We start from the raw sequence: 66007 nt of genomic DNA on the forward strand, positions 1-66007 counted from the left end.
CAAATTTAAATTGCAAAATTAAAATTTTAGATTAAAATTAAAAATTTTTTAATTTTTTGAAAATAAAGAAAACAATTTTATTCAAAAAAATATTCAGTTACATTCATTTACAAACTTCTTTAATTTGTAAAATTATTTAAAAACAGCAATAACTTATTGTTTAAATAAATATTTTAATATTTTTATTATTTATTATTATTTTACGAAATTTCAAAAAAAAAAAATTTAATTAAACTCTTTTTAAAAAATTAATTTTACAGAATTGTTAGTTAAAAACATGAAAAATTCAAATTTTCAAAGATTATAATTTTGAAACCTTCTCAAAATTCAATTACATTTCTAAAAATTTATGCTATAATGCGTTTAATATTTAATTATGTTATCAACAATTTTGACTGAAAATTAATTTTTATTAGAAAAGTCTGTACTAGAATTATATAATATAAATACAAAAACAAATAATATATTGAATAATTGATTTTTAAAAAAATTGTACGAAAATTCAATTATTTAAAAATAGAAATAAATTAATTTATTGAATAATTGAATGTGTCTTAAAATTAAATTCTCATAAAGAATTTTATTAACAAATTTTTAAGTAATTGAATTCTTTCGACGAATTTTAATAAAATTTTTAATTATTATAACACTTTTCGAAAAATTTGATCAAAATTGTATTAAAAATAATTGAAATTCTGCGATGAGTTTAATTATTTATGAAGATAATTGAATTCCTAAAGAGAATTTGATTATTTATGAAAATAATTGAATTCCTAAAGAGAATTTTATTATTTACGAAAATAATGAAATTCCTAAAGAGAATTTTATTGTTTATAAAAATAATTGAATCCCTGAAAAAAAATTCAAAATAATTGAAATTCTGTGATAAGTTTTATTATTTATGAAAATAATTGAATTACTCTAAAGAATTTTAATATTTATAAAAATATTTAAATTATTGCAAAGAAACTTATAAAAAAAAACTTTGAATAGTAAAATTCTTTTGACGAATTTTAGTAAAATTTTTGAGAATAATTACATTTTTTGAGAAATTTCATTAAAATTGTAATTTTAACGAGAATTAAAAAATTTTTTCACTATAATTCAATATTCTTTTGACGAATTTAAAAAAAAAATTTCAGAATAATATATATTATATATTTTTCGAGGAATTCAATTAAAATTGTAATAAAAATAATTGAAATTCTTCGATGAGTTTTATTATTTTCTAAAATAATTGAATTCCTAAAAAGAATTTTATTATTTATGAAAATAATTAAATGTTTAAGTAGAATTTTATTAAAATTTCTGTTTAATTAATTGAATTCTTTTGGAAAATTTTATTAAAGTATAGATATTGAAAATCATTTAATTCACGAAAATTTTTGAAAATAATTGAAACTTTAACAATGATTTTATATCAAAATTTTTGAAAATAATTGAAATTTTGCCAAGAATTTTATTAAAATTTTTGAAAATAATTAAATTTCATAGAAAAATGTTATTATTTATAAAGATATTTAAAATTTTGACGAGATCTTTTAAAACTTTTTGAACATATTTGAATGTCTGCGAAAAATTTTATTATTTTTGAAAATAATTGAATTTCTGCAATCATTTATAACTTCTTCAAAATTAAATATTTTTTAGTGTTTTTAACTAAAATTCTGCTATAAATCCATTATTTTTAATAATTAATTAAACAAAAACACCAAAATTCATAATTTTCTTATGAATTCAAAAAATTAAATTTTTTCTAGTACTTTTAATAAAAATCCCTGACTTTTCCGGTTTCCCTCTGAATTCCCTGTCTCAGAATAAATGATTATTATAGTAACAATAGTATTAAAACTATATTCCAATTCATATTTTATTTTTATGAAAAAAAAAATTAATTTAAATTTTTTTAATTCGTTTTTTTTCAAAATTGTTAATTTTATTTAAAAAAGGAAGCAAAAAATTAGCCGCGTTAGTGCGCGAAATATTGCTAGTTTGTATTTAATTTAACAAAAATTTATATATTTAATTATTTAATTTCTTTGACGATCTTAAGCAAAAGAAGAACAATTTACATCAAATATCACCGAATTATTTTTTTTTCTCTATAAATGTGAAGGTAAAATACTTTTTCTACATGTAAAAATTAGTTAAAGTTGTATGCGCATAAATTTACAATCCAGCCAGTGTGCGATTCGTTAAAATTGATTAAAATCGTTTCGCGTGGGTTTGACACAAAGTCAGAACTGGTAAATTATTAAATTTCTGATATATTAGTTGAAGTCTTTTCTATGCGTATATTAATTATTAAATAGTAGAAGTATATTCACGAGATAGGTGCGTTGGAGAAGCGCTTATTTTTTCCATAGTTTTTTTTTCATGGAGAAGCGCCCCACCACCAAATAGTTCTGGACCTGCGCGTTACGTAGAGAGCCAAAGAGAGGGGAGAAGTTACCGCTTGGTGGGGAGCGCTTCTCTAACTGTCTTTGTAAAGCCACTTCAAATTCTTTTCAATACTTTAATCATTTTATAGTTATTTATAATTATTATAATAATTATCTTTGTGAAATTGGCCTGATTAATCGAAACCACAATTTTTTATACCTACCGCCTTTTTTTAAATGCCAAAATTTTTTACCTTCAGTAAAGAAGAAGATAATAATTATTATTTATTATTTGTTAAAGAAAAGGAGGAAGAAGAAGAAAAAAAAGAAAGAGAAGAAGAATTATAAACTGAAAACTGTGTTGAAAGAGAGACAAATTTTTCACTTCTGATTTGTAAATAACACCTAATTTCACAATTACAATTTACAACAAGTGTTTCATTTTGTAAAACATTATCGTGAACATCAACAAAAAACAAACATTTAAACGGCGTTGGCAATTGAGTGCGGGTATTACATTATAAAAAATTAAGTGCCCGCGAAAAAAAATGATCATGCACTGCAAAATGTCATTATATTCGAAAATATAAACTTGTTACAGCAATGAACAGAAAAAGCAAGATCGTATAGTTGTCAAATAAATTTCATAATCAGTGTGATGACTTCTCGAAGCGAAACCATCTTCGGATGCTGGACTACGCACTCTCTGTTAATTAATTCCTCTCAGAGTCGCGCATATATGAGAAAGTGCTTTTGCCGCTTAGATAATGATCCGGTTTCGAAGGACTGTCACTTTTTTCACTGCCTCGTATTTTTAGTATCGACATTATTTTTTTTTTTTCTTAATAAACTTTCATTGCTTTTGTTATTGACATTACAATCTGAAATTAATGTTTATGAATAATTATAGTAAATATCATTTGATTTAGCTGAAAACTATGACAAATTTTTGATAGCTGCTGCTAAAAAAGGATAATTGGTTTTAGAATGGACGAAAAAAAATAACGTCGGTGCGAAGGGATATAGATATAAGGGAGCTATATATCTGTAGTAATAAAGTTAGTACGGTAATTATGACAGACTCGTTACCAGCACGTCGTACGGGATATGAAGTGTTAATAAATGAACGCGTTGAGCCAAGGGGTGGCTGGTACCGTACTGTAATTCTGTTTAGTTCGTAAACAAGACTTGCCTCTACAATTTTACATTTAACCCGTTACCCCTTTCGTCAGGAATTATTGTACTTATCACGCGACAGGCAAATCCGTCATAAATGTCAATCTCCATATAGACAAATATGTTTATAAGCAAATTGTGTTATCCAAATGCTCTATGATTTCATCTTCATGGTATTTTTTTATAGTAACTAATCGTATAAATGGAAATGCTTCGTTTATAGCTTAGACGAATTTTTCATTTCACCGCTTGCGAGAGAATTCTCCAAATCAATTTTATCCACTTCCAAAACTAAGTTTTTTTTGGGTTGTTTACCAATTTTTTAATAGTAAATATTTCAGAGAAATTCAATGGTAATAAAATAAAAAAAGTCCAGTTTGAACTAAATTTGCACGTAACTTAACGTCCCTTATGGAGGGCGTAATGTAACGGCCCCTTAAGAACTCCAGTGGGGCCTTTTTTGACTCCATTTTTTAAAAATGTTTATAACTTTTTTAATTTTAGATCAATCGATTTACGATGTTTAGCAAAAGTGTTCCTTTTTTCTAGATCTTTCCAAAAATATAACTCAATTGGCTAAATTTATTTTTTTTTAATTTATAAGCAATAAATTTCAAAAGGTGGTCCAAAATCCTGACTTTGTTCCCCTAATTATATATTACATAAGTAATAAATAATAATAATGACAATAATAATAACAAATAATAACAATAATCATAAGAATAATAATAGTATAATAACTGTTTTTTAAACAAGTATTTAAAAAAAACAAACAGTAAACAATCAAAATGTTCTTTAAATTAATTACGATCGATAAGCGGTCATTATTTCTATTTTTATCCATGATGATAATTTTGTAAAAAAAAGTTTAAATTATCAATTTCAGACGATTTTTCCGGTTCAATTGTACTTTATTTATAGAAAAATGTAAAATTTCTGCATGAAAAAAATTTATTTTAATTAAAAAAAATAATTAAAAAAATAAAGAATAGAGTAAAAAATAAAATAAAATAGTGGAAAAAATACTAAAGAGAAAAAAAATAATAGGAAGATAAAATTATTGAAAAAGAAAATAATAAAAAATTTAAGGGAATTTGAATCATTATAACGTCACAGTTCCAGAACATATGCTTCGCACAAACTGTGACGTGATAATGATTCAAATACTCTTAAATTAAAAAAAAAGTAATAAAGTTTAAAATAAATAAAAAATAGTAACGAATGAAATAAATTTTAAATTAAAAAAGAAAATAAAAAAGGAAATTTTAAAAAAGTAAATGAAAGACAAATAAATACATAATAATTTTCATTAAGAAAAAATTATAATATTCACAAATTTTTCAAAAAATTTTTTTTTCAAATATATTATAAACATGTGTATATACGTCGCAGTATTGTAAATAAATAGAAGATTTATCTGCACATCAAGAAAGGATGATACAATCTATTGTATAAAGCAGTATATAATATATATATATTTCAGAGAATATATTTTGTCGACAGATCAAAAACATTATTTTCCAAAGATAGTCACTATCTTCAATAAACATTCCTTTCTTGATTTTTTCATTTTATCAAAATGTGTGATATATATTTTTCAAGTCTATATACATAATAGACATCGTACAATATGAACGATTTTCATTAAAAATTAAGATTTATTTTTCTTATTTCCGCGATTGAAAGTCGCGGATTCGCGACGTCGCATATTATATTCTATATACGCTCATTATCAATTAATGATAAGGTGAGATTTTTCCTTTTGATTAAAAATTGCTCCTTGAGCAGGTCACGGTGATAATTAATAAAATAATTATCCATTTTTTTAATGATAATTATCTATTATATATATAGAAATAATTTTTATATTGAATTCAATAATTTTTCTTTTCTAATGAATTCAGTTATAGCTAATAATTATTTTAATTGATATAATTCACTTTTTGATTGTCTCTTTGTATTTTTAGAGTATTTATATATTTTTGCATTTCCATAATCGTATAATCATATTTTTGTATTTTTATATTTTTGTTATTCCGTATATTTGTATTTTTGTCATTTTGTATTTTTTTATTTTTGTATTTTCGTATTTTTGTATATTCCGTATTTTTATATATTTTCGTCATTTTGTATTTTTGTATTTTTCATTTTTTATATTTTTGTATGTTTTTATTTTCATATTTTGATAATATTTCTGTATTTTTCTAGTTTTATATTTTTGTACTTGTATGTTTTCATAAATTTCTGTATTTTTGTATTTTGAGAGTATTTTTGCCTTTCTCCATCTTTGCATTTACAAATTTTTGTATTTCTTTATTTTTCTATTTCTGTATTTTTATATTTTTGCATTTCCATATTTTTGTATTTGTTTATTTTTCTATTTTTGTATTTTCGTCATTATTAATTTTTGTATTTTTTTTTACATTATTTGCATTTTTTCATTTTCGTTTTTTTGTGTTATTTTATTTACGCATTTTTTGTATTTACGTATTTTTGTATTTTTGCATTTCCATATTTTTGTATTTAATTTGTTTTTCTATTCTTCTTTTCTGTATTTTTGTATTAAAATATTTTCATAAATAATTTCCAAATTTTTGTATTTCTTTATTTTTTTATTTCTGTTTTTCCGCATTTTCATGTTTTTGTATTTGTTTATTTTTGTATTTTTGTATTTTCGCCATTATTAATTTTTGTATTTTTTTTTGCATTTTTTGTATTTTTTCATTTTCGTTTTTTTGTATTATTTTATTTACTCATTTTTTGTATTTACGTATTTTTGTACTTTTGCATTTCCATATATTTGTATTTCATTTTTTTTCTATTTTTCTTCTTCTGTATTTTTGTATTTTCGTCTTTTTGTAATATTTAATTTTTGCATCTTTGGTATTTATGTATTTTTTTTACTTTGAGTGTATTTCTGTTTTTCTGTATTATTATAATTTTGAATTTTTTTATTTTAGTATTTTCCTATTTTTGCTTTTTTGTAATGTTATATTTCTTTTGTTTTTGGTATTTTGGTATTTCGGCATTCCTTTGTATTTGTGTATTTTTCTTTTTCCATATTTCTATATTTCTTTGTATTCGTGTATTTTTCTTTTTTTTATTCCATATTTTTGAATTTTCAGAGTATTTCTGTTTTTCTGTAATTCTTTTTGTTTTTCTTTATTTTTCCATTTTTATATTTCTGTATTTTTATATTTTTGCAATTCCATAATTTTGTATTTGTTTATTTTTCTATTTTTGTATTATTTTATTTTTTTGTATTTTCGTGTTTTTTTATTTCTACATTTTTTTGTATTTAAGTATTTTTGTACTTTTGCATTTTTTGTATTTTTGTATGTTTTTATTTTTCTAATTGAAAACAAGTTTCATCAACATTTTTTTTGTGAAGAAGAGAAAAAAGAAGAAAAAAATTTATTGAAGTTTTTCTTTATACCAATTAGTTAATTTATTTGATTGAAGTCGAAAGAAGTTTATGTTTTTTTTTCCTTTTCGTTCTCAGACGAGTTGTCCATGTGGAAGGAAATTCTTATGACATCCTAACATAAAAATCTGGTATAGTTCCCATGTAAAAGGTAACTCGTGAACAACTCGATTGGGTTGTCATCAATCCGAGCGATAAGACTTCAGGTCAGATGTAAAATCACTGTTAGTAAAGAATTTTAGTAACTCATTTCAAGAGTCCATGTAAAAGTATTTTAGAAACATTTGAAAAATGATTTTTCGTTTTTTTCCCTTCTCTCTCCATTAGGTAAGAAAAAAAACTTGTCAAAAATTTTACTAAAGCTTTATTAATTATTATAGTCAGTTATTAATCAATGAAATTAATTGTTAATTATTAATTATTGTAATTATAATTATGAAATTAGTTAATTATTAATTATCATTTCCTTGAATTAATTAATAATTAGTAATAGTAGTAATTCAATTCCCGTAATATTAATTAATTATTGTAATTATAATTATTAACTAATTAAATTTATTATTAATTCTTATAATTATAATTATTTAACTAAATAGAAAAAATAGTTCTAGAAATAATTTTTTTTTTAAATTATAAAAGGTTTCAACACTCTCACGTTATTTTCAGCTGTACAATTTTTATATATATATATAAATATATTCGGAAAAAAAGGAAAGAAAAATAGATTTTAATCAAACTAGTTCCCTTCGCTTTTACACTATAAATGTAAACTTGATGAGTGTACGTTGCTAATGCCAACAGCTAATTATATTTATTCAATATCCACTATGATAAGATCTCTGCAGAGAATAAAATGTCGTGAGTTAGGTTTTAGCTAACCGACAGGTCGAGATATGCAGAGTCATCGTGCATTGACCAGAAACAGTTATTCTCTTAACGTTATTAGCTTATAACTTTATACTTTTATATATAGTGTCACCACTATATTATTATTATTCGTTTTCCCACCAGAAAATTACATATTACATCCACCTCTTTTCTATATATTATTAATTAATTAACTTCATATCAGTTTGACAACTTTTAATGCCTCTTATTTAATATTAATTTCTTACCTTAATTTTTTCCCTATTATACCATAAAAATTTCAATTTTTGGAATTTAAAAATACAATTTTATAACAATTTGTGACTAAGAAACAAAAAAAATGTATTACTTGTAATTTTTGAAATGAAAATAACCAAAGGCGATCAACTCCAATTTAAATTAATTAACCATTGATTAATGTCTTGGTTAGAGGACCAAAATTAAAAAAAAATCCAGAGAAAAATAGTTCTAATAATTCTTTGTTCCTAAAGCCAAAAGTTCCAATAATTCTTTTTGGTCCAAAAACCAACAGCTCCAATAATTCTTAAATTTCAAAATATCAAACGGTCCAACATTTTTTTCAAAGTCAAACTTTAGTGCTGTATTCCGTCACTTCTAAGAATTACGAGAAACAAAATGGCGGCGGACAAACCAAACAGCTGATCCACTTGAAATTTTATAATTCGTCTAAATTCCAAATTAAACGGAATTAAATGACGATATTTCTCTAAAACAATTTTCCTCAATGGCAAGATTGTGATTCATAATAATAAAATTTTTTATAAGATAAAAATAACACGAAAATAACCTTAAACTTTTGAATTCTTTTGAATTTTCAGAACTTGCGGTACAAACATTAAATATATTTGGCTAAAATGTGAATTTTTTGAGAAAAAAAAGTCAAAACCCCGTTATCTGTATGTATATGAAATAGAATTTTTGGTGTGTTTGTAAATGTATTAGATTACGTCCTCGTTTGCAAGGGCCATGCAGTTGGCAATCGAGCGACTCTCATGCGAAATGATTGATGACTCCATTGTAGACGGGGTTTTCACATATTCCCGGCACGGAATCAAGCGCGCCACTCTCTTTCTCTCACTCTCTCTCTTTAAATATATATGTATACAAAAACTCGGCGCCATTTCTAAATGGGAAGAATTACAGAAAATGGGAAAATTCAGCAAGGAAGATCGATGGTGTATTATATTATTTGCAACACGATTTTGTATACACGTCATCAAATCACACATATATAGATATTCCTCCGAATCCGAATAATATGTGTTAATTTTTAAATCTTTTACTATAGAAAAGTGCTACTTTTTGATTAAAAATAAAGTTTTTAAAATAAAAATGCTTCAAAACTTATAAAAATAAATTTTTTTTGTTTTGGAATTTCTTTGTGGATTCAAAAATATATTTTTTACGAAATTACGCATGGATTTCAAAATCGAGTGATTGAGAAAAATAAAACTTCAAAAAAGATCGAAATATTTTTTGACCATTGAAATTCTCTCAAAAATTTACTATAAAAATGTTTTATGGAATATTTAAATTATTTTCATGATATAGATTAAAATATCGATGTAGCCTCCATACTTAAATTTAATTATCCTTTTTTTAAAACTAATTCCAGTTGAATTTTTAATTTAAAAATTTAACCATTTTGTTTATTATATGCTTTTTTTATAACAAATTTCGTTTGACTGATCTAAATTATGCAAATTTTTCTTTTATTAATTTATAAAAAATAGAAAATTTGTTAAAAAATTATGATTAAAAAATAGTAAATAAATACCCATTTTATGCATAATTTTTATTTCTCAATAACAATATTGTTCACAAACTCATTCTTTTATTTTGGGAAAAAAAACATTACATATTCCCGTTTACTAATATTTTTGTAGAAAATTTTCAATTTTCATAAGGAAATAATTTACATTATTCCAATTTTTTTAATTACAATTTTGTTTTAATAAAATTCAAAGGTTTTTTAAAAATAAACGAAACAAATGTTTATAATTTCTATTTGTCAATTACAAATTTTCATTGAAAATGAAAATTTTTGAATTTTTAGAAAATAAAGGAAAAAATTTTACTAAAAAAAATGTTCCTTTTTTCGAATTTTTTTAATTGTAAAATTATTCAAAAACATTAATAATTTCTTTTTTAAATAAATATTTAATTATTATTATTTTTCCACAGGAATTAAGACATTCAAACATTCCAAATTCAAAGCCTTTTGAAATTAAACAATTAAAAGTATTTTGCTATAAAACATGAAGATATTGATTGCTCCGAGTCGAAGACTCGGAGTGATCGATTTCTTTATGTTTGATAATAATTTATAATAATTAAAAATTTATGAAAATAATTGAATTATTGCGAAGAAATTTATAAAAAATTGTAAATAATTGAATTCCTGTAGAATTTTAAATATTTTTGACAATAATTAAATGTTTGTGTACGATTTTATTAAATTTTTTTTTTAAATAATTGAATTCTTCTCGGAAAATTTTATTAAAATAGTAGATATTGAAAATAATTGAAATTAGGACAAGAATTTTATTGTCATTTTTGAAAATAATTGAACTTTGAGGAAAAATTTTGTTATTTACAAAGATAATTTTGATTTTGACGAGAATTTTTTTTTTAAATTTTAAACATAATTGAATTTTATGAGAAGAATTTTATTACTTTTGAAAATAATTGAATTTCTGCAAATAAATTATTTACAATTTCTCCAAAATTGAATTATTTTAGTGTTTCATCAAAAATTTGAATTTAAAATTTTTAAATTCTATTATTTTTAAAATTGCTAATTATATTTAAAAAATGAAGTAAAAATTTAGCATCGCGTATTGTTGCTAGTTAAGATAATAATTTACTATAAGAAAGAAAAGTTTTACCATAAATGGGATGGAAATTGGTTTTCTTAGAGTAGACAAAATTTATTTAAAAATAATACCTCAAAAATAAATAGAATTCGATTTACAACTTTTGAATTGAAATATTTTTTAGCGACAGCGCTGAGAGTTGAAAATAATTACAGAATTGAAGAGTAAATAAAGTATTCCTTAATTCAAAACAAATCTATTTAAATACCACTAATACTATATAATTCTAATACTTATTTCCTGTTGAGGAATCAATAGCGAAAAGGATGACTTTTTAAGATCCTCTTGACTTGTTGACACTTTCCAAATAATAGAGAATGTTTCCAAGAAAAGAAATGCGCGCACCATATCTCAATAGAGTTTTAACCTTTTGCATCTTTCTTGGCGCTTCTTCTTCTTCCGGGAGCGAAGGAGACAAACAATAATAATTGTCTTCCTTTTCTTCCCCCCGCATGAAAGTCAAAAATCTTAAACGATATTCTATTTTGTCCAATTGTCCATCGACATGTCACTCAAACATCACGTCACAACAGTGAAAATTTTCAATGCGACGGAAGAGGACTCGCATTTTGGGGAATGAATATTTCATGTATCGCGAGGAAGAATTTTTTTTTTAACAAAATATATAAATGGAATAATGGAATTTAGATCCATTGACCTCGCAACATTTCCTTGGGACAATGAACACGCCTGTCTCCTGTGGCAATGGAAAATAAAAGAAAATACCTGGAAAAGTTTGTTGGAATTTGGAAAAAGGAATCAATTCCCTTGAGATTGAGAGAGAAGAGATGAGGTTTATACCCGCTCCGCCTCGTTTCGAGCGTAGATGTTAATTTTTTTCTTCTGTTACCACTATTTTCGAAATGTATATATAAATATCGAATTTTGTAATTTTCAAACTTTCGATCTTAAATCAGTTCGCTATTATTTAATATACCCAAAAGAAAATAGATGAGGTTAGGATCGAAAGACGCTTAATGAAGAAAGAGAAATTTAAGGTTATGTTTCTGATCATTTGCCTCGATTTTGGCGGGAAAATGTTTCATTGGTCAAAAAAAGCGCGCTTATTTAAATTTATGTATCAAATTGATAAACTTTATTATCAATTTGATACTTTCAAGAAAACTGTAAATCCCAAATCAATTTTCTTCAACTTTGGAAAAGTTGTAGGACTTCAGGCTCAACACTCAATAATTAATTTTAAAAAAGTATCAAAAAGTCTAACTTTAATACTGAAAAAAGTAGTAAAAAAGTAGCTATCGAAAATTAATTTTTAACGAATAAAAAAAAAAAATTATCTTGTAGTCGATTCACAAAAATTTGATTCAATATTTCCCTGACTGTTTCCTGATTTCAATCAAAAAGAATTATTTTTATTCTAATCCTGCAACTGAATTTTTGAAAAATTCAATTATTTTCCAAAGTTTTATCCTAAAAAGTACAATTTTATTTAAAAGTAATTTTTATAAGTAAATAACAAATAAAATTATTTAATAAAATTTACTTTAAATTGTTCACTGGAATTAAGAAAATAAATTAATAATTTTTCAAAGTAAAAATTTAAATCTTATTATAGTTTTACAATAATTAAAATTTTCAACGATTTCAATTTAATAATCTTTTAAAATTTAGTTATTTATAGAAAAAATCGTACTATAAAGCTTTTAATATTCAATTATCTAAAATTTCAACTGAAAATTAGTTTTTAAATCAATTCTTAATTAGAAAGTTCAACTGAAATTCAACTATTTAAATCGTTAAATACAAAAAAATAATATATTGAATAATTGAATGTTTCTTAAAATTTAATTCTTATAAAGAATTTATCAATTTTTTAAAAAATAATTCAATTTTTGAAAAGAATTCTGTGATTTATGAAAAATTGAATTCTTACAAATTTTTTCGACAAATTTAATTAAAATTTGAGAAAATAATTGAATTTTTTGAAAAATTTTATGAAAATTGTATCTTAAATAATTGAATTCCTATGAAAATTTTATTATTTAATAATAATAATTAGATTTGTGCAAAGAATATTACTAGTTATAAAACTAATTGAATTTAACAAAGAATTTATCAATTTTTAAAAAAATAATTGAATTTCTGAGAAGAATTTTATTATTTATAAAAATAATTGAATTCTCGTGAAAAATTATATTATTTGGGAAAATAATTGAACAATTAAGAAAAATTAAAGAAAGAATTTATCAATTTTTTAAAAAGTAATTGTATTTCAGAGGAGAATTTTATTTAATTCTTTTTAAATAATTCAATTCTCGTGAAAAATGGTATTATTTGGGAAAATAATTGAATAATTGTGAAGAATTATGGAAAGAAATTATCAATTTTTTAAAACATAATCGAATTTCTGAGAAGAATTTTTTATTTATAAAAATAATTGAACTCTGGCGAAAAATTGTATTAAATTTTTTTTAAATAATTGAATTCACATGAAAAATTTCATTACTTATGGGAAAATAATTGAATTCTTGTGAAGAATTTTATAAAGAAATTTTAAAAGTTAGTAATTGAATTTTTAAGAAGCATTTTTTATTATTTATGCGAAAATAATTGTATTCTTGCCTTGAATATTATTTAAATTTTTATAAATAATTGAATTTTCGTGAAAAATGTTATTGCTTGTGAAAATAATTGAATTCTTGCGGTAGAATTTTATAAAAAGTTTTTAAATGAATTTTTTTCAATTATTTAAAAAAACATCCATCTAAAATTAAATTATTTTTCATAAATAATAGAATTTTGACAGGAATTCAATTAATTTAGAATAATTTTTTAAAAAAAAATTTCGGTAAAATCAATTATTTAACCAAATTTTTATATAATTTTTCAGAAAAATTCAATTACTTACACTAATCACATTTTTCATAAAAATTTTAATAAAATTTGAAACAAGAATTAAATTATTTTTAAAAATAATAAAAACTCATAAAAAAATTTCAATTATTTGTAATACTATTTTAAATTAATTAATCAAAAAATTCAATTAGTTTTACAAATGAAAATTTCCACAAGAATTTAATTAGTTAAAATAAAATTTTCATAATATTTATCATATTTCGAAAAAATGAATTATGTTTATAAAATTCTTATGAAGAATTTAATTATTTTCAAAAATAACAAAATTTTTCACAGAAATTCAATTCTTTTTAAACAATTTAATAAAATTTTTCGCAATAATTCAATTATTCTCATAAATAAAAAAATTCTTCGAAGGAATTCAATTATTATTTCAATTCCTCGAAAAAATCTGTTATTAAAAAAAAATTTTTTTTATTATTCTTTGGAAGAATTCAATTTTTTACAAAAATATTAGAATTTTTCACAGGAATAAATTCTATTATTTTTAAGTATTTTAATAAAATTTTTCGAAGAAAATAAATTGTTTTAAAATTTAAATACTATTTTAATTAAATTTTTTTGAAATAATTCAATTATTCTTTTAGATTTTTAATAAAATTCTTTCAAAAAATTCAATTATTCTTTTAGATTTTAATAAAATTCTTTCCTAGAATTCAATTATTTACATAAATAATTCTACGAAAGAATTCAGTTATGTCAAGAAATAATCAAAATTATTTCACAGAAGTTCAATTCTTTTTAATCAATTTAATAAAATTTTTCGCAACAATTCAATTATTTTCATAAATAATAAAATTCTTCGAAGGAATTCAATTATTTTTGAAAATTTTACTAAAATTCTTAGCAACTATTTAATTATTTTCTTAAATAATAAAATTCATCCTAAATTAAAAAATTTTTGAACATTTACAGTTGATCCAAATAGTAAAAAAAAATTATGATTCTATATTTATCGAGGAATGTGCGCAAAAGGAAAAGAAAAAAGAAAATGAGAAATAAAAAAGATAGGATTGACTTTCCAATAGATAAGCAAACAGAGCATGTCAGAGATCGAATAATAGACAATAAGAGACTCGGACACTCACATTCGAGATAAATATACATATACACACACACAAAGTCGAGAGTGAGAGGATCCATGGGTGGGTTTTTAGCGGATAAAAGGAACTGCAGAGGCTGTGCGGCTCAGCATGACAATGCAGGTGCCTCATCCTATGTCAAAACTCAGCGTGGCGCCAAACAAGGATATTTATAAAAACCGATCAACTGGTCTATAATTATTTAAGAGGATTAACTCGTGGAGTTTACACGTCTCAGGAAAAGGAGTCGCTGATATTGATCCTGAATTAGTCCTTCTCAACTAAATTCAAATTTAACGCGCAGGGATAATCTTCCTCAATATAACCCTTAACAAATCCACCAATTATACACTTCATTTGGTTAAATGTTGAATTGCTCCTCTTCTAAAATATGTCTAACTTTGAAAATTAGGGATAATTTTTTCCTGATTTTAAAAATTTTGGAATTTTATACAAAATGTGTAATAATCAAAATATAAAAAAAAATTTCGGGGAAATTTAAAGTTCATTATTGTTTCTAACAGTTCCTTATCACTTTTGTTTCTTGCGCGCTATGATGTGTCAAATTAGAAAGGATTTGTCAGTACTTGACAGAAAGGCGATCAATTTAGAGAAGGTAATGACTGACGGTTTACTACATCATATAAAGTATACATATATATATATCGAACAGGAAGACCAATTAATTGTCAGAAGGGGTATAATGTAGCGACATCATGATGTTATTGATTTCTTAATCTGTTCCTAATGAAATGATGAATGGCTACATTGTCCAAAATCCGACAGCCGGACCATCCACGGCACTCTATACTGACCATTCTCCTTCAACGTCTTACAATTCAATATTATTTTGTATGTACACTCATTTCTTCCGATTTTCCAAAGAGAACAAATTTTCTTTCTATTTTTTTTTCTTGGTAAACAACTATTTATTATTATTTATAGTGTTTTATATATTTATATGTATTTTGTTATTATTAACTATAAAAAAAAAATTTTTATTTATCTTCGAATTAATATTATTATTTATAATTTATGATTACAGGACAAGAAAATCTAATCCAAAAAGTTGAGACCGAAAAATACAAGAAAAAAAGTCCAAAAATTCCAAAATAAAAATAGTTTCTCTACGAATTAATATTATTATTTATAATTTATGATTACAGGACAAAAAAATCTAATCCAAAAAGTTGAGACCGAAAAATACAAGAAAAAAAGTCCAAAGTACAAAGAATCCAACATAAAAATGTCCAAAGTTAAAAAATCGAAAATAAATAACGAAACATGTGAAAAAGTCACGTTTTTACTTTTTACGCTATAAAATTGGAATTTAAAATGTCAATGTTAAAATCGCAGGATTTTAATTATTTTCAAAAATAATAAAATTCTTCACAAAAATTAAATTATTTTCATAAATAAAAAAATTTCTATAGAAAAATTTTAATTATTCTATAAAATTTTTAAAACAATTTATTCCAAAAAATACGATTATTTTGAACAATTTTTGATAAAATTTTGAACAAAAATTCAATTACTTTTTTCAATATATAATTCCAATTAAAGTACTCGAATGAGATAATTATTTTCAGACATTAAAAATATGTTAAGTTTATCTACTTTCGATTTACAGTCATCGTTAATGAGGAATTTAAAAAAGGACAATTTCATTCAAGGCAACCATTTAAATTTTTATATCTCAATTTTCTTGATTGGATTTTTTGACCACGACAAAAAATTCAAAAAATAAGTCCAAAGTAAAACTATATTTTTTATACTTTTTTGGATTTCATTTACTTTGGATTTTTTGGTTTCGACTTTTTGTTATGTACTTCTTGTCCGGATACCATAATTTATAATACAATATACTAACAATAATAATTACAAACTTTTCACTTTATAGAGTTAACCAGACAGTTTTTTTTAAATAATTGAATTTCTAAGAAGAAATTTATTACTTTTAAAAATAATTGAATTCTGATGAAAATTCTTATTTATGAAAATAATTGAATTTTGCAAAGAATTTTATTAAATTTCCTAAAAATAATTGAATTTTCGGGAATAATTTTGTTATTTATCGATAAAATTAAATTCTTTCGTAGAATTATTTATGTAAATAATTCAATTCTTGAAAAGAATTTTATTAAAATAAGAGAATAATTGAATTATTTCAAAAAAATTTAATTAAAATAGTATTTAATATAATTTATTTTCTTCCAACAATTTTATTAAAATATTTGAAAATAATAGAATTCCTTTGGAAAATTCTAATATTTTTGTAAATAATTGAATTCTTCCAAAGAATTTAAGAAAAACATTTTTTTAAAATATGTAATTGATTTTTTCGAGGAATTGAAATTTATTTTTTAAGAATAATTATACAGTTTTTATCAATTCCTGTAAAATTTTATTAAAAATAATTAAAATCCTGCGATGAATTTTATTAGTCAAGAAAATAATTGAATAGTTGCTAAGAATTTTATTAAAATTTTCAAAAATAATTGAATTCCTTTAAGGAATTTTTTTATTTATGGAAATAATTGAATTCTTGCGAAAAATGTTATTAAATTTTTAAAAAGAATTGAACTACTGTTAAAAATTTTGTTATTTTCAAAAATAATTAAATTCTTCATAAGAATTTCACAAACGTTGTTTGAAAATAATTCATTTTTTCGATATATTATGGTAAATATTATGATAATTTTATTGTAAATAATCGAATTCTTGTGGAAAACTTTATTTGTGAAATTAATTTCATTTTTCGATTAATTAATTTTAAAATAGTAGGTATTAAAAATAATTGAAATTCTTCGATGAGTTTTTATGATTTTTAAAAATAATTGAATTCTTGCTTAGAATTTTATTAAAAATTTTTTAAAACATTGAATTTCCATGAAAAATCTTATTATTAGTGAAAGTAATTGAATTATTCTGAAAAATTATTTAAAAATTTGGTTAAATAATTGATTTTTCGAAATTTTTTTGAAAATGCTATTCTAAATTAATCGAATTCATGGGGAAATTTTATTAATTGTATGAAAATAATTGAATTTTGAATGAATTTTATCATTTTTTTTTAAACTTGAATTCTTTTGTGAAATATCATTAAAATACTAGATATTGAAAATAATTGAATTTCGAATATTTTTTGAAAATAATTGAATCGTTTTGAAGAAATTTGATTCTATAATATTTTTGAGAATAGTTTTTTGATTTCTATAGTATTAGCGAATTTAAAGTATAGTTGAAATTCTCAAAAAAAAAAAAAAAAAAAAAAAAAAAACCGAAATAGTAGCTTTTAGTGTCTGAAATCTAAAAAAATACCCAAATAGTAGCATAACTTAAAAAAAGTAGTAAATAGTATAGGTTTTAGTAGATGAGTGTGAAGCCTAGAATTTTAGCAATTAATATTAGAACAAAAAATGGTTTTCCTGTTGAGAAATTTACATTTTCAGAAAAATATCGATCAGTCCTGTTTAAAGACAAGATTGGTTGTTGCCCAGGAGAAGGGGAACTCAAGAGCCAAAGTGGGGATAATGGGAGCGAGAAGGAAGAACCAAAACTTCTCTCTCGCTCCCATTGTCGACTTCTTCACTCCACTGCAGCTAAGTTTCCTGTGAGTAGTGTTAATAATAGTACAAAAACAATAATAATAACAAAAAAATGTGACAATGTGATAGTTTATTAAAGAAAGAATCCGACTGTAATTAGTAATAATAATAGAACAAAAAATAATAATAATAATAATAATAATAATAACAACAATAAAAATGGGAAAATACGATAGTTTGTAAAGAAAAGAAGCCGATTGTAATGTAAATAATAGTACAAATAATAATATAATAATAATAAAAATTAAAATAATTCGTTTGTAAAGGAAAGAAGCCGATTGTAATAATAATAATAATAATAATAATAATAATAATAATAATAATAATAATAATAATAATAATAATAATAATAATAATAATAATAATAATAATAATAATAATAATAATAATAATAATAATAATAATAATAATAATAATAAATGCAAATAATAATAATAAAAAAGTGACAATGTGATAGTTTGTAAAGGAAAGAAGCCGAGAAGTATAAAATTGTATATGTATATATCAGAAGACCTCGATCAAGATCAAGATCAAAAGGGTTGATGCTGAAGATGGACGGACTGATGTCGCGGGTGGCCGCAGGTGGCGCTCTCGATATAAGTTCTTCTGACTGAATTGTACTGATACGAGAGGGACGCTATATACGCTCCCAAACTCTCACGATGTGGAATGTGTCATTCTGTCAGTGAACTTAAAACTTGGAGCAGCATCCCATGGACCCATCACACGTCCTTCGACCGACCGATATGTCGGTCTCAAGATCGGGGCCCTGGGGCAATCTTGACTATATCTCTCGACGGGTCATCTCTCTCTTTTTTCTCTCTTCTCTCTCATTCTCAAATATTCCCTAAATATCTACAACTCTTTTCCTCTCTCTATCTCTCTTTCTCTCTCTTTGAATATTTCCTTTTCTTCTCTCTCGATTGTCTTTTGAATATTTTAATGAGTTCACGCTGATAAATTCTTTGAATTATTCCAAATTGGAAAATGATGTTTTGAAAATATTCGACCTATTTCTTTAAAGGTTATTATTATTTATTAGCGACGGATACCTCACTCGCTACAACGTTCTCGTTTGGTTGTAATTAAACTTATTTATTTCTATTTTTTGTTTATTATTTTTTATTATATTATAGTTCTTTAAATGTTACTAATATTTAATGTTATTTATTATTATTATTATTATTATTATTATTATTATTATTATTATCATTATTATTATTATTATTATTATTATTATTATTATTATTATTATTATTTACTATTTATTTTTATATTTACTATTATTGAAAATCATACGCAGTTTTTCTAAGCATATCAAATTGAGACAAAAAACGAATAAAAAAGTTGCTTCGCAACTCTTTTGATTCGTTTTTTGTCTCAATTTAATATCTTTAGAAGAAGTGTATGATTATTTATTTTATTATAATTTCTTTTTTATTACATATTTATCTATACTCTATTGAAAACATAGCTAAAATATTTTGTTATTCACAAAAATTCACTTCTAAAATAAAGTCGGAGTTTCCAGAATATTGTCACTATTTTGTTTTATAAAAATCACAATAATAACGACTTAATACCAACAAATCGGATCAAATCGTAATTTTATTCAAATTTTGGTACCAATTTTACTTAATTAAGTAAGTTGACACCAATTTGATCCAATTTGGTGTCAATTTCATTCAATTTCGTAATAATTCTTTGCTACCAATTTTTCTTTGGTACCAAAATTTTTTCCAGTTTCGTGTCAATGCGGTACATGCAATTTTATGCAATTTGGTATCAATTTGAACTACTTTGTTATTAATTTCTTCGAAATTTGGTATATCAATTTCATTCATTCTGTTATCAATTTAATTCAGTTTGTTATCAAATCATTCGGTATATATCAATTTGTTTTAATAATTTAATTTAATTCCTTTTAATTTGGTATCAATGCCATTTAATTTAGTATCGATTTGAGTCAATTCAATATCAATTTGAAATAATATTTTCTATTGATTTGAGACATTTTGGTATAAATTTTTTTCAATTTTCTCTTAATTTTGATCGAGTTTTATATCAAATATCTTGATAATTTAATTATAAATAAATAACCAATTCGAGTCAATTTGGTATCAATATTGATCTAATTTGGTAGCAATTTTGTATCAACTTTATTCAATTTTCTCTTAATTTTGATCGAATTTGGTATCAAATCTTGATAATTTTGTTCCAATTCGAGTCAATTTGGTATCGATATTGATACAATTCGGTAGCAATTTTGATTCAATTTGGTATAAATTATAAACTAACTCGGTATCAAATTTGATTCAATTTGGTATCAATTTTCCAACTAATTTTGTCTCAATTTTAGTAAATTTGATATCAATTTAATCTAATATTTTGTAACAATTTAAGTAAATTTGGTATTAATCTTAATCGAATTCTGTATCAAATCTAGCTAATTTTGTTTCAATTTTAGTTAAATTGGTATTAATCTAAACTTATATTTTGCATGAATTTGAGTCAACTTGGTACCAATTTTGATCAAATTCGGAATCAGTTTTAATTAATTTAGTATAAATTTTGAACTAATTCTGTACCGCAATATGATATGAATATGGTATCAATTTTAACTATATACTTTTGACACAATTTTAATGAATTAATATGTTTGTGTCCGCAATTTGAGTGAATTTGTAATCAATTCAATTTGGTCTTAATTTTGATCGAATTTGGTATCAAATGTATCTAATTTTGTATCAATTTCAGTCAATTTGGTATCAATATTTGATTCAATTTGGTATCAATTCCGGCAAGCTTTTTTAAAAATTTGAGTCAGTTTGGTATCAATTCTAACTTATATTTTGTATCAATGTTAATTAATTTAGATATAATTTTGATCAAACTTGGTATCAATTTTGATCCAATTCGTTGTCAATTTTATTTTTAAGTTAATTTGGTAGTAATTTTGAAATAATTCTGTGTCAAGTTTGATTGAATTTTGTATCGAATTCAATTATAATTTTGAACCAATTTCAATTAATTTGATAACAATTTAAAATAATATTTTGTGTCAATTTGAGTCATTTTTATATCAATTTTGATCTAATTCGATATCAATCTTGATCCCATTTGGTATCAATTCGATTCAATTTGGTAATAATTCCAACTTATTTTATATTAATTAATTTATATTAATTCGATATCAATTTTGAGTCAATTTGGTATGAATTTTGATTCAATTTGGTATCAATTCCAACAAATTTTCTATCAAAAATTTGAGTTAATTTGGTATCAATTCGATTAAATTTGCCACTCTGTTAAATATATAATATTATATTAGTGATAATTCTTCAGCGATATAGAATAATAGGAAACACGTGGATTAATCTATTAGTTAATTTTTAAGTTATATAACTTCAGTATTTGGAATTTATATTTTTGCTTGGTAATTTTAGCATTACAATAATGTAGGAAATCCTAAAATATTGATATAGAATTGATGATGCCCATCACAGTTTTATTGACAAATATCACAGATGCAGCATCTTCGAAAGAATAAGCTATAAGAATTTCTTTTTGCCAATTATATACTTAATTTTTAACTTTCAAAATTCGCTGCAATGAAACAAAAGGAAAAAAAATCTCGAACTCCGTCTGCAAAATTCAGTTAAAAGATATTTTAAAGAAGAATTTTCCAATGCATCTTCATATAACCTAATTGCTTCTTACATAAGTTTTAACGCCATCGTTTGTCATCGGAATAAATAATATAATATATCCTCCCCTCGTAACCGTCTATATAGTTATAATCAAAGATCCTCTAATTAAAATGTCAAATGTCATCTGTAATTAAAACGGTTCCAGGCAGGTGTGACAAGCATGTGGCACTTCAAATCCAGGATTGCTATATACTACTCCGGAGGTATGGAGGGTCGAAAATATGGCTGGGTGATTGGAAGGTGATGCCGATATTATATATGAGTATATAGGATAAGTGTCAACTGCAGCACGGGAGATAAAAGAAGTGAAAATAGAATCCAGCCACCGATCCATCATGTTGACATGAGCAACGTAGCGCAGACTCACACCTCATTGGCTGACTCCACCCAATTTATATCACATGACCCCAAGAAACTCCACCTCTCGTCCTGCCTCCAAAAGGAGAAAGAACCTGGCACCCAACGATCCTTTCCTGCGGCAGGGGGAGTCCTGCAGCCTTTACCGAGCCAGGCGCAGAACTCTGGTCAGTCTCACCTGCGTCACCTGCGCGTAATCTCGCTTGACCGGCCGCCTCCGCGCGGCCAGCAGTACACTCTCAAAATCCCCGTTGGTAGGATCAAAATTTTCGTGCGTTCCTCGTGTGTGAATTATATTTTTTTCTGTGAATGTGAGATAGAGAAAAAGAAATTTTATTCCATATATATTGTATATGGCTTGTGCATCATGAAACAATGTCAAATCTTATCGAGTCTGATAAGAAAAGAAACAATGTCACGTCGCACGTGAAGCTTTGATAATATTGACTACCAATCGTTTATTACCAATCCTGGCGCCTTCAAGTGTCCGTGTAGTTACAGACATGACAAGTGCTTCTTGACTTGTTTTTTTAAAAACCCTTATTAAATTTTAAATTTCTCCTTTAACCCAAAAAAAAGAGTGAAAATTTTGAAATCCAATCGTGAGTATGATGATGATGGACATGGGCATGTACGGAACATACGGTAAGCCAGACACTTATCCAAATTATGGTTTCTGCCAAACAAACAGTGGTCAATTGTCCGTTTCTTCTTCCCCAGAATTACCACCAACTCATCATTATCCACAATCGGACATTGGTCCCTATTCCTCAGCATCATCGGATGCATTTCTAGCCTCTGATTCCGGAGCCTCAAGTACCCCGCCACAGAGTTTTTATTCCCAAACCGGAGCCGTTTTACACGAAGACGGAACGGCAATTATCTCATCGGAAAATGGATTAAGTTACACAATTTTAGACTACGCGCCATCCTCCTCCTATTCGACACAGCATCCCAATTGTCATCCCACGGATCCACATTCCTATCATGTCCCAGTCACCACTTACCGTGACGATCATTCTCATCATCATCGACATCCGTCGATTCATCAGGGACCAGTGGTCACGCAAGTGAGAGCCGAACACGAGCAAATTCATCATCACCAATCTAGTCATCATCACCATGAGCAGGACTATCAAATCCCCCTTGGTTCGTCTAATTATCTCCATCAGATTCCACCCACGGATGAGCCGCTACATTATGGACAAGTTGGTATTAGACATCAGACTGAATATGCTCCTCATCCGACGGGACATTACAAGGAGGAGAGTCCTGATCCGGGTTATCATAATTTACAACAGTCTGGACATAATCTTCATTCTCATGGTCATGCAAATCATCATCATCAACATCAGCAGCAGCAACAGCATTCCCATCATTCCCAGACGCAACAACAACACCAGAGTCATGTACCGACATATAAGTGGATGCAGGTCAAGAGGAATTGTCCCAAACCTGTTGGTGAGTACTCTGCGATTGCTATTGTAGTGATAAGATTAAGTATATTCTCGTCTTGAAGCATTACAAGCGTTATTTACTTTTGATAAATCCAACGTTTCTTTATTGATATAGTACAATTAAGTCTGTGTTTGTGGAACGTTGGAATAAGATCAAAAGTCATTTTTTGTGGAAACTGGAAAACTTTAGGGGAACTGTATACGGTTTAAAAAACAGTTGTCGAATCAGAACAAGAGAGTTTTGAATTAAAAACAATATTTTGACTCAATATTTATTTGGGAATATTGCGACAATATTTCCAGGCAACATCAGCAATATTGCCAAACAATATTAGCAATATTACCAAGCAATATGCCAGACAATATTGCAGGACAATATTAGCAACATTGCAAAGCAATATTCATACAATGATGTCCTCAAATATTGTGCTATTTGATACAGAGTTTTCGATATTGGAAAAAAAAATAAAGTTCCCGGACAGGACAATAATATACGGCAGTATTTCCGCAATATTTATTATGTCCATCTGAATGCAAGATTAACATAGAATTTTGTCAAAATATTGCATGGCAATATTACTATAAAATCTTGTAATGTTTCCGCAATATTTATTATTAGATCTTCCTTGATGCAATATTTTTAGGTATTGTTGTCCCATATAACAAAATATTTTAGTACAATATTATGTCTAGAGACAGGAACTTTATCCTTGAGCATAAAAGCATAAATTTTTTAAAATTTTCTCTAGTGTTAAGATTCGCATTAAAAAGTATTATTCATCATAAATAATTGCAATTTGCAAAAGCATTGAAAAGCATAATTTAGTCCGCAAAAGCCGCATATAATCCATTCTAAGCATATATATGCCGCATAATTATGCAACTCGGTTCATAATTTTTATTAAAAAAAAATTTTTTGTTAATAAATCCACGATATTGTTCAAATAATATTACAGCATATTTATGATGTTTCGGTTGTTTGGATTCAGAAATTTTAGTTTAGATGTAATTTTTGTTTAAAGTAAATCCATGATCATATGTAAATCCAATGTTAATATTGCAGCATTTTTGTAATATTGTGTTTTTAAATAATAATTGAGCCGCAGCGTGAAATAACAGCAGCTACGCTCGGGCTGTCTTTCCGAATCGGAATATCTACTTCGAAATCGGCGGTGGGGACTAGATCTGGCCAATAGGGAGACTGGCATTCGAAGACAGTCCAAGCGTAGCTGTTATTATTGTACGCTGCGGCTCAATTTATTTGTTAAAAATTGTTAAATTTATAAATGTACGTCCCATAAATCACTGACAAACAAAATCACAATCAACATTAGAAACTGTCGGTAATAATTCTCTAAATCTGAAACAGTGAAATTCCACAAAATAAAAATCTGTGAAATGAGACTGAGAATCAGTGATTCTACTTTCGCGATTTGATTCCGTAAAGTTTCACTGAAAATTAATGAAATATTAGTCATTTTTCACTGATTGGACGCATTTAAAAAATTACTGGAAATTTCTGTCACGCATATTGAAAATTTCAGTTTTTTTTAAATTGGCCAATGAATGAAAAATATAATTAAAATTTCAATCATTTTTAACTGATCTTCAGTGAAATTTCACTGATTCAATTTTCGAGAGTATTCCAGCAATAAAAGCACTGAATTCAATTTGTCCCTATAAAAGTATTAGACTGTTTTAATTGATTACAATTTACAATTTTACATTTTCTAAATATTTCCCACTGTTATGCAATCCTCTTTCTAATACACTTCAACGCCGGTTTAGCGGAGTTTTTGGGTTGGAGTGTATTATACCTATTAAATGATATGTAAAATTTTTTACACTTTCTTATTTCAATGGTTCAATTTAAAATTTATTAAATTTACTTATTTATTAATATTGAGCGTAAGTTTAAATTTCTTAAGGACAAAGCATAATTAAAGAATAAGTTTACACTTTTAAGAGCATAATTCTAGTATAATTATTAGTTTTTGAAGCATAATTACAGCATAATTACAAGTTTTTGAAAAGCATAAATTGTCTTGTCGAAAAGCATAAACTTCCTGTCCCTATATGTTAGTATTGCTGTCCCAGATAGCACAAAGTTTGTCAATATTGTTTATGTTACCGCAAGTAATACTATGCTATCCCAGATGGCACACAGCATTTAAAGACAATATTGTGCGAATATTACATGCCAATGCTATTATATTAGAAAATATATTGTTATCCCAAATAACACGGCACTTTAGCATAATATTATGTCAATGTTGCATGGCAATATTGATATTATCTTGCAATCTTCCCGCAATATTTATTATTAAATATTATTATGCAATACTCTTTTGTAATATTTTTGTCCTATATAGCAAAATATTTTAGCACAATATTGTATCAATATTGCATGTCAATCCTGCTGTCCCAGATAGTACAAAATGAACACAAAATATTACCGCAGGTAATATTATACTATCCCAGATAGCACAATATTTAGAGACAATATGGTAGGAACATTACATGCCAATCTTCTTAACATAGCCAGAAAATATTGCTATATATTAGGTATAACTTGATACAGTATACTTTTAGGTAATATTGTTGTCCCAGATAGCACAATATTCTGTCAATATTGCATACCAATACTTCTGTCCCAGACAGCACAAAATTGCTTTAATATTGTTAACATAGCCAGAAAATATTGTTGTCCCAGATAACATAACACTGGAGCATATAATGTGGTGCCAATATTACTAATATTATCTTTAAATATTTCCGCGGAAATTTTACTATCCAATAATAGATAATATTAGTTAATATTGTTGTCCCAGATAGCAAAATGTTTTAGCACAATATTCTGTCAATACTGCATGCCAATACTGATATATCCCAGATAGCATAACATAAGATTGTGTAAATATTACAAGACAGTGTTGTTATTATTAACAGAAAATATTGCTATCCCAAATAACACATCACTTGAACATAATATTATATATGTATCAATCCGCTAATACCTTCATGTAATATTTCCGCAATATTTAATATGCCTACAATGATACAATATTTCCAGGTAATATTTGTTGTCCCAGCTAGCATAACATTTGAGCTCAACATTGTAAGTACTATTAGTTTGGCAATATTGCCTCAGTTAATACTGCTGTCCCAGATTTTAGCTCAATATTGTATCAATATTGCATGTCAATAATGCAAACATTATCTGGTAAAATTTCCGAAATATTTATTATGTTTTATCACCTTAAAGAAACATTTCTAGGTAATATTGTTGTCCCAGATATAGAACACCACTGGAGCACAATATTGACAATATTATCTGGCAAGATTTTTGCAATATTTATCATATCCACATTGATGCAATATTTCCAGGAAATATTGTTGTCCCAGATAGCAAACTATTTGAGTACAATATTGTATCAATATCGCATACTGATATTCCTATCCCAACTGGGACAATACATTTGAACACAATATTGTGTTAATATTGCATGCCAATATTTTTAGTGTTGTCAGGTAATATCTTTTATCCTAGATAACAGCATTTGAGTTGAATATTGTGTGAATATTCTATGCGAATGTTGTTAATATTGTCATAGTTAATTCTGCTGTCCCAGATAGCACAACATTAGAGCACAATATTTTGTTAATATTGCAATCCAAAAGTGCTATCCCCTTGACAGTAAAATATTTAGCAAGCACAATATTGTCTCGATACTGCATTCCAATATTGTTAATATTGCTGTCCTAGATAGATAATTTTTTATACAGCTTTGTTAGGTTCCTATCTTCCTTCTATTATTAATTATATAATGAAAATAATAATTAAAATTAAAATTTTATCCATAATTCCTCATTGTTATTTAATTAAAAGTATTAAGATAAATTGGAAAAGAAAATAAGAATCAAATTATACAGATTTTTTTTTTTGGTGAATTTTTAGTGATCTTTATTAATTGTCAACATTGTGTTTTAAAATTTACACAACGAATACAAACATAATTTTTTTCATCTTTTTGTAAATAAACAAACTTTTATAATGATATTTACAACTTCTCCTGTATATTATTTAATATAAACCTGACACGTACAGAAAAGATAAATAAAATTTGTTTAATGCTTTGTAAACAAACAAACGTCGTTACAAACATTTTAGAATAAAATTGAAAAAAGCAGCACGAAAAAGTGGCTATTATAGACTATATGTAAAATTGAAATATTTCTATATAAAATAGAAATTCGGTTATCATTTATACTATTTTTTTCTATACGCGCATGTATCAATGTTTCCCACAGAAATCCCTACTACCTGTAATCTAGATTTTGTCAAATAAAAATTCAGTAGATAAAGTTACTCAAGTGGATCAAAAGAAGATGATACCTAAAGCTTATACTCGGAAGCCGTATATATACTTTCGCGGTCATAAATCAAACGTGACAACCGCTTGCCAGCTCTCTATCTGTCAAGCGCAACAATCGGTGATGTAGTAAAGTTTGCATATATGATCAGTTTCAGCTTTTTTTTTTACTTAGTTACATGCAAATAGTTCTCCTGTCTCTTGTAAATTATTACACATTACAAGTGTATTTAATAATCATCAGTTTCTCAAACGGTTTTTTCTTCATAACAATATATTATCAAATAATAATTAATAACTATTAATTATCAAATAATAATCAATATCTGTTAATTATTATTTGATAATGTTGTGCTAAGGTGCATCTTATAATTTGACTTTGAGCTGCTATTTGATTTTGGCTTTGAGATTGACTTAGAAGACTTTGACTTTCATTTTCATTCGACGTTCATACTCTGACATTAATTTTGCGACTTTGACTTTGATTTTGAAAGTCTAAGCACTGTTAACTTAAAAATATCCAATGGCAACGAATTGGTACCAAAAAGCAAATCAAAAATTGATCCACTTCAGTAAAAATTTGATACTTTCAAGAAAACTGTGCGGGTGGAAGACGAAGTTCAAAATAAACGTCAAAGTCGAAATCAAATTCAAAGTCACACTCAAATTTAAATTCAAAGTCAATGTCAAAATTAAAATCGAATCGAAAGTCAATATTTTTAGGATAAACGAAAGCAACTTAAAAATCTTCTTTTTAATATAAATTTGTTTCAATTTTAGAGAAATAATTTCAATTAAAGCTGAAGAATTAAAATTAATCTTATAGTTAAACAAACTTTCTAATATAGACAAAAATTCCTTTTTTTATAGATTGAAGATAAATATAAATAATTAACTATAAAAATTTAAATGTTCTTTCATTAATTCACTTTTTCTGTCTCTCACACTCTAATAAGTGGTCTTCTGTTTATACTTTTGTTATCTTTAGATAGATTAAACATTACATTATTATGTTAGAATTATTTTTATTTTATAATTAATTAAAAATTGTAATGACAAATAAAAATCATTAGAATTTTTTTCACTTCTTTTCATTAAAAGACTAAAATTTTGTTAAATATTATGTTTTGTCAAATTGAAGTTATGCAGATTTTTGTTCTTTACTTCTAAACAAAATTAGAAAATTGTTAAACAACTGTGATTAAGGAATAGAAAATTTATTTTCCATTATTTTTGTTTATGAATCACAATTTTTTTAACAAAAATTATTATTTTTTTTTAGAAAAAGAAGAAAAATATTTGCACAATTCCTATTTTTAATTTTATTTTTTGGAATAAAATATAAAATATGAAGATATCGATTGCTCCGAGTCGAAGACTCGGAGTGATCGATTTCTTCATGTTTTCTAATAATTAAAAAAGATGACCGAGAGGATAAAATCATTATTTTATATATTATAAGAATATTGTTACTGTAACTTCATCAAAATTATTTTCATCATTTTAATTCATTTATTATTTTCTAGAATTTTAAATTATTTTTTATGAAAATAATAATTGAATTCCTTAAGAAAATTTTATTATTTATGAAAATAATTGAATTTCTGTGAAATTTTTATTATTTACGAAAATAATTAAAAGTTTGCATATACAAAATTTTATTAAAATTTTCTTTCTTAAAAAAGGCATGGTTTTTTTTAAATAATTGAATACGTTTTGGGAAATTTTATTAAAATCTTAGATATTGAAAAATCATTGAAATTGGAAAAAATTTTGAAAATATGTAATTGAAGTTAGGACAAGAATTTTTTTGACATTTGTGAAAATAATTGAACTTTGGAGAAGAATTTTGTTATTTATAAAGATAATTGGGACTTTTACGAGAATTTTTTTCAAATTTTGAACATAGTTGAATTTTATAAGAATTTTGTTTTTTGAAAATAATTGAATTTCTGCAATTATTTGTAATTTCTCCAAAATTGAATTTTTTTAAGTGTTTTCAACAAAAATTTAAATTAGAAAACTTCTAAATTTCTATTATTTTTAAAATTGCTAATTTTATTTATAAAAGGTAGCAAGAAGTTGCTAGATAGAAATTGTTGCTAGTTAAATAATAATTAGTATTCGCATATTGAAAATAAAATGTAAAAATAATTGTAGTGCGGAATATTCTTCACACTTTGAGATTTTTTTTTTATTCGTGACAATAAAGATCAATAAAAAGTTGAGAAAATGAACAAGTTTTGTAATTTAAATTAACGCTATTATTTATCTTTTTTTTATATAGATTTTGAAGAGTACTATATATAATATATATTAGATACTAAACATGCGCCTAAAAAAGTGTACTTGACAGAATAAAGAAAAAAAAACTTATATACATATTGTGTAAGTTGTAAACATAAGAGGCAGAGTTATTATCGAAGGGTATACTTAAAGACACTGATAATAAAAAAGTCCATTTTACAATTGAGACTACTTAATATAAAATTAAATATATGAGATAAGATAAGCCAAATTCAAGAACATGATCTGAATTTTGCGTTTAAATTTATTATTAAATTATAGAGTAATAGAGTATTCTCCAATTATATGGCAATTCCACGTGAACTGATCCAATAAAAAAAAATTAGATATTAAGGGACATAACTCTATTTTTTCATTCTTTTATCATTTTTGAAGATGTTGAGGATTTCGATTTCAAGCAATAAAAGGATATAATTATAGAGGTGAAAAATTAAAAAAAAAAGGCTAAAAATTTCATCATTTTTATCAAAAAGGACAAAGATTTTTTCCAATAAAATATGTAAAAATGAAAGTGGGACAATATACTTTCGAGAAAATAAAAGAAAACAAACTTTTTAAACACTCTCTCTTTTTATTTTCTTGAAAACCGATTGTTGTGTCGCATTTCAAACTTTGTACATTGAAAAAAATCTCAGCCTTCAAAAATTGATTATTTTTTTAAATCATTTTTGGTATAAATTTAACATCACATAGTTTTTTTGAAAGTATCAAATTGATACCAATGTGGATCAAATTGATGCCAAAAATTTGGATCAATTTTTGATATGATCCAAATTCTTTTTATCAATTCTATGCAAATTTGATACCTTTCAGTTAACAGTAAAGCAAAAATTTTACAGGAAAAAAAAAAGAATCTGGAACATTAACAAATTTTACTGCATTAACGAAATTTTACATTGATTCAATTGAGACTTTTGCTATTCTAGAAAAAAATTATCATTGTCCCAAGTACAGATTCTTTTTGTAAGGAAGAATGTAACGAACACGCCTCGAAACAAAAATCAGAACAAGGCCAAAATTTTGGATTTTAAGATAAAAAACAAAATAAATAAAAGCGATCCAATTGGTATAATAAGAAAACAATAAAAAAATCTGTTTTTTGATTGAATATTGAGGCATATTGCTAAACAAATAATACGATGTACTTTTGTAATCGGTTATAAATTACTCACAATAAAAAAAAATAAATCTAGTGCTGTCTTATAAATGAATAATATATATATATATCTGATTAGAATTATACGCGATCTGGATTAATAATTTAAGGAAACGAACTTGAAATAAAGATTGCTCAGATTGAATGTTAATTACTTTGTGTTTCATGAAGCGAAATATTATCGACTTGACGTTATCGAACAGCACCGATAGAAACGAATCACGATAAAAAAGCAGGATTTATTTCGTATATCGGAAACTGTTATCTGAGCGATCCACAAAACACTATAATGTGCTACACACGGATTGATAACTCTCCTGATCCGGTTACTGAACGTGTGGTATTTCTTTGTCATTGTCATTTTTCGAAAATAAAATTCACCGATGACAATATAACTTTTTCTAAATTTAAAATTTATACGGCACGCACGATATGAATCAAATTTTTCGTTTTTTAAGAATTTTTTTTTTTTCATTACGCAACACGGAAAGAATAAAGTTTCATGCTAATGATATGGAACTACAAATTTTTAATAATTTATCGAAGAACGAAATAAATAAATAAAAATTTAGTTTTATTTCACCAGTTAAAACTTTCTCTATTTTAAACTTCTAAAGTTTTAGTTGAAAGTTTTTTTTCTCGTTTAAGATTTTATATATAATTTTTTTATAGTATTTTTTATATTTAAAAATTATTTTTTATATTTTTTTTTATTTTATTTTTTGGTACTAATTTTTATACAATTTTTTCGTATATTTTACTTAATTGTTTACATTTTGTATACAATTTTTTTATAACACTTTTTATGACATTCTTTTATAATATTTTTTATAGTACACCATTCTTACATAGCAATTTTTTGCTCCTCTTTTTTACAAAATTTTTATACACCGCAAGCAACCTGATATAACGGAAAATTATTCGATAGCTAAAAATTATTGTGATCGGATCAAGAATTTTATCTGGATTTTTAAAATCGACATGTACAATAAAAATTTTTTTAAAGAGGAAAATAAAATCGGGAAATTCCGAAGGTATTTTATATTTTGATTTTATCAGAAGCATATATATATAAAGATTAAAAGGCGGAAAGTGAATTTAAAAAAAAGAAAAATAATAAATAAAAGTATGTAAATATATGTTAACATTTAAGAAGCGAGGTTAAAATTGTAATTAATCTAATATATAAAGGGAGGTTGAACTTAGAATCAGTCTATAGGCGAGAATTTCACTTAAAAGCTCATTATAATCGAATTAATATAAACAAGTTACACAAAGGGTGAAATCAGACTAAAACTTATGGCATCAAAACATGCAATCTGAATCTTATATTATACTTTGAAAGTTTTTATATAAAATTTTCTCGATCATCCGTATAGTATTTTAATCCAAATTTATAGCAGAACTATCAACAATCTGCGCGCGGCTAACTTCTTACTTGCTTTTTAAAATAAAATTTTTTTAAATAAAATTAGCAATTTTAAAAATAATAGAATTTAAAATTTTGTAATTCAAATTTTTTTTATAAAAATAAAATATGAATTGGAATGTAGTTTTAATACTATTATAACTATAATAATAATATATTTTGAGACAGGAAATTCAGGAAAAAGTCAGGAATTTTAAAAGGTTTAATTTGAAATTTTTAAAAATTTCAATTTTGAATAAATTTAATTAGAAAATTTAAAGAACTTAGATTTTTGAAAATTTTAATAATTCAAATTCTTCTGAAATTAGTTCAATTTTTTAATATATATTTAATTATTTAAAATAATATGGATTAATACACGAATTTTAGTTAATAAAATTTTCCAAAAGAATTCAATTATTTAAACAAAATTTTGATGAAATTCTACGCAAACATTTAATTATTTTCAAAAATAATAAAAATTTCACAGGAATTCAAGTCAAAAAAAATTTTTTTTTTTAATTTCTTCCCAATAATTCAATTATTTTCAAAAATAATAAAATTTTTTACAAGGATTCAATTGTTTTCATAAATAATACCTAAAATACTTTTTAGGAATTCAGTTATTTTCATAAATATTTTATTATTTTTTAATATTATTTTTTTTTTAAATATTTTTTATTTTTTCAACGCAGAATTTTAATTATTTTGAATACAATTTTAAATAATTGAATTTTCGTAGAATTTTCTAATGAAAATTAATTTAAAAATATGAATGTCAGTTAAATTTTAGTTTTTAATTGAATATTAAAAACATTATAACGTGAATTTTTAGAAATAATTGAATTTTGAAAAGGTTTCAAATTAAAATCTTTTAAAATCTGAATTTTTCAAACTTTTATAACTAATAATTCAGTAAAATTAATTTTTGTTGAAAAAGTCTAATTCAATTTTTTTTTTTTTGAAAATATTTGAAGTTTTTATTTTCTAATATTATTTAATTGAAGATTTTCTAAATAATCGAAATTTCAAAAAATTGAATTGTAAAGAAAAGTATTTTAAAATTCTTAAAGAACTTTTTGAAAAATTATTAAAAATAGTTGATTTAAAGAAGAATTTTAATTAAAAATTCTAGAAAATAATAATTTTGGTATTTTTTCAAGAACCTTATTTTTTGTCAAAACCTGAAGCCACAATTGACAAACAGTATTTAACAGAAAATATAATAATTAAACTGAAATAATGAAAATAATTTTATAGCAGTTGCAGTAACATAATATTCTTATGATTTTATCACTACTCGGTCATCTTTAATAATTATAAAAACATGAAGAAATCTTCATTTAATAAATTCATTGAATAAAAGATGTCTTCATGTTTAATTATTATATATTTATAAGTTGTTGAATTTAAAATTGAGAGAAATAAAAATTATGCATAAAATGTGGTATTATTATTTCTTATTTCTTAATTATAATTTTTTAACAATTAAAAATTTTCTAATATTTTTTATAAATAAAAAGAAGAAAAATTAGCATAATTGCTAAAGTTGACAATTATTTTTTTATTCATGATTATTTTGCAGTATTTGAAACAAAATATAGTCTTGTAACGTTTTGTATTTTTAATGTTTTTATGCTGGAAGTAGGAAAACATTTAGAAGTTAATGTAAGAGAGTAAAATTTTGTCTTTCTAAATTCTATACTCTTCTTGCTTTAACACCAAAAGTATGTGTGATTTTTATGGAGTCGGGTTTGAAGTTACAATTTAACTCATCCCCCTTATTTTTCTTTCAGCCTCACACGTGTAATATTAAATTCAAAAAGATTTCCTGAATTTTCCATACTTTTTGATTCCTTTCATAAGCATAGTCCTTAGAGGCGGTCCTTACTAGAGAAATCTTTAACCAAAAATCTGATTGGACAAGTTTCAACAATAGTTTCTGAACAAGCCTCTATAGAATTTCCTCCATTGAAACGATGCGTGAAAAGGTCTAAAAATTCCTTTTGTGGGGCGTTTGAACTGGTCCACCCTCTGCAAACGCTTAAGTTGTCACGATCTGAATCGAATTCTCCAATCTATCATACAGCTAAAACCCAATTTTGTTTTCTAGTCATTTCATTAATTTATTGGACCGCACTATAGTTGTGTACTAGAACAAAAGAGGATTTTTCGATCTTAAAAATTAACTTCTAATCAAATATTTATTATCAAGCTAAATATTAACTAAAGAAGCTGTAAATATTTATTACTTTGCTAAATATTAACTAAAGAAGTTAAATATTAGCTACAATATTATAATTACTAATGAAGCAAAATTTTAGCTAAAATATTATAACTAATGAAGCTAAATATTAGCTAAAATGTCGAACTGTTCTTTCGGATGCTGTTCGATTTAAAAAAAGAATCTTTTTTCAAAATCGGAATTCGAACAACATTCAAATAATCCGAAAGCGTAGCAATGAAAATGTAATAAAAATCCGCTTTACGATCGTATTATCGTAACAATTGTGCGCGAATGTTCGTTAATTCATGTTCATGTTTACGCCATTTCAGCAGTTTTACTGGCATACTTGCGAGATGTTTATACGAATGCAAATATCAGGCATAGTCTGATTAGCCTCGACGTTCATTATATCTACGCTATAACTAAATTCCTAATTATTTTTCGATTCCTAAATATAGTGCGACCAAAGGAAAACTATAATTTTTTCTTTCCCCTTTTCGACAAGTAAAATTTGTTCCTAGCACTTTCACTTTAGGGATCTTTAAATCAGAGTTAACTGAAGGGGATCATTAAATTGTCGATTCTAATCTTTATCGCATCTGGCACTATATTTAATTACCTTATATTAATAGAACTAAGAATATTTTTTTGGAAAAGAAAAAAAAAATTTTTAATATGTATTTTTTTGGGACAATCATAGAAATTATGAACTTTCGAGTTGACTATAATTCTGACAAAAATTTAACCAGTCCGAGTTAATTAAGAGAACATTTTACTTAAAACTATATAAATTTAATTTTATCACAACTATAAAACATGAAGATATCGATTTCTTCATGTTTTATAATAATTAAAGATGGCCCAGTGATAAAATAATTATTTTATATTATAAGAATATTGTACTTCTTCAAAATTATTTTCATCATTTCAATTCAATTATTATTTTTAAGAATTTTTAACTACAATTCTTCTTTAAAGCAATTAATTTTCAAAAAAGTTCTTTAACAATTTTCAAATCCATTTATTTACAATATTCAATTTTACGAATTTCAATTATTCGTAAATTCTTCAATTAAATATACATTAGAAAATAAAAACTTCAAATATTACAAAAAAAATCCAATTAAACTTTTTCAAAAAAGTTAATTTCAAAATTCAATTATTTCTAAAAATTCAAGCTTTACTGCTATAAAGCGTGAATTCTCGTAGAATTTTTTGGATAAAAATTCGACGAGAATTCAATTATTTAAATAGGTACAAAAATAAATTTATTGAATAATTTAATGTTTCTTAAAACTGCAATTTCTAATAAAGAATTTTATCAACTTTGTAAATAATTAAATTCTTTCGACAAATTTTTAATAAAATTTTTAAAAATAATTAAATTCTTTCGACGAATTTTAATAAAATTTTTAATAGAATAATTAAATTCTTTCGAGGAATTTTAATAAAATTTTTAAGAATAATTAAATTTTTCGAGAAATTCGATTAAAATTGTATTAAAAATAATTGAAATTCCGCGATGAGTTTCATTATTTGTGAAAATAATTGAATCCTTGTAAAAATGTTATTATTCATGAAAATAATTGAATTATTGCGAAGGCATTTATAAAAAATTTTTAAATCATTAAATTTATTTTAAATAATTGAATTGTTTTAGAAAATTTTATTAAAATAGTAAGATATTGAAAATAATTGAATTGTAGAAAATTTTTGAAAATATAGTTAAAATTTTGTCAATTTTTAAAATTGAACCTTTTCTTAAATTCAATTATTTTTAAAAATTGGTCCTAAAATGCTTTTAATATTAAATTATTATGTAAAATTTTAACTAAAAATAATTTTTAAATTAATTTTTATTAGAGAATTGTACTCTAGTAATTCTAATTAAATTATTTAAATATAAAAATAAATAATTTATTAATTGAATGTTTCTTAAAATTGAATGCTCATAAAGAATTTTATCAAATAAATTTTTAAATAAGTGAATTCTCTCGACAAATTTCAACAAAATTTTAACAAAATAATTACATTTTTCAAGAAATTTGTTTAAAATTGTATTTAAAAATAATTAAAATTCTGCGAAAAGTTTTATTATTTGTGAAAATAATTGAATCCCTAAAAAGAATTTTATTATTTTTGAACATAAATTAAATTTCAAGAATAACTTGTAATGCAAAAAAATAATTTAATGTTTCTCAAAATTTAAATCTCATAAATAATTTTATCAACAAATTTTTAAATAATTGAAATCTTTCGGCGAATTTTAATAAAATTTTTAAAAAATAATTACATTTTTCGAGGAATTTGATTAAAATATTGTAATAATTGAAATTCCGCGATGAGTTTTATTATTTATATGAAAATAATTGAATTCCAAAAAAGCATTTTATTATTTACAAAAATAATTGAATCCCTTTAAAAATTTCATTATTTATAAAAATAATTGAATTATTGCGCGAAGAAATTTAAAGAAATGAAAATGAAATTTTTTATTATTTTATAAAAATAATTAAATGTTTGCCAAGAATTTTATTAAAATTTTTGAAAATAATTGAATTTCGTAGAAGAATTTTATTATTTCTAAAACTAATTGAAATTTTGACAAGAATTTAAAAAATTTTTTGAAAATAATTGAATTTTTGCGAAGAATTTTATTACTTTTGAAAATTATTAAATTTCTGCAATAATTTGTAATTTCTCTAAAATTCTCCAAATTATGTCTAGATACAATTTACGAACTTTTCGTCGTCCTTTTCTCAATCAAAATATCAAATTACGGACTTTACGGACCTTTTTTTAAAAAAAAAACGGACTTTTACGGACTTTAAGCAAATTTACGGACCTTTGCGGGATTTACGTACCTAGTTCGAGCCCCGCTGTGGGAGAAAATAGCGTCTATAGGTGAAAATATCTTGGGGAAAAAAAAGCCTGGGTGAAAATATTCTGAGCGAAAATAGCCTCTAGGTGAAAAAAAAATCTGGGAGAAAATATCATGGGAGAAAATAGCCTCTAGATGAAAATACCCTGTGAAAAAATAGCCTGGGTGAAAATAGCATGGGAGAAAATAGCTTATAGGTGAAAATATTCTATGAGAGAAAAAAGCCTGGGTGACAATAACCTGGGAGAAAATAGCGCCTAGATAAAAATATCTTGGTAATAAATAGCCTAGGTGAAAATAACCTATGGAAGAAAAAAAGCCTGGGTGAGAATAGCCTATGGGAGAAAAGCCTATAGGTGAAAATAGCCTATGGGAGAAAATATCCTAGGAGAAAAGAACCATGCGCAGGTGGAAATAATTTGGGAGAAAATAGCCTGGGTGCAAATATTCTGAGAGAAAATAGCCTCTAGGTGAAAAAAAACCTGGGAGAAAAGAGCCTGGGTGAAAATAGCATGAGAGAAAATAAATAGCATAATCGAAGAGAACAATGCAGAAGAAAATAGTGCAAAACAGAAGAATTAAAGACTCTTATACAATTTATAAGGCGAAACAAGTTGAGTTTAGGCAAACTGGCCAGGCATGTTGCATTGAAAGGAATATGTAAGGGCCGACGGACGCGTGAGTGAGCGGCCGATATCTCACGAGGGGATCAGAGGATCGCTCGCGTGTTTCTACGGCACTCCACCCGCCAAAGCATGTCTAACCGAAAGCCCCGAAAGCCACCCCATGTCCACGTGTCTCGCTCACGGTGATTTTCATTTCCGCGGCACTTCACCGCTATAACCTTAACTTACCGCCCGCACCACACCGCAAACTCTCCGCACTGTATATATATATTTTTTTTTCTCTCCAAGAAGCACGCATCGACCTCGAAATTCCAAGTATAGTTTAAATAAATACAGAACATAACGTAAGTCTTCCTCAAAAATCTATACATTATTCCCCCTTCTCCGCTGATTTTCTTTCTGAAAAACCTTTTCTTTCTTCTTAATTGTAAAAGGACCTTTATTTTACGTTTAGTTTCATGTTAGTGCTAAATTAGCAGATTATTGCCCAAAATCGGTTCTGAATTCTAAATTGTACTTAAAAGAGATTTAAAGAAGGGAAAAAAGGACAAAGGTCTTTCTTCAATCTTTTAATTTTTGGAACTTTAAAGAATATTAAGTGTACAGTATAAGAAGCATATAGTGGATATTGAGAAGAAAAATATTGATGTCATTAAAGAAACAGTAAATATTTTACGAGAGTCATTAAGAGTGTTGATATGAGTCGAATATAGGTATGTAGGAAAGCTATAGGCAAATAAAAAAAAGAACTGGTAGCCGCATTGTATACAGTTAAAACCTAATAAGCCCTATACTCACAACTATACAACATAAGCCAGTCCACCTTCACCTGGAGACCTCTGATAAAATCTCTCAACCTGGTTAATGTTAATATTTTACATGCGCTTGTATGTACAGCTATTTAAATTCCCCAACATTCACTAATTAAATTATTAAAACAATTTCCTCTATCTCAATAAATATTCAATACGCACTCATTTCTCTTTTAGGAAATTTGTATTTTAAAAAAATTAAAATTTAATTAAAAACCGTCATACACTATCATAGAAATACTGTTAGTATGTACTAAATACTTGTGGTAGAAAATAAGAATTTAATTTTATAGAATAGAATTTAGTTTCTATAAGTATATATAAAAAAAAACGAGGTTTTCTCAATACATGTTGATCTTCGTGTATGGAATGTCAATCCCTTGAGCACACAATCTCATCTCCGTTATTCGGCAACAACCCCTATTGAGAACACATTATGCAATTCAAATATTATTCAAAGGCTAAAAGCCAGAAGGCCTCGCGCAGATGATGCAAGAACCAAAGACCAAAAGTGCGTGTAACATTATACTCAAATCAAAACTGTCCTTAAATTTGAAACTGTTTAAAAATGTATATATAGAAAATATCTAAAAACTATAAATATTCTTATACACTTTTCTGGAAAGACAATAAAAGTATTCGGAAAGAAAATTTTTATTCTATACATACAAAAATATATTATAAAAATTTCAATTTCTAAAATAGAAAAGAACAAATAGCTCTTCAGCTGTGTTTGTCTATATATCAAATTTCGAAAATTCGATCATACGCTCCAACGCCATTAATCCGAAAAAAAGTCCCCAAACAAATATTAGATGCGTACTTTTTATATCTTTTTATATGCGGGTGGTTCTTCACTCAATGATCACTTTTGATTCTCCACTGTTCCCTATATTTAATAACTTAAAAAATTATTTTCAAAATGCTTCAAACTTTTGCACGATTAATCTTCACTGTTTTTAATTATTTTTTATAAAAAAATAATCAAAAAAAAATTTCTTTTTCTAAAGAAAAGTTATAATTTAATTGAAAAAGGCTCAGAAATGCATACTTTTCACGATTCATCACACTAAAATCATCAAGTTTCATATGATTTATTTTACACAAAGTTTTATGGCTTTAATGAATTTTTTTCTTTAATTTGTAAATTTCGGTTTCTGTAAACTCCGGTACATAATTTCAGTAAAGAGTCAAAAGTTTCAAAAAAAAAGTTTCAAGCCAATAACAAGTTCCAAAAAAACTCTTTTTCCCAAAGGACATTTGTATATTTATCTTTATATGAAAATGAACTTTTTCTACTCCTACGCTAAAAAATTGATTTGTTTAAATATTATGATTTGATATTATTTTTTTTTGTTGACCGCAAAAGTGGATCACTTTTGAATAATAATATTTTGCGGTCAAAAATGAGATTTAAGTATTACACATGTATATATATGTAGAAAATTGCGAGTAGAGGTGAGTCAAAGAGAAACTTTTATACAAATCGATACGACCGTCCCCATTTCTTTAGCACTCTTTCGACCGAATCTAGAAAGGCTGGACTGGTGTTGTAATTCATGATTATACGACTATAATGTAACCTTTGCGTGAAGGCGTAAAGACTCGTGACAATATAATCATAGTCAAAAGGAGAAGGGTTGAAAAATAATTCCAAGGGTCAAATATATATATGAATCTCGGGAAGGATACTAATTAGTGATGTTTTAGTATATATAGTCTATTGACTTATCCATTCAGAACTCTTTAGGTGATGTTTTATACATATAGTCACACACGTTTTGATACTCATTAATTCTCGCGACAAATAATTTCCGTCATACTCTTCCCCCATCATCTGCATAAAAAACCAATCATCTATATTTAACTTTTACATTCTATTTTATATCCCTTTTTAAAGTTTTTTATACCAGTGAGTGTTCTTATAATTATAAAAATTGTAATAACAAATAATAAAATATTATAATTTATATATAAATAGAATATTATAAATTTTGATATTAATTTATAATTATTTATCATTGTTTGTTGTCATAATAATAAAAATAGTTGTTTATGAAAGTTTTAATAGAATGAATTTTTAACGTGCAAAATATTTGTTATCATTTTGTGTCGCAACAGGAAATGCAAATATATGTCACGTAATATGCTGATTGTAATAGTTTTTTGGATAAGCAGATATATGACACTCGAGAGCAATTATAATATCACTGTCAGTATATTAATTAGGGACAGTTTAACAACTCTTACAACTGTCAGGAATCATGTTTCTTCGCTGTGGACGCGTGAAAGGATAAGTTTAATGACATTTACCACGATGCACTTGATCGATAATCTCAAATCGAATTTTTCTCTTAAAAAAGCAAAACAACAAAACGTTTCAAGAATATAAATTTATTTTTACAATTTTTACTTTCTCTTATTTTCATTTTCTTAATTTTATCTCTTTATTAAATTTCCAACTTCTTTTTTTTAAATAAAAAATCAATTTATCTAATGGAAGAGGGTTTTATAGAATATTATATTTAAAAAATGTTTTTAAAAAGTTACTGTCAAACATAGAGAGTGGTATTGATTTCATTAAAAGAGAAACATTTTACATAGAAATTGTTTCTGAAAAACTTATATTCATTATATTTTGTGTATAAATATTGAAAAATTTCTTCATGAAAATGTTGATAAAGCGAAGAAGGGAGAATATAAAAATATTTAACTATATGAAAAGGGAGATCGGATAAAAATGGAAAACGGATGATCCGTCTTATGGTTCATTGCTTAATCTTTTAAATGTAACGTGGCAGTTATTCTAGGGACGTCTGATAAAAGAATTTTTATGTATTTATTTGACCAATAATCAAATTACGAATTAAGTATAAAAATAAAAAAGATAAATTGAACCCAAAAACTTATTTTTGAATGAAACTTTATAAATTATACCAATAATAAAGGTATTAATTAATTTCATAAAATTGAAACTAATAAATTCTGACATTGAAATCCATTATAGTGGATTTCAATTTTTTTATTACGATTTGATTTCCTAACAGAACACTTTTATCGATGATTCTTCTGCTGCATCTGAAACAAAAAGGTATAAAAGTATTATATCTAACAACCACAAAATAAAATTGCCCAAACTCTCTTTCCGTAAACATTGTAACCAGAATCCTATATAACTTTCCTCTCCATCTGACCAGCTGTGTTGGACATTAGACGTCTGTCATGAAATAAAAGGGTTGATCCTCTGAAATTGTCCCCGATCACTCTCCTAATGCAATTAGCCGATTGAAACTAAAACAAAATGTTACTTTTAATTTTTCTCTTTTAGAAACAAAAATACTAATAAAAAAATTTTTTCTTTTATTTCAGCATCAAAAACAAATCCAAATGGATCGGAATACAGTGGCGGAGTGGTACCAGGTTCAACAACGTCGGTATTTCCTCCGTCGGTAAACACTGGTCCAATGACCTGTCTCACTAGTAATCCTCTAACGGGACTTTCAAACAGTTTCAACAATACCGGTCGAACAAATTTCACCAACAAACAACTCACAGAATTAGAAAAGGAATTTCATTTCAATAAGTACCTGACAAGAGCAAGAAGAATAGAAATTGCCTCTGCACTTCAACTTAATGAGACGCAGGTGAAAATTTGGTTTCAAAATCGAAGAATGAAGCAAAAGAAGAGAATGAAGGAGGGACTAATACCAACCGATGGTTCAACATCAAATTCAAGTCAACTTAGTGGCGCTAGAAGTAATAGTAATTCACCAACAGGTTCTTCAAATTTAGAAGTTGGAGGACTTGCACTACACAATTTTACAAATGAAAATAGTCGAGATTCATCTCCATCGACATCAAAGGAATGACATTATCATTAAAACGGATGGTGGCGTTTTTGTTAATTTTTTCTTACAATTCACCAGGTTTATTGCGCTCATTTCATAAAAGAAAAGAAACATTTATTCTTAAAGATCATCGACTGCTCACAATTTAACGATAAAAGTTATACATATACATATACTACTTGTTGACATTAATTGCGTAAATATTTTGTAAAAATTCACGTCTCAAAATTCAGAGTAATACGTTTTGTCACATGTTGCATTAAAAAAGAAGTCATCAGAGCGAGTTAAAAAAAATTACTTTTTCTAGATAACGCATATGTATATACAAGTAATGGCACGAACCTCCGACAACAATCGAATTTTTCTTTTTTAAACCTTTTATCACGCAACCATAATTTAAGAACTGTGGAATATAGCGTGAGACGATAGTCCTGCACTCGTGCCGTTAAGGATTTCGTGGTCTGTGACAGACTAAGTCAATAAAAAAACTCAAAATATATGACGACGATTGCTATCGTCAAATTTTAGAGATTATTTCAATTGACAGCTATTAAAAAAATTTAGTAAAATTTAGCAAAAACGACGAATATGTGTATAAATTTTTAAACAAACTGTTATATGGATTTTTCCCAATTTTTAAGAAGTTAGTGACAAAAAAAATTAGTAGTTTTCACTTTACCAAAAACGATTCCACGAATTATTTTGTCCTTAGTAAATAAATTTTTCTGTAAAACGGAGAATTCTTTTTTATGGAGCAGTATTCCTTTTTTTATAAATATCTAACGGAGTAACGCCAAAATTTTCCAAGAGGATAATTTAAAAATAGATCTCGACTTCATTTTTTACTTCCAAAGAACTAAATTATTTACGATCTTACTTTTTTGGCATAAAAACAAACTACTGTAAATAAACAACCAAATATAAGATATGTACATGTTGATTTAAAAATCTACTTCATAATTAATATAAATTCTAGACATTTCACAATATAAATTAAAATTCAGTCATTAATTGTGAAAGTGCTAGTAAAATTTTTATTCAATTTTATAATTTAGTTTCACTATTCTTGTATACATGTAAATATGACTTATGCAAATCTGAAGCAATTTAAATTGTAGAGGAAAATAAAAATTTCTCTGCCAATTAAATGAAAATTATATGCGAAATGTTTATAATTGATAAAAATATTGTAATCCTAGTCTATAGTATCAGTTTAGCTTAGATTTGCATAAGCTCGAGTTGTGTTAATAAATTATGTAATTTTAAGTCATAGATAAAAATTAAGCATTTAATATTTAAAAAAATATCATTTAGTCTTGGGTTTTTTTTAATTCACACAGAACTCTGTACTTAAAAAGAATGATTATTATTTCAAACTATAGAAATTAAACAGTAATGTTCTGTAGGAAAATGTAAAATGAAATAAAATATTATTGTATTTAAAATTAAAAATTGGACTTATTTTTCTAAGACCGGAATTTAGTTTAAGAAATTATAGAAAAAGAATACTTAAAAGTCGTATTTAATTAACAACATTTTAATATAGAATTTTTAATATAGAATGTAAAGAAATTTCAATTATTTTAAAAACTTTCAATTATTTGTTTATAAAAATTCAATTATCAATTTTAATAAAAAATTTTAAGTGTGTCTTTCTTTAAATTTACTAATAAAAATTTTAATTATTCATCTTCGCACTAAGAAACATGAATACATTAGATGACTCTTCTTCAAATCTATTGCTATTTCTTTGCATATAATTACTAATTCTTTCCTTCTTAAGGGACAATTCAACCAACACAGATTAAAAATTAACCAACTCTCTAGACTTAGTTAAAAATAAATAATTTGATAGCAAAAAGTGAGTCACTGATTTAAATAGTTATATTTTACTAATGAAATAGTTAATAATGAACTAATTCTTATTAGGTAAATTAACTTTTAGGTTATGTAAAAATGACTGAAATTTTTAGTATCTAACTATGACAATTATTAGTGAAATTGAACTATTTTTGTAGTTATTAATTTACTAATAATTAGTAATTATCTATCTAATTAATTATTTTCTACTAATAGCTGAAGCAAAATGTCAGCCACGATTTTACTAATACTATTTTTAACTAATTCAGATTTAGAAAGAAATGATTAAATTCTTAACTGACTAATCGCGAGCGGTTAAACTGGCTTTAATCACTGATTAACTTTTAACTCCTAATAACTCATTATTGACCATAGTAACACATCAAACAACCATATACTCTTTTTCCAATCATCTTTAAATCTTCTTTCACCTTTTCTTTTAAATCTTGTCTTTTCAGTTTTTCAAAAATCCCTGTAAACTTTTGCTGATGACTTAAACCAATAATCCAAATAACAAAATTCATTCACTTCTTCAACTCTTTTTCCATTAGAAAATAAGGAATGTTTCACTATCGTTTCTCCTTTCGGTCTCTTCTATAAAATAAATAATTAATTATAAACACTGTAATAATTAAAAATAGTAACTAATAATACATTACCAGTAGTCTCCTGTCCTGTAGTATCCTTCATGACCCGAATACTTGCAGTGAATGAACTATACGAATCACCCGACAGATGGCACGGAAGACGAAGAATGCGACAATACCAACAGACAGTATAGTTATCTACACATGCTACAAAAGCTCTAATGTAGATATAGTAGAATTTGATGTATTCAAAAGCGAAAACCACAACTAAGTCTATTCAATTGACTTCAGATGTCACTAAAAATGTTTTGATTCTATCATTCATAGACACTTCAGCAGTGAAATAAAAAACAAAATATTTATGTTATAAAAACCAATTTCTTAAAAAGAGGAATATAATTTTGTTTAACGAAAACCAGCTGCACGATGGAAAGTAATTCAGAACGTTTAGCCGATCTTCTAACCGGCCATAAAGCACTAGAGCAAGAAGAATTATTTTTAACTAATTTACTCAGTAAAATCGATAAACAAATACACGCTCTCCAGGTATGATGTTTAATTAGTTTTTATAAATAAATAACTCAATTGCTTTATAATTTAATTAGACAATATATATTTACGTTGCCCAAGTAAATGTTTTCTCTAACATAACCCCACTTTTTTGAATTTAATTTTCTTCAAATTTTTCGTTTTGAAGAAATGAATCATATAATATCTGAAATTTAAATTTTTTAACTTATTAGTATCTTGTAAGAATACTTATGTAGAAAATTAAATTAAGAATTAAAATTATCTCATATTTTCTACACGGAGAGAGAATATATTTATTAAATTTTGTTAAAGTATTTTACAAATTGGAGAAAAAGAAAAAGCGCAACAAAGCGAAATTTAGAAATTTTGATAAAAAATTTCGCTTTGTTGCACTTTTTCCCCAATTTGTAAAATACTTTTACGAAATTTAATATATATTCTCTCTCCGTGTAAAATCGTAAAATAATTCAATTGTTGATTTTCTCAGGTGGAGCAGTTAAATATTATAAATGCGAAAAACCAAACTGAGACCAATCCGATGAACAGGAATGATAACACTATAACCGGAGATGTTCCACAAGTACCTGAAGATAAAACTGAAAAGGAATCGTCAAATGAAAATAGACTCGAATTAGATTTAAGACCCATTAAAAGATACATCGATTCTGAAGAGGACGAGGAAGAAGACGATTTCGAAAATAATGAATTCGAATTTCCGAATAATAGTGCAGACTTTGATTATTTGTAAAAGGCAAAACCAAAATTGAAAATTGCTAATTAAGGAAATATATTTTTAAGAACTAAGAATTTAACTTGTATATTATGTAAATTTTATAGAATTTCTAACGTTTTGAATTAAAATTCCAAGTGGAAATTTAACTTTACTATATTTAATGTAATAATTTTTAAAATCCTCTCGATTCGAATCGAATTTTCGTTTAAACGTAATTATGTTTCTATTTTTTCTAACTTTTATAAATGAGGTTTAATTATAAAAGAAACAAATGCTCTAAAAATTCTGAAAGTTCAAACGAACAAAATTTTTTGGGAAAAAATCAAGATTATCTAAATTGACTTAAAATAGATTCGTTTGCTCTTTTAGAACTTCAGAGACAAAAGACTGAAAAATTAGATTTAAAATCCATTATTTAATATAATCTTTTTTTCGCAGAAGCATTAAGTGGAAATAAAAAAAAAGTCTCTAAATTAAAAATTCAACTTAACATTCTCATTGCATTCAATCGAAAGCACATAGTCCAAAGAAATTCTCTATCAACTATAAGATTTATTTGTATTTTACAAGAAAACGAAATGTGCGAACTTTTAAAGTATTTGAATTCCTAACGTTACTTTTGTTTTAAAAACTATAATACAATTTAAAGAAGAAGAAGAAGAAGTTGAAAAATTATGAAGGATTTCTTTGTTGTGAATTGTCAAATTGATGTGAGGGATCATCGATTATTGATGTCTGTTTAAATTGATCGGCCATTATTCTCGTGTAAAAGATACCTATTCCCTCAATAACAGCAAGCAATACACCGCCAACAATTGCGCTGCCAGTCATTGCAGCAACGCCATTTCTCGCAGCCAAAATTGCTCCTGTCGTTGCACCGCTTATTATCGAATTCCATGGATCTTCTTTCCGCCTAAAGTGAACTAAGGTGCAGTCAATTGTCGAGAATGTACCACCCCAAATGGCAAAATTTCCAGCCAATATTGGAGCTCGCTGTTGAACTGTTATTATACTTCCCATAAATCGTTTACTCATTCCACTGGGTGCATTTCTAAAACCTTTGATCGAGTGAAACAAGGCACCGCCAATTGCACCCATTGTAAATGCACCGCCACAGTCGTCCACTATTCGCCATGGACACGGTTCCCTGGTGTACTCCTCCATTTTTTACCAAAATTGTTCCTGTAAAGAAAATATTCTCATTAATAAAGATTTTAAATATCTATTCCCACATGGCATCGAAACCATCATAGTAAAAAATCAGTCACTGATTCAAATATGTAAATAAATTTTTAAAAAATTATCCAATTAATAAAAATTTTGTGAAATTCAACTGAAAAAAAATTAAATTTGTTAAAGAATTTAATTAAAAACTTTTTAATAAAATGGAATTTTCAAAGTATTTTAATTTAATAATTGATAAATAAAATTGAATTTTATAAAGAGTCACATTCTAATGTATTGATATTTCTTAGAGCGAAGATTAATAATTAAAATTTTTATTAGTTAATTTAGAAAAAGATACACTCTTAAAATTTTTTAATAAAATTGAATTTTCGAAAAGTTTTTTTGAAAATTCTGAAAAATAAGATTTTTGAAATTTTTTAATTCTACTGTTTCAAGATAATTGGATTTTTAAAAACAAATATGTAAATGAAACTTTTTTAAATAATTAAAATTATTATATAAGTAAATTCTTTTAAAGAATTTTAATTAAAGTTTTCAAAAATAATCAAGAAAAGTTAGTTACCGTAATTATAATTTTATTTTTAAGGTAGAAAGTCCCTCTTAAAGTTTTAAATCAAATTTTTGCTTCTAAAAGTTATATTATTATATTATTATCCAATAATTATAATTATTGAACTTCTTTTAAGTTTTTATATAATTTTAAATTTCTGATTGTTCAAATAATTGATATTTAATATACTTATTTCTTGAAAAACTTAAATTTTTATTACTTATTAAGTACATAATTAATTATTATTACTGCTTATTATTTTCAAAAATTTTAATAAAATTCTTCACAAAAATTCAATTATTTTTATAAATAATAACATCAAAGAATTACTTTTATAAATAGTAAAATTCTTTGCAGAAAATCAATTAGTATCAATACATTTTAATAAAATTGACTTAATCAAATTTTTAATTTTAATTATGAACAGACAAGATTATTTTTAAAAATTGAAAAAATTCTTTGTTTAATTCAATTATTTTCCAAATTTGTAATTAAAATGATTCAAAACTTTAATTATTACTTAAGAAAACGATAAATTAATAATTTTTTAAATAAAAATTTCAATTTTATTAGTTTACAACAATTAAAATTTCCAAAGATTTCAATTTAAAATTATTATGAACTTTAATTATTTCTCAAAATTCATAACATAACGCTTCTAAAAATCAATTATTATCTAAAAATTTGAATTGAAATTCATTTATAAATAAATTTTTTTTAGAAAGTTCTACGAGGATTCAATTATTTAAATATAAAAATAAATAATTTTGTGAATAATGGAATATTTCTTAAAATTGATTTTTTATAATGCATTTTATCAAAATTTTTGTAATTTATTTCTATAACAATGTTTTTATGTTTAAATCGATAGGTTTTTAATTAAACTTTACTATAATTAAGTGGTTTCAAGGTTTTAGTAATTTTTTTTTCTAATAAAAAACATAAAAATTATAAGTCACCTTGGTTATGTCAAAAAGTTGTTAAATTAAAAATTCGTTGTTAATAAATTTTTTTTAATATTAACATTGACAGTCCTTAAATTATTAAATTTATGTTTATCTAAATTTTTTTGAAAAATGGATTTAAGTATCAGCTTTTGAAAACTTGCTCCTCAATTGTCACTAAACTTTGCAAGTAAATCATTAATAAATTTTTGGAGATGTGTGGGTTTAAAACTCCCAGTTCTTCAAAACAATCACATTTTTTTAATTTTTAATAAACAAATTTCATCCTGGAAATTTGGAGAACCGAATTCGTAAACATTTTACTGCAGAATTTACAATGGACTGTATTTAAAGGTTAGGTTAAGTATTTGGAATTTTAACAAAACACACAAAATTTATGTATTTTTTTCATAAAGACTTAAAAAAATAAATTCTAATTTTAATTCTACGTTTGTTACACCAATAAATAGTATTAATTGTCTAATGTATAAATAAAGTATTAATAATGACATCCAAGTAATTGGATAACAGAATCTTAACATCTATAGAATGTTAACACTATACAATTGTCGTTTTTAATAAAATGCTAATTAAATAACTCAATAAATGTAATACATTAAACAAGTAACGGATTGTCCTTAATATTCCACCAAAATAAATAGAATAAATAAATAAAATAGTATAGTTAATTCCATTCTAAAGCAGGTAGGTCAAGGGATTAAAAAGTGAGGTTAGAATGATGAAATCACTCACGTAATTCAGTTCTACCCTCCGACATACAGTTTTACAGATAAAATATTGTTGCCAATTATGTTAAAAATGATTTTATAGAGATAATTTTATTTGCAACTTACACCAAAACAAGAAATTTCACACTATTTTGCACTTTGCTGGAGAAAAAACACGCCGGAGCACCTAGTACTTTGCACAGCTTCGTTGAAAAACAACTCGAGTCAGTGTCAACACTTAAATTGAAAGAAATATCAAAACAAAAATTTACGATTTAATGCTAAAATTGCCATTAACTGACAAAATACGAATTGAAAATTAAAAATTTGCATTATTTTACCAAATAAAAAGTATTCTTATTTTTAAGTTTCTATTTTCTAAATGGTAACAAGTTATTTATTTGACTAAGATTTAAGTATGGCGCCTCGAGTCCAAGAACCAATCAAAACCTTTCAAACAGGGTTTTTTTCCATTCCCGGGCACTTCAAATTAATAATAATTGAATTCTTCAGTTAAATAAAAAAAATTACAGTTTATTCCAATACTGACATAAATAAAAATGTTATAAATAAATAAATTTATATTAAAAAAGATTTTTTTTTAAATTCTCCACAAAAAAATGCAGTCCTTATGGAATTTAAAGCGCAACTACAACTAATGTTCTAAAATAGAAAATGGAATGAGAAATCCAAAAATAAATCAGGCCTCCACTAGTCTTTGGAATCTGTTCGTTGTATAAGCATAAAAATTTCTTTTTTTTTCCCAATTTTCACAAATATTTTCTCTCTTTCAACTTTAAAGAGTATTTTAAATTTATTGTTATTTTTGAGTTCAAGAAAATTCCCTCCAGTGACAAATTTTCAGAAACAAAAGAAAATATCTTCTCAATTCAGACAGTTGGGAATTTATTTTTCAAAAAAAAGTGTCTAAAAGTGTCAGAATTACAAGTGTTGGAAAAAATTAATTTTTCTAAAATTAAAAAAAAAGGAGAAATAAATAAATAATGGCAGAAAATTGTAAAGCAGCTGGGGATTCCCCTTGTGTGGAAAATTTGATTCCAAAGGAAGAATTAAAAGAAATTGGTGTTAAATTACAAACAGTCGAAAATGGAAATAGTTTATTAATTAAAAATGATCAAAAAGATGTTTGTCCTTTAATCATCAATGAAAAGAAGGAAGAGGATTTATCAAAAGTAAGTTTAATTCTTTATTTTTTATTATTTTTTATTTATTTATTTAATTATACATTTATTTGCATATTTTTTTAATTTTTATTTTTATTCTATTTTTGTTTAGCATTTATTAATATATATTTTTGTTTAATATTTATAATTAATATTGAATTGAAAAATTATTAATTTATTTCAATTAAATTAAAAGAATTTTTATTTAAAAAGAAATAAAAATAAAATAAAATAATAATGGATTAAAAAAATAATAAAATTAATTGATTTTGAAAAAATAAAAAAGTAATAAATTTTCATTTAATTTACTAATTACGTTATTGTAACGAAATTAATTGATTTATTAACTGTATATTTTTTTCCAAGGGTGACAATAAAATAATTGAAACAAAAATCGTCGAAACTTCTGATACCGTAAAAGAACAGCAAGAAGTCGTCGCAAAGGTTAAAAAACTTTGATTTTTGTTTTCAACTTTTTATTTAATTTAAATATAATCAAGTAATTATAAATATAATAATTGAAAATCATAATAGTAATAATAATAGTAATTATAAAAATTGTAATTATATATTTTATTAAATTTTAACCCCAATATTTTAGGATTCAGATGAGAATAGTTGCTCTTTAGGGACAAAAAATACTGAAGAACTGAAAAAAGTAGGCAAATTAAATATTTTTATTCTAAAAACTAAAAAATTTTTGTCTCTTAATTTGTTTTTCTCTTTAATTTTAATGTATTTTATAATCTTATTGTTTATTTTTTAATTAAATTTTTTATAAGAGCAGTAAAGAATTATTCTTTATTTTTTCAATAGAATGGCATTGAGAAGGTAAACACTGAGGATAAGCCTTGCAATTCTCCTGATGTTAACCAATTACTAATTGAAATTGAGGTACGACGGAATTAAATATTTTTTATTATAATTTTTTAATCAATTTCAAATTTTAATATTCATTTCAAAATTCGAAAACTAATTTCAACTTTTAATATTAAAAAAAAAAAAATCAAAATTAAAAAATTTAAAAATATTTGAATTTTATATTTTTAATTGCTAAAAATTTACGAAATAAAAGTAATTAGTATTAAAAAAAAATTTTCTCCAAAGGCTCGAACAAAGGAAAGGGATAATTATCATAATAAACTAATCGAGAGTGAAAAAAAATTCGATATTCTTGAGACTGAGTACAATGCACTTTCAAATGGAAAAGAGGATGAATCAAGTTTACGTCAGGAAGTGAAGAATTTAAAAATTGCCATGGCTCAAACACAATTAAAATTGGACGATCGCATTCGAATTGTGGCAAATCAAGAAAATCAAATTAACGCCCTAATGAGTCAAGTTTCATCATTAAAAGATGTTGTTAACATTACAAAAGATCTTTTAAATATTCGCAATATGGAAGTCAGACATTTACAGGTAAAAAAAATTATCAATTTTTCTATATTTTAATTTTTTATCATTTTTATAAAAAAAAAATTCTCAATTTTTCCATATTTTAATTTTGTATCATTTTTATAAAAAAAATTCTCAATTTTTCCACATTTTAATTATGTTTCATTTTTGTAAAAAAAAATTTTTTTTTAAATTCGAAATTATAAAAATTAACTTTGCATCTTTTTTTTCTCTATTCCAGGAAAATGTAGAGACAATGGAGGAAAAAATCAACATTGAACGTGAAAAGCATAATACAATGTTAGTGAAAATGGAGTCGGCCTTTAAAATAAATCTTGATTTGAAGCAAGAATATGAAACTCAATTGCGATTGTTTCAAGATCTACGGGAGAAATATGATAAAAAAGTCGCTATATTGACTGAAGAAAATGTACGTTTGGAAAGTCTCGATAAACAAAATAAAACTATTTAATTTCTTTTTTTATATAAATATTTAATTATCAGCATAAGTTTGTTTGATTTTTCGTGTTCAATTTTTTTGTATTCTTACAATACCAATATGTAAATATTCTAAGAAAAACTGAATATTTAAATAAAGTATCGTTTTTTACAAGAATAACAAAATTATTCCGATTTCTCAATTTTCGCAAATTTTCCACTGTGAAATTAAGAAAAAAAAATATTATATTGAGAATAGACTATTTCAAATTCGTTGCAGTTCATTTGAAATTTTGAAGATGGCACCACAAAGTCGAAAAAAGTATTAAGTACATTCTACAATGAAAAAAAAATTATTTGATTCAAGTAAATATTTATTTGATTATTATCAAATAAATATTTACTTTAATCAAATAATTTTTGTAGTATTTATTATTTAAAAATAATTAAATAAAAGTATTTATTATAAAAAGTTACACTGGAAAAAAAAATTTATTTGATCCAATTAACCGATTACTAAAAATTATTTGATTCAAGTAAATATTTATTTGATCAAATAAATATTTTCTTGAATCAAATAATTTTTAGTAATCGGTTATCTGAATCAAATAAATTTTTTTTTCAGTGGAACTTTTTACAATAAATACTTTTATTTGTAAAAATTTATTATTCTAAATATTTTTCTTAAACTTACACTATTGAAATATTGAATTGTAATATTACTAAGATTACATGACATTCCAGTAACATTATAATAATATTTCGCGCTACTTGGGTTTTTTATTTTTTAATTTAAATTTATAGACAACTTTCCCAGATGGCGACACTTTTTATTTTATTTTCCTATTTTCATTTAGAATTCAAAGAGAATATATAAAAACTTTTTTTGTTGTTGAAGGTATTAAAACATCATAACTTATCTCAATTGCGTGAGTCACTTACACTTGTGTAATCCTAAAACAATTGTTCAAATATAAATGTATAATAATCAGTCCTAGTTGATTAAAGAATAAAAATTTCATAAAAAAAACATTAAATATATAATATAAAATATAAATTCAAATATAAATGTATAATAATCAGTCCTAGTTGATTAAAGAATAAAAATTTCATAAAAAAAACATCCGTTCAAACGGATAAATTTTTTACTATCTTTTTTCAAATTAAATCTTAAAAAATAAACTTAGATATATGTACCTGGAAATTTTTAAAAATTAAGTTCATTATTTAATTTGCGAAAAAAAATTCTAAACAATAGGAAATATTTGTTTCTTCTTTCGAACTTATATAACTAAATTCTATATTCCCATAAATAATAGAAAATAATAGAAAACATATTATGAAATAGTTACAATATACGTATATGTATACTTAGAAATACAAGTTGCGATTATTTTGTATGATAACTGTGTTCGTAAAATAGAAGATTTGAAGACATCGCGTAATAAAGAAACAAAACAAGTTTGAGACTAAGTTTGGAAAAAATTTGAAGTCAAATCTACATAGATCGGATAATGAATACCCAAGAAATATGTAACTGATTTATTTTTGGGAGGAGATTGGAGGGTCGAGCTTGGCTATTTTCAGAAGGTTGCCACACTGAAACTGTTATTGTGTCTGCTATTTTTTAGTCGCAAAATTTAAATTTATATATATATATATATATATATATATATATATAAATACGTAATTAACGTACATTCAGAAAAAAAATCCCAACCTTATAGGGTAAATGCACTAGTAGTCGGACACTTAAGGATACAATCTTAAATTATGCTTTTTTTCTTGAAATAGCAAATATCTACTGTGTTTATAAGCACATTATTAATTAAAGAAGTTCTTCAGGATTAAAAATCATATAAATTTGTTACAAATAGTTGAGTATTTAATAAAATATAAACATTTTAATAAAAAATTACGAATGCTTTAGTAGTCGGACACTTTTTCCCCTTGTTTCTATAGTCGGACATCTGTCAGATATTTTGAATTTATAAAGTGAAAAAGATAATTTTTTAATTGCTATCTACTGGAAAATGGAATTAAAGCATATTAGAAGTTATTAATATAATATTTAAACCCTATAAGTTTTAATATTTATGATTAATTATCAACAAAACTTTGTGCCACTCATCGCGCTACTCGAAAATGGCTGTATCTATAGTCGGACACCATGATTTTTAAAACATTAAATAAAATATTTCTTGTTTAATTATTTTCGAAAATAACACTATTTTAATAAAATATAAACTTCACACATTCGTTTTGTATACTTTTTAAAGTAATTATCACAATGCATTATTATTTATTTGCCAAAAAACACGAAAGTGTCCGACTACTAGTACTGTCCGACTATACCCGCACTTACCCTAGATACTAATAACTAATTTTACAATTAAATATTAAATTTATATTTCCTTGAATAAAATTATAATCAATGTGTATAACTATAAATTAATAATAATATAGCATACTAGCAAACAAAATTCAATTATCTTCAAATATAATAATAATAATATAAAGAAATAAAATATATTAGCAAACTAATGAAATTACGAGGTATCGAATATCTGCAAAAACACGGAAGAGACTTTTTTTGGAATATATGGATTATGAATGTTTTTTTAAGTAATAATATGCTATCGAACAATCAAAATTTAGAAAAAAAAGATTAATGTCTGTATTTATAGTAATTTTTATGGGCTTCATGCAAATTTTTTTTATTTATATACAAAAATAACTGAAAGATTTATTAAAAAATTGTGATTGAGAAATAAATGGCCCAAATTTATTTCTTTTTCATCTTTTTCAAAAAGAAAAACAGGATTTTGTATAAAAATTGTAATTATTAAATAGAAATTCTGATAATTTTTTTACATTAACTTCTAAATAATTAATAAATAAATTAATTTAAATAATAAATTTTATATCGTTAAAAATTATGATTAAAAAACATAAATTACACAAATTTATTTTCCAAAAGAAACTAAAAATTTTGTAACCAAATATTATTAATATTGACAAATCAATATTATGAAAATTTCTTAATTTTATTTTATAAAAATCTTTTAATTTTCTCAGTTTTATAATTTTTAATAAACATTAATAAATTGTGATTGACAAAATCGAAAAACTGTACAATATTTTGGTATGTGCGATGCAATAAGTGTTTTTGAAAAAGAAATAACAAAAGCATTTACAAAAACTAACTTTAAACTGGGGATAAAATGAATTAAAGATGTATAAAATTGTCTATGTTAATAATAATGGTTGTATTCCGTTAATTTATTCGCAGTTTAAAATTAGATGTTTGCTTTTATATTTCCTATCTTTTTTAATAATATTTTTCTTCTGAAATATTATCAATTTTAAAATTAATGTATTAAAAAGCATTGAATTCTTGCAAAGAATTTTTTCAAAAAAATTTATTTAATTTTTTCGAAAGATTTTTTTATTTATGAAAATATATATATTCTTGTGCAGAATTTTATTACAATTTTCTAAAATAATTTAATTCATTCAAGGAATTTTCTTAAAATATAGAAAATAATTAATTCCTATCGAAAAATATATATTATTAAAGATATTTTGCCAATAATAAATTGAATTCTTTTAAAAAGTTTCTTTAATTTATTAAATATAATCGATTTTATTAAAATGTGTAATTAATAATTTTATCATTAAAATTTTATTAAAATTATTGACATAGACAAATAAACTCTTTTATACAATTTAATTAGAGTTTTTGGTAAATATGATTAAATTCTTTTAAAGAATTTCTTTAAGTTTTTTTTTTTAAATAATGTTGTGTTTCGAATATTTTTAATTAAAAATTTTAAAAATAATTGAATTAAACAAAGAACTTTTTCACCTATTGAAAATAGTCGTGTCTATTGATAATTATATAATTAAATATTTGATTATTGAAGTTTATTAAAATTGTATCTAAAATAATTGAATTCCTGAGAAGAATTTTATTGTTTATAAAAAATAATATATTTCTTGCCATGAATTTTACTACTTATAAAAATAATTGAATTGTTTCGAAGAATTTATTAAAATTTTGAAAAATAATTGAATTTTTTGCACAAAATATTAAAAATTTGAAAAACATTGAATTCTTTCATGAAAATTTATTAAAATTGTATTACAAATAATTGACTTTTTACAATGAATTTTACTATTTGTAAAAGTAATTGAATTATTTCAAAAGGCGTCTTGAAATTTTAGAAAATAATTGGATTCCTGAGAAGAATTTTATTATTTATAAAAAATAATATATTTCTTGCCATGAATTTTACTACTTATAAAAATAATTGAATTGTTTTGAAGAATTTATTAAAATTTTATAAAAAAAAAAGTGTATTTTCTTTCGAAAAATTTTATTAAAAATTAAAAAATATTTGAATTGCTTCGAAGATTAAATTTTTTTAAAATTAATTAAATTTTTGCAATGAATTTTACTTTTTATAAAAGTAATTGAATTTTTTCAAAGGACGTATTAAAATTTCAGAAAAGAATTAAATTATTTTGATAAATTTTATAAAAAAAAAAATGGAAATTCTTTTGTGAAATTTTATTAAAAATAATTACTTATTGAATTTTTTCAAAGATTTTACAATTTAAAAAAATAATTGAATTGTTTCGAAGTATATTTATTAAAATTTTATAGAAAATAACTGTATATTCTTTCAAAAAATTTTATATTAAAAAATAAATAATAATTGAATTTTTTCGAAGGATTTATTATAATTTTTTAATAATAAATGAATTTTTTCAGAAAATATTAAAAAATTGAAAAAAATTGAATTCTTTCAGGAAATTTTATTAAAATTGTATTAAAAATAATTGAATTTTTGCAAAGAATTTACAATTTAAAAAATATTGGAATTTTTTTGAAGAATTTATTAAAATTGTAGAAAATAATTGAATTTTTTCCGTAAATTTTATTAAAATTTTGTTGAAAATAATTGAATTTTTGCAAAAAATTTTACTATTTATAAAAATAATTTGAATTATTTTTCAAGAATGTTAGTATTTACGAAATTAATTCAATTCTTGCGAAGAATTATTTTATTATTTTTGAAAATATAAACAATAATAATTAATTATGTACTTAATAAGTGAATTTTTTAAATTTTGATTACAAAATTTCCCGTTTCTTAATATTTTTGTAGAAAATTTTCAATTTTCATAAGGGAATAATTTACATTATTTCAATGTTTTAATGACAAATTGTTTTAATAAAATTCAAAGTTTTTTAAAAATAAATGAAAAAAATATTTATAAATTCTATTTGTCAATTGCAAATTTTCATTGAAAATGAAAATTTTTGAATTTTTAGAAATTAAAGCAAAAAATTGTACTCAAAAAAAATTTTGCGTTACATTTTTACGAATTTCTTTAATTAATTCAAAAATTTCAAATTCTATAACCTTTTTGAAATTAAACAACTTATAAAAGTATTTTGCTATAAAACACGAAGATATTGATTGCTCCGAGTGATCGATTTCTTCATTTTTTATAATAATTTATAATAATTAAACATTTATGAAAACAATTGAATTATTGAGAAGAAATTTATAAAAAATTGTAAATAATTGAATTCCTGTGGAATTTATATTATTTTTGACAATAATTAAATGATTGTGTATAATTTTATTAAATTTTTTTTAAATAATTGAATGTTTCTCCGAAAAATTTATTAAAATAGTAGATATTGAAAATCATTGAAATTAGGACAAGAATTTTATTGTCATTTTTGAAAATAATTGAACTTTGGGGGAGAATTTTGTTATTTACGAAGATGATTGGGATTTTGACGAGAATTTTTAAAATTGCTAATTTTATTTAAGAAATTAAGTAAAAAGTTAGCGGCGCACTTTAGCGCGCAATTTGCTAGTAAAATAATAAAATTATAAAGAAAAAAAATTGTCGAAAAATTAAGATTGAAGATGTAACAGTCAAATACTGTTAACATCGAGGGGTCAGTTTTTCACATTACTGATCAAGATATCAGATAGAGTCCCTTTAAATCTAAATATATACTGGAGTTTTGGAGTTGAACGTCCTGGGATTTCCGGTCCTTCAGGCGATGCACTTCGCTTTTATTTCCGTGCACACAAGCGCGGATTTGTCTCCAAAATTTTTTTTTTTTTGTCGTTTCTTTTCCTTTTTCCCAACCAATATTCTCTCTTTCCTTCTCACTTTCTCTTCATCGTCCCTCTATTTTCTCTTACACTTACACTTTTGCATCTCGATCTCTCGTCATTCCCCACTCCTTTTTCTCATTCGAAATTTAATAGCCTTATATCCTCTAGGATACTTCAGGACTATTTCCTGTGAATTCACGTCGAACAAGCCGGATGAGAAACCGCAAATGCAAAACCCTTTTTATGGATAAAAAAAAAAGGTGCAACACATGAGACATGAGCTCATTCACTTATTTTATACTATATAGAATATTATGTACGCAAAGTAAAAGAGACGATAAAAACTGTAAACTTGTGTGAAAATTTATTGTTTCTTTTAATGGTGTTCTATATTGAAGGCTGACTACGTGATAATAAGTCAAGAAGTCACGATTTAAAAAAAAAATGGAAATTACTATTTTTATTTTTAAAACAACAAATGGATTAGATGATTTAAAAAAAGGAGCAAAGAAGCAATACATTTTTTTTCCTTATTTATGTATTTAATATGTTTTACCTAAAAGGAAAAATAAATGTTTTTAAACACATAAGAAAAAAAAATTGAAGAAAATATAAAAATACTGGGGAAAGATATTGATATATAATTATTATCGATTCTTTCATTTTTTTGAGCCTTGAACGTTTTTTTCTTTATAAATTTTAAAATATTACAAATTATCTATGGGTACTATTGATTTTTCAAAAAATTACTATACACTTATCTTGGTGACCTGGTTTTATAAAAAAAGAAATTTTCCAGAAGTATAAAATTTCAAAGGCCACGTTCTAGAATTCAAAATTGGATCATAGTTTGCCATTATGGGGACATTTCTAAAACTGTCCTTAAAAAATAGAAACAAAATTTTAATTTTAATTCATTTAAAACCAAAAGTTAGAGAATCTTTTCCAAAATCAGCATAACGATACATTAAATTTTCTCAAATTGACATTTTATTTTATATTCTCTTTACAATAAAATTTTCTATTTTTTTCTTTTTTTTGATTCATTTTCTTCTATTTTCAATTTTCCTTAGAAAATCATTTTCTAAATTTTTTTTTTTAATTTATATTTTCATATTTTATTTAAAATTTGTTTTTTTAATTTCTATAAAATATTTTCAACATATATATTTTTTCCAAAAAAATTTATATTTTTGATTAGCATTCAAATTTAAAAATGTTTAACTTAAATTTGTATTGCATACTTTTATTATAAACGTAAATTTTAAATTTGTAATTTAAATTTACATTGAAGTTTTTAACTTCAAATTTCTACTTAAAATTTTTATTAACATTTTATATAAAATGCTTTTATTATATATTTCATATTTAATTAAGTATATCAACTGAACTTTTAAAGAATTTTTGAATTTTCTTTTTTTTCATCGAAGGTAAAGACTATTTTCAAATTTTTGATGAAAATTGAGATTTTCTGGAAGTTAGTTCAAAAACTGTTTTAAAAGATATTTAAAGATTACTATAGTAACTGAAAGATGAATTTTACTAAATTTCCTTTGTTATAAATTTATTTCATTGAATCGTAAATACAGTTCATCTATTTGACCCATTTCTGTAAAAATTTGAGGAAAATTGAGAATTTCCGAAATATATTTTAAAGAAACGGTTTTAAAAACTCCTTTACTGGAAGATAACTGTTGACAATATTAATTGGAATTTTATAGAATTTCGGAACTTTTTGTCCGTTTTTTCAACGAAAGTGAAAACTTTCTTCAAATTTTTGATGAAAATTGAGATTTTTTGAAATTCGGTTCAGAAATGTTTCTGAAAAATATTTCAAAACTTTAGGAGGCTTGTAATGGAAAATTAAATTTTACTGAAAATGCTTTTCTGAATTATAAAGCAGTTGGAAATTTCTGCAAATTTTTGAAGAAAATTGAGGTTTTATGAAATAGGAGTTGAAGAAACGACTTTAGAATATTTTTACGCAACTGAAAATTAAATTAAACTAACATTATTAACTGAAATTGTAAATAATTTTAGAATTTTTTTTTTCAGTGATAGTAAAGACTATTTTCAAATTTTTGATGAAAACTGACATTTTCTGGAAGTTTGTTCAAAAACTGTTTTGAAAGATATTTAAAGACTTAGTATAGTAACTGAAAGGTAAATTTTACAAAAGTTCTTTTTTTAAATTAAAAAGCAATAGAAAATATTTTTGACAAAGCGAACATAAACAGTTCCCGCAAATTTCTGAGGAAAATTGATGATTTTTGAAACAGGAGTTGAAAAAACAATATCAAAAATATTTTTACGCAATTCGAAATTGAAGTATATATTGACATTAATTAAAATTTTGAAGAATTTTGTAATTTTTCGTTTTTTCCAGCAAAAATAAAAATTATCTTCAAATTGATGAAAATTGAGATTTTCTGGAAGTTAGTTTAAAAACTGTTTTAATAGATATTTAAGTTCTTATAGCAACAGAAAGTTGAATTTTACTAAATTTCGTTTCTTTAAATTATAAATCAGTAGAAAATATTTTTGACAAAGCGAACGTAAACAGTTTCTTCAAATTTCTGATGAAAATTGGGAATTTCTGAAATAGGAGTTGAAGGAACGTCTTTAAAATATTTTTACACAATTGAAAATTAAATTTTATAGAAATTATTAACTGAAATTTTATAGAGCTTAGTATTTTATTATTCTTTTTTTTAGTGAACGTAAAATTGTCTGCAAATTTTTGATGAAAATTGAGATATTCTGGAATTCAATTAAAAAAAAACGTCTTTAAATACCATTTAGGGACTTAGGCTTGCAATTGAAAATAAAAATGTACTTAACGGCTTTTTTTAAATTATAAAGCAAAGGTAGATTTTTTTTAAGCGGATGTAAATATAGTTTCTACAAATTTTTGAGGAAAATTGAGGAATTCAGTGGTCATAAGAAATAAAAGGAGAAGGGAAATATTTAAATCTTTTTTGAATTTTTATTTTGATTAGAAATTGGTAGATTTCGAAATCTGTGCGTAAGTTTGAAAAAAATATTTTTTTGAACCCAAAAAATATGTTCAAATTTTTAAGAAAAATAATAATTCAATTAAGATTAAAGCATTTTTTGACCATTGAATTTCTCTAAAAAATTTACTATAAAAACAGTTTAAATATTCCAGAAAATTATTTTTAAGGTAATTTTTTTATGAAGAATTCAATTAATAAAAAAATAAAATCGATCAGAAAATATTTTGCCCCATTTTGAATTTTTATTTTACTTAAAAATTGGTAGATTTCAATATCAATGCGTAATTTTGTAGAATATATTTTTTTAGAATCCACAAAGAAAATTAAAAAATGAAAAAATTGGTTCTCATAATTTTTCTAGATTTTTTTTTTTTAAATCTCTGTTTTTAGAATTAAAGTGCTAAAAATACCATTATTCAATTTTTTATTTGAAAATTCATTTATTTATTTTTCTAAATTATATTTCAGATGATAATTTTATAATAATTTTTTTTATAATTAGTTAAAAAAATAAACAAATGTTATTTTTAGGATTTTCAGCCTAAAATCTTATTTTTATTCAAAATATTACTTCAAAAATTATAAAAATTAATTTTTTCAATTGGTAATTTTTTTGTGGATTCAAAAACATTTATTCTACCATATTACGCATAAACAACCAATTTTTAAGTAGATAAAATAAAAATTCAAAAAGTGTCAAAATATTTTCTGATCGATTCTGAAATTGAAATTTTCTGGAATTCAATTCAAGAAAGGTTTTATATAATATTCAGAGATTTCGACTTGCAACTGAAAAATGTATTTAACTGTCTTTTTATACTATAAAGTAGAAGTCGAATTTTTTTTAACGAATATAATTATAGTTTCTGCAAATTTTTGAGGAAAATTGATGATTTTTAAACTTGTAATTTTAAACATCCTTTTAAATATTTTTTTAACTAAAAATTCTTTTACATTGAATTTAATAACTAGATTCAGAAAATATAGTTGAATAAATTCTTTTTACTTTCATTCTAAATAATGCTTCAAAAATTATGAAAATCAATTTTTTCATTTAGCAATTTTTTTTTAGATTCAAAAAAATAAATATTCTACAAAATTACGCATAAAAAAAGTCAACCAATTTTTAAGTAAAATAAAAAGACAAAAAGTGTCAAAATATTTACTGAACTATTTTACTTTATGACCATTGAATTCCTCAGAAAAAATTACGTTAAAAATAATTTTATGGAACATTTAAATTATTTTTTTCATTTAGTTAAAATATCGATGCACCCTTAGGATAGAAATCGTAGCGTGAAATATTCGGAGAAAAAACAATTTTTAGCTCCGCTTTTCAAAAATAGGCTTTTTTTTTGGGAAAAATAAAAATGAATCAAGATTTCTTTTTTTGACAGAGGGGGTAAAAATGAGGGGTTTGGAAAAAGCATGCGGAATTTGAATTGTCAGCAAATGTTGAAATAAAATTATATGTATATATTTTGCTCTCTCGCTCATTCGAAAATTCAGTGCTGCATATGTGTATATATATAATACACGTGCGCTAAAGAGACGAGTCGAGCGGGACATTGTATGTATGGGGCAAATGCACCATGGTCGGGTAAAGAATCGCTCATATGGGGGGGAACCGAGAAGACAGCTGTGGGGCAGCTGGCAGCGCGTGCCACAAACCTATGGGGTCGCCCTACCAATGTATGGATGATGATATTCTATATACACTCTCTCTCATCTACACAGTAAACTATGTAAAGTGTGGCTCATAACTACCGGTGCTGCCCGATTATTTCACAAATTTTTACGTTTCTCTCTTTTCAACCTGATTTCTTATTTTTAATTGTTTTCACGCACTTTCATTTCAAATATTTTTTTTTTGTAATTACTTCCTCGAAAAATTATAAACAGAAAAAAAATGTTATTTTTAATCTAAATTTTTATTTCTATTTCTATTATTTTAACGAATAGAACTTGAATTTTTATGAATTTATTTTTTATACCATTGAATTGTAATGCAGTTGATCTATTTGACCCATTTCTGCAAAAATTTGAGGAAAATTGAGATTTTCTGAAATATATTATAAAGAAACGGTTTTAAAAACTCCTTAACTGGAAGATAACTGTTGACAATATTAATTGGAATTTTAAAGAATTTCTCAATTTTTTATTCGTTTTTTGAACGAAGTGAAGACTTTTATCAAATTTTTGATGAAAATGGAGTTTTTCTAAAATTCGGTTCAAAAATGCTTTTCAAACATATTTCAAGACTTTAGATGACGAGTAACGCAAAATTAAATTTTACTAAAATTGCTTTTCTGAATTATAAAGCAGTTGAAAATTTCTGCAAATTTTTTAAAGAAAATTGAGGATTTCTGATATTGGAGTTTAAATATTGGACTTAAAAATATTTTTACGTAACTTTAAAGTAAATTACATTGACATTATTAATTGAAATTGAAAAGAGTTTTAGAATTTCTTGTTTATTTTCCAGCGAAGGTAAAAACTATCTTCAAATTTTTGATGAAAATTGAGATTTTCTGGAAGTTAGTCTTTAAAATATTTCTATGCAACTGAAAATTAAATTTTATGGAAATTATAAACTAAAATTTAAAATAATTTTTGAATTTTTTGTTTTTTTCCAGCGAAGATAAAATCTATCTTCAAGTTTTTGATGAAAATTGAGATTTTCTGGAATTTAGTTCAAAAACTGTTTAAAAAAATATTTAAAGACTTAAACTAAAGTAAATGATAGTTGAATTTTACTAATTTTCCTTTCTTTTAAATTATAAAGTAGTAGAAAATATTTTTATTAAAGTGAACGTAAACAGTTTCACTAAATTTATGAGGAAAATTGAGGATTTCTGAAATATGAGATGAAGAAACGACTTTAGAATATTAAAATATTTGAATATACAACTGGAAATTAAATTAAATTGACATTATTAATTGGAATTGTGCAGAATTTTGGAATTTATTATTTTTTTTCCAGCGAAGATACAGACCTTCCAATTTTTGATGAAAATTGAGATTTTCTGGAAGTTAGTTTTTTAAATATTTCTACGCTACTGAAAATTAAAATTTATTTAAATTATCAACTGAAATTTTATAGAATTTTCTATTCTTTTTTCATCGAAGGTAAATACTATCCTCAAATTTTTGATGAAAATAGAGATTTTCTGGAATTTAGTTCAAAAACTGTTTTTAAAGTTATTTAAAGACTTATGCTATAGTAACT

General features: G+C 24.2%; 4 protein-coding genes across 7 annotated transcripts; 3 read left to right on the forward strand and 1 right to left on the reverse strand.

Moving 5' to 3' along the window:
- Positions 1–22438: 22438 nt before the first annotated feature.
- Positions 22439–44767, forward strand: LOC122503935 (homeobox protein Hox-A1-like). Of its 2 annotated transcripts, XM_043614723.1 has the most exons (3): positions 22440–23024; positions 23100–23840; positions 42996–44767. In XM_043614723.1, the coding sequence occupies exons 1-3, from the start codon at positions 22988–22990 to the stop codon at positions 43493–43495; spliced, it is 1278 nt and encodes a 425-aa protein (XP_043470658.1). In that variant the 5' UTR covers positions 22440–22987; the 3' UTR covers positions 43496–44767. The 2 variants fall into 2 exon arrangements, with proteins under 2 accessions (XP_043470650.1, XP_043470658.1); XM_043614715.1 differs by having other exon boundaries at positions 22439–23840.
- A 1455-nt stretch (positions 44768–46222) lies between these two features.
- On the forward strand, positions 46223–47259 carry LOC122503961. The gene is made up of 2 exons (XM_043614756.1): positions 46223–46467; positions 46940–47259. The coding sequence occupies exons 1-2, from the start codon at positions 46348–46350 to the stop codon at positions 47198–47200; spliced, it is 381 nt and encodes a 126-aa protein (XP_043470691.1). The 5' UTR covers positions 46223–46347; the 3' UTR covers positions 47201–47259.
- Positions 47260–47580: 321 nt separating this feature from the next.
- On the reverse strand, positions 47581–50845 carry LOC122503949 (mitochondrial import inner membrane translocase subunit Tim17-B-like). Of its 2 annotated transcripts, none has more exons than XM_043614736.1 (2): positions 50722–50845; positions 47581–48367 (listed from the first exon to the last, which is right to left on the reverse strand). In XM_043614736.1, exon 2 carries the CDS (start codon positions 48347–48349, stop codon positions 47858–47860), a length of 492 nt encoding a protein of 163 aa, XP_043470671.1. In that variant the 5' UTR covers positions 48350–48367; positions 50722–50845; the 3' UTR covers positions 47581–47857. The 2 variants fall into 2 exon arrangements, with proteins under 2 accessions (XP_043470671.1, XP_043470680.1); XM_043614745.1 differs by having other exon boundaries at positions 50621–50771.
- A 472-nt stretch (positions 50846–51317) lies between these two features.
- On the forward strand, positions 51318–53777 carry LOC122503692. Of its 2 annotated transcripts, XM_043614337.1 has the most exons (6): positions 51318–51788; positions 52146–52223; positions 52381–52437; positions 52596–52673; positions 52887–53198; positions 53416–53772. In XM_043614337.1, exons 1-6 carry the CDS (start codon positions 51600–51602, stop codon positions 53644–53646), a joined length of 945 nt encoding a protein of 314 aa, XP_043470272.1. In that variant the 5' UTR covers positions 51318–51599; the 3' UTR covers positions 53647–53772. The 2 variants fall into 2 exon arrangements, with proteins under 2 accessions (XP_043470272.1, XP_043470280.1); XM_043614345.1 differs by lacking the exon at positions 52381–52437 and having other exon boundaries at positions 53416–53777.
- Positions 53778–66007: the final 12230 nt, after the last annotated feature.

Source organism: Leptopilina heterotoma, unplaced genomic scaffold (assembly GCF_015476425.1).
Source record: "Leptopilina heterotoma isolate Lh14 unplaced genomic scaffold, ASM1547642v1 Lhet_11, whole genome shotgun sequence".
Classification (NCBI taxonomy): Eukaryota; Metazoa; Arthropoda; class Insecta; order Hymenoptera; family Figitidae; genus Leptopilina; species Leptopilina heterotoma.

Coding starts and splice junctions, on each gene's coding strand:
- LOC122503949 (XM_043614736.1), bottom strand. CDS start 48,349: ATGGAGGAGTACACCAGGGAACCGTGTCCATGGCGAATAGTGGACGAC.
- LOC122503935 (XM_043614715.1), top strand. CDS start 22,988: ATGATGATGATGGACATGGGCATGTACGGAACATACGGTAAGCCAGAC. Junction 23,841..42,995: donor GAATTGTCCCAAACCTGTTG/GTGAGTACTCTG, acceptor CTTTTATTTCAG/CATCAAAAACAAATCCAAAT.
- LOC122503961 (XM_043614756.1), top strand. CDS start 46,348: ATGGAAAGTAATTCAGAACGTTTAGCCGATCTTCTAACCGGCCATAAA. Junction 46,468..46,939: donor AACAAATACACGCTCTCCAG/GTATGATGTTTA, acceptor TGATTTTCTCAG/GTGGAGCAGTTAAATATTAT.
- LOC122503692 (XM_043614337.1), top strand. CDS start 51,600: ATGGCAGAAAATTGTAAAGCAGCTGGGGATTCCCCTTGTGTGGAAAAT. Junction 51,789..52,145: donor AGGAAGAGGATTTATCAAAA/GTAAGTTTAATT, acceptor TTTTTTTCCAAG/GGTGACAATAAAATAATTGA. Junction 53,199..53,415: donor TGGAAGTCAGACATTTACAG/GTAAAAAAAATT, acceptor TCTCTATTCCAG/GAAAATGTAGAGACAATGGA.